This window comes from Cibotium barometz, chromosome 6, assembly GCF_041138505.1.
Source record: "Cibotium barometz isolate CiBa-2024 chromosome 6, ASM4113850v1, whole genome shotgun sequence".
Taxonomy (NCBI): domain Eukaryota; kingdom Viridiplantae; phylum Streptophyta; class Polypodiopsida; order Cyatheales; family Cibotiaceae; genus Cibotium; species Cibotium barometz.
In genome coordinates, this window is record NC_141051.1 from 18,915,597 (window position 1) to 18,987,685 (window position 72,089).

The following is a 72,089-nucleotide window of genomic DNA, read 5'->3' on the forward strand; positions in this document are numbered from 1 at the left end:
AGTCTTCTTTATGCTTATCTACCCCACACCGACAGTGAACTGGGTAGGATGTTCTGACACAAGAGTGTTAACCAGTGGATATTGTTTCCTTCTTGTCAACTCATGCATCTCATGGCATAGCAAGAAGAAGCCGATACTAGCCATGTCCAGTTGTGAAGCTGAATAAACGTTAGCATTCACAGCTATTGTGGAGTGTGTCTGGCTCCACCATCTTTTGGCTGATCTTGGTATCAAACCCTTCACACTAACAGTGAGAGCACATTAGAAGTTGTGCAGAATCTAGTTTTCCATGCACATGCAAAGCACATTGAGGTGCATTATCACTATGTCAGGGAATGGCTCCATGCTGAGAGATAGCCTTGACCTATGTCCTGACACAGGCCAATGTGGTAGATGGATTTACCAAGCCCCTTTCCAGGTAGAAGTTTTAATCTTTCCGACAAGCTCTGAACTTATTACCTTTACTAGGATAGTCTGAACTTATTACCTTTACTAGGATAGTCTGCTACACCTTGTATTCATTCACGCCATTCACTTCAAGGGGGTTTGTTAGCCTTCTACCTCTGAGAAGTTCAGGTGTGAACTAAGTTGATCACGGGTACTTTTTACCCTATGCTGGCAAGGGTTTTTTTCCATGAGAACACACCTTTAGTGTGTTAATATAGCCACATCAGCGCTAGTGCTAGGGCTACTAGAGTTGTACTCCACTCACTCATTATCTCATTCGAGTACATTCCAGCTCTATCGCTAACGTCTCTATTGTTCTATGAGCTCACGTGCATGTTTTATATGTGAGTCTATGCAAAGCATCTTCTTTCACATCCAACAACCACCATAGCTTCTTGATGTGAGGTGAAAGATCCCTGTCCCCACCGTGCAACAAACTCAAGGGTGCTAGCAACGGAAGTAGCACTTCTTGCGTGGGGCGGTAGGGTCCCTTGCTCGGGGCCTCGCCCATGGATATCCAAACAAGAGACTAATTCCTCGGTTCTTCCAAAACCGAACCCAGAAAAACTTCCCTCGCTCGGAAAGCACGGGCGATTCGTCTAGGATATTTTTACTCTAACGTAGTCAAGAGACTTAAATAATTAAACTAATCTAACCGAACCCGTAAGTATCATAGTCAGATCAAGGAAAATATTTGCACTTGGATCATAGAGACCAACACTTTTTTCCTGATTGAGAGGCATAGTTGATTCTTTTCCATAAAAATTTTTTTATCTGGGATTTACTTTATCTATCGTACCATAACAGAATTGAGTCTCAATTTTAGGGATCCATCAGTCTAGCCTAACCCCATCCAGTCCTGTGGGCAACCGCCCAACCACTGTAGTGATGGGATCCAATTAGGAATTTGGTTAGGTTTTGTCCCGGGTACTAGAGGGAAAAGAGTTCCCAGGCCCCCTAGCCGGATATTTTCACAAACTTAAAACTAGTCACACCACTTACACACCCAATATGAAATTTCCTTTTTCACAGATTCAGTTGTCTTTAAAACAATCATTTAATGAAATCATAGTGTTACTGATCTTAATCCTCGAAATCTCCGATTGAATCAATCATTCCTTCATCGGTGTACCTATGGCATCATTGGCAACCAGAATGCTCACCACCTGTCCACTTAGGGGCCTTTTTGATGGTTCCTAGGTCATAGTACTCGGCAATATATTCACATATCAAAATGGAATCCTTGTTGAAGATCAGCAAGATTAGCCAACAGATCCATATAAAAGAGCCATGGACTCACCCGTTGAGGACCAGCAAGGTCAATCAACTAGATCCATGCCCGAATTCAGAAAACAACTCTTACTCCTTGTTCCAATATCTTCCACGATGCACGTGTGGGTATCTTCGGCGACCCAGAGCCCGAGCACCGTATGGTCAGCACTCTCTAGGATCCTTCGCAAGTCACCTAGCGCTTCACTCATAGGCCACTTCCTTGGTCCCTCATCCACCGTACCGAAAGCTCGCCATTTAAATCAAATCGAGGCTGGTCAAGACCTCGGTCGACTTTTTGCTACGCGAGACGTCCTCCATTGACTCTCCATCAACTATTGCAAGTTTATCAGTCAGGTCTCCACGACTTCATTCACAAGACGGTCAAAATGCTTCCCCAGCATTCTTGACATAAAACAGTCATTTAAAAACAAGTCATAAATACAGTTTCTATAACAAACTCTCGTCTTTCCACATTGTTCCACATCAATCCACATTATTTAATTCCACATCCATTTCATTTGTATTCCTATTCTCATCCAATCACATCTTTTTCATCTCATCACATCTTTCCTCAATTTATCCTTATCAGATCTCATCCACTCGCATCTACCCATATCCACATCTCATCACATCACAATAATTCACATCTCATTCATTCAGACTACATCACATTCACTCACATCACAATAATTCACATCTCATTCATTCAGACTACATCACATTCACTCACATCACATCTCATTCATTTTGCCTCACATCTCATTCAATCACATCTATCCCGATTCACATCTCATCACATCACATTCATTCATATCCATCACATTCATTCTCATCACCATCCCATCACATACATTCTATCCACATAACATCACATCACATCTATCCACATCAAATCTCATTCATACACATCTCATCTCATTCATCCACATCCATCCAATCGTTCACGTGTACGACTACCCACATCTATCCATACATTTATATCTATCACTTCACATCCACATATATTCATGTCACATCACATCTCTTTACATCACATCACGTCCTTTCACATACACATACACATCCATTCTTCACATACACATTCTCATCCATTCTTCACATACACATTCACATCCATTTTCATCACATATCATCCACTCATATCCCATATCATTCATTTACCTCCTGATTCACATGACATCACATCTCATCCATTCATTCACATCTATCTGATTCACATCACATCTATTCACCTCACATCTCATCACATCTATTCACCTCTATTCACATCACATCCATCCATCCATTCATTCACATCTAGATTTGGTTCACATCACATCTATTCACATTTACATCTATCTGATTCACATCGCATCTATTCACATCTCATCACATCTATTCATAGAATTTAAACATAGATTTTAAGAGAATTCTAATTTTGATATAAAAATTCTTTATGAATCTATTTATGCATAAAAATCAACTTCAATGGGAATAACACTTTCATATATATATATATATATATATCCTTTTATGCATCTATTTATACAAAAAAATCAACTTTAATGAGAATAATGCTTTTAAAATAAAAATAATTCCTTTATGCATCTTTCTATGCATAAAAATCAACTTTAATGAGAATAACGCTTTTGAAATAAAAGTAATTCCTTTATGCATCTTTCTATGCATAAAAATCAAATTTAATGAGAATAACACTTTTGAAATAAAAATAATTCCTTTATGTATGTTTCTATGCATAAAAATCAAATTGAATGAGAATAACACTTTTGAAATAAAAATAATTCCTTTATGCATCTTTCTATGCATAAAAATCAAACTGAATGAGAATAACACTTTTGAAATAAAAATAATTCCTTTATGCATCTTTCTATGCATTAAAATCAAATTTAATGAGAATAACACTTTTGAAATAAAAATAATTCCTTTATGCATCTTTCTATGCATAAAAATCAAATTTAATAAAAATAACACTTTAATAGTAAAAATAATTCCTTTATACATCATTCTATGCATAAAAATCAAATTTAATAATTAATATCAGTGATATCCATGCATATTCATAGGTGAATATGTGCATGGAGTAATTAGAATATTTCTTTTAGAATACACAAACGGTGGGAATTACTCTTTTGGAATAACATAAAAACAAACTTTCTTTTCCACAAAATTCTAGAAAATTTTACCATAACCTCCTTTGTATGGCTGACCATTTCTCATTTTTATCATTCTATTTTCAATTTAAATTAACCCAATCTAGATGTATAGGACTCTAATCTACACAATTTTTAGAATTCAAGAGAATAAATAATAAGAAAAATTTAATTAGTTATTTAATTAATCTTTCTAAGATTAAGAATGGCTGGAATGTAAAGAAGAGAAGGAGGTGGCCTTTTCATCAAGGCATAGCATTAGAATTTAATTCAATCAATAAAAAAACATGAAAATCAAGAAAACCATAGATTTAAAAATTAAATAAGCTAGAAAAATTAGCTTACATGGAGTTGTAAGCTTTCCTTTGGCTTGAGGGATTGAGGGTTCTACTCTTTTCTAAAGCAAGAGTGGCCACCAATTCTCTTTGGAGAGGATTACGCCAAAAACAATTGAATTATCAAGAAATTCAATGTAAATGTCTTAGGGCGGCAGAGGTAGAGTAACAGTGCATAAACACCATTAAGATTTTACAAAGGGAGAGGCTTCTATTTATAGAAAAAAGTGAGCCTCTAACCAAGCAAACTGATTCTAGAATTTTTTAGATCAGTTTGGTCAATTTTTGACCATTTTTGGGTCAGTTTAGCTTACTTTTTGGATCTAGTTGAAATACGAGAGCGAAGAGATGAAAATATCTCATTATTTATGAGTTTAAAACTCCTCCATACATGTGAAATAGGTGCCTCCTTCATGAGTGGAGATCCCCCCACACTGAGGCGTCAAAAATACATCATCATTGTACACGGTGACATCGAAGTACTCTTCCATTGCTTCGATCCACTTCTCCACAGCCTCGCCCAAGTTTTCCCCTTTACCCTTGAAAGGTCTAGGCTATGATCCATGAAGAGTTTTACGAAAATCCAAGTCGAGCTCTTCCTCATTGAGTTGGGGGTTATCATTCCTACCACGACGACCTCGATCCATGTTCCTATCAATATGAAAATTCTTGTTAAGTCCCTTTATTTATGATTCAATTCCGATTTTAGATTCAACTGATTCTGGGGTTCTTTAGATTGGTCACAGAATCATGGAATAAAGATATTCATATAGAACTCATTATCAGATAACAATTCATTCAGAACATATCATTCATATCTTTAACACAATAATGGTCCATTAGACCGAAATTTCCATCTGAACTCCATGGGAATTTCAATTATACAGATTTTTAATTTGTCATCCCTTAAATTGATCCACTAGGTCAAGTGTTAACAGTAGCAATTTGTCAGCACAATCCACTAATCTCATAGTGATTTGCTGAAGTCATTATCGTCATTTCAGTTACAAACATCATCACGGGAACTCATCTCATTCATCCTCATTGTGGTTTTGCTCAGCTTAATGCTTTTCAACCAAAATTCAAGAATCATCATTTTTCAATCAGAATCCAAATCAACTCAGCAGTTCTCAACCAGAATTTTAAAATCATATCAATCACATTCGAATTCATCATCTGGATAGTATTTTTGCTTGTAATTTCAAGGTCTGAGCTTTCCTTTGGCTTGATGGTTTGAGGGATCTACTCTTGTTTGAAACAAGAGTGGCCACCAATCTTTAGAAGAGGGAAGGTCAAAAACTAAATGAATTATGAGTAAATTCACAATTTTTGGCTCTTGGGAGAAGTAGGGTAGCAGTGCAAAAACACTATTGAGCTTCGACAAAGCGGAAGGCTTCTAATTATAGGAAAAAGTGAGCTTCTAACCAAGCCAATTGATTCTAGAATTTTCCAGATTAGTTTGGTCAATTTTTGACCATTTTTGGGTCAGTTTAGTCCACTTTTTGGATCTAGTTTGAAATAGGAGAGAGGAGAGATAAAATTATCTCATTATTTAGGAGTTTAAAACTCTCCCACACATGTGAAATAGGCACCTCCTTCATGAGGAAAATTCCCCCATACTGAGGTGCCAAAATGCATCATTTCTTCTAAATATCTCTCTTTTTTAACTATTAACCTTGTCCTTAGTCAACTCTTCATCTTATGTGAGTATTTACTCATTTTTGGGGGATTTCCTTTTATTCTTCCATTTATCTCCTCCCTACATTTGGATGAATCTTATTGGTCCATAGGAACCTTAATTTAAAATTTCAAAAAAATCTTGATCCCTAGGATAAGGCCTCTTGAACAGATTGTACTTGATTTCTAATGCACCTTCTGAAAATCTTTTTGAACTTCTATTTCGGGGGAACTGATTTTAATAAGAAGAGATATTTTTCCATCCAAAAATATTTAAAATTTGAATTACCACTCTCTAGAAGATTTTCTCTCTCTAGGCTAAAAATGGTAGAAACAAGATCTTTTATATTTCTGAAGAGGGATTTGATTACAGGAAAAGATGCTGGACATCTTGAGAGGCTGGGGAGGAATTTTACATTCTCTCCCACTTAAAAAACGCGAGATGTCCTCATCTCGCAAACTGGAGGTAATCCCGTAAACAGATCGGCTTCATTCTCCTAAGTGGCATCTTCAAAAGGATAGAACTTCCATTTTACCAATATTTCTCTGAGAATTCTGTTCCTGAGAATCTTTTCTCGAACATCAAGAATTTCTTCAGATTGGAGTTCCATCTGCCCTTGGGTTGAAGAGGTTAGGATTTCATCATCAAGCACATGATTTGGGCTTGGCACATATTTCTTTAGAAGGCTTACATGAAATACATTATGGACTTTGAGATGAGGAGGTAGAAGAAGCTCGTAGGCTAAGTCACCTACTTTCTTTGTAATCAGATATGGCCCACAATATCTGGGGGATAACTTCTTGTACTTTCCAAGAGATAGAGAACTTCTTTTGGGCCGTACTCTAATGAAGACCATATTTGCTTCTTCAAACTTTCTATCTATCCTCTTCTTATTTGCATACTGCTTCTGTCAATCTTGGGTAGCTTTAATATCTTTATGAATTGACTGCATCTGCTGCTCCATGTCATCAAGCATCTGTTTGGACATCTCGACCCTAATTAATGGGTCGGACCAAGTTAATGGAGTTAAGAAATCTTGTCCATACAGAGCTTTAAAAGGGCTCATCCCAATACTTCTATAATAAGAAGCATTGTAGGCGAACTCGACTAGGTGCAGATAGCTTAGCCACTTCTTGGGTTCCTTGCCACCACAGCATGACCGAAGTATATCTTCGATTACTTGGTTTACCCTTTCAGTTTGACCATCGGTCTCAGGGTGATAAGCTGTGCTGAGATCCAAGAAAGTTCCCACTGCTTCGAAAAATGCAGTCTAGAACCTTGAAGTAAACTTGGAATCTCGATCACTTACTATTCTCCTGGGTAGGCCATGCAATCTGAAGATTTCTTTGAGGAACACTCTGGCCACATCCACTTCAGTGTAGGTTTCTTTTACTGGAATCAGATGGGCAACTGTGGTTAGTCTGTGATCTACTACGAAAATGGAATTGTAACCTGATTGCACTGATGAAGGTAATCCAGTAATAAAATCCATACTGATACATTCCCACTTCATCTAGGGGATGTCCAATGGATGTAACTTCCCAAGCATTTTTACTCTTTCACCTTTGACTTTCTGGCATGTCAGACATTGACGCACATGATTCAGTACATCCTTTTTCAGACCACGCCAAAAGAAGCTTTTCTTTACAGACTTGTAGGTTTTGATGAAACCTGGATGTCCTCCTATAAGGTTGTCATGGGCTTCATTCAAAATTTGACCCTTAGTTTCCTCATCATTGGAAATGCATAGCCTGCGATTATAATACATAATTCCATCATTCCAAGCTGTACCCTTGGGTAGCAATAGGGCCAAAGAATCTATCCTGCATGATCTTCTCTCTTGCTTCAATAATCAAAGTATTTGATACTACAGTAATTGCAAGCAAGGAGGCTTTTCTGCTAAGGGCATGTGCTACCATATTTTCTTTGCCTGGGCGGTACTTGATTTCAAAATCAAATTCCTGCAGGGTCTGCATCCACCTTCTTTGGTGCATGTTGAGATCCTTCTGAGTGAAGATCCACTTTAAGCTCTGATAATCTGTCATCAAAGTGAATCTTTGTCCCACTAGGTAATGTCTCCACAACTTCAGCGCATATACTACTGAAAGTAGTTCCAGGTCGTAGACAGCATAATTCCTCTCATGCGTTCTGAGTTTTCGGGATTCATAGGCCACTGCATGACCTTAGTGTATGAGTGCACCTCCTAGGGCAAAACCACTTGCATCAGTTACTACCTCAAAGGGTAGAGAGAAATCCGGTAGCTTTAGAACGGGATGGTTACCAAGGCGGTCTTCAGCTTATCAAAAGCACTATGGCACCTGGAAGACCATTGAAACAGAATATTCTTCTTGAGAAGGTTAGTCAGGGGGAAGCTATGAGAGCATACTTTGGTATAAAAATTCTATACTAACTAGTCAATCCCAAGAATCCTCTTACTTTTTTCACTATCTTTGGTTCAGGCCAATCTATGACTACTTGGACTTTTGTGGAATCTGGAGAAATTCCATCTTTGGATACTAAAAAGCCCAAGTATTCAATATGGTCTCGACAAAGAAAGTGCATTTGCTTTTTTTTGCAAAGAGTTGGTGCTTCCTTAGAATCTCAAGAACTTTTCTGACATGAGCTTCATGGTCAGCTGCATTCTTTGAGTAAATCAAAATATCATCAAAGAAAACAAGAATAAAATCATCCAAGTATTCGCGGAGAATGTCTTGCATTAAGTGATTGAATATATCTGGAGCATTTTTCAATCCAAAAGGCATGATAGTGAATTCATAATGCCCATACCAAGTATTAATGGCTGTCTTGGGGATATCTTGCTCATTAATCCTGATCAGGTAATACCTTGATTTGAGATCTATCTTAGTGAAGATCTGGGCTCCACTTAACCTGTCCAGAAGCTCATCAATTCTAGGAATATGATACTTATTCTTAATTGTCAGCTAATTTAGACCTCCGTAGTCCACACAGAGTCTAATTATTCCATCTTTCTTTTTGTGAAAGAGAACTGGTGCACCCCAAGGTGAAACACTGGGTCTTATAAACACTTATTCTAACAGAGCTGTCTAAGCTGTTCCTTGAGTTTGATGGCTTCTGGAACTGGCATTTTGTATGTGTGTAGGGCTACTAGGGCTAAGCTCTTGGGGTCAATTCTATCACATGATCTACTTCTCGAAGTGGAGGCATCTCTGTTAATTCTGTTGAGAATAAATCATCATAATCACTTAACCATAGTTCTTTAGCTTTTAACTTTGAGTCTATCAGTTTCATTTTGACCAGATAAATGTGCTGCTTCTTTCTAAGTCCTTTTAGTAACTTAGAAGCCTTTACTAATGCAAACTTGGGGATCCTGAAATTCCGGTTCCTTGAACCTTGTTTCCGTGTGAAGGTCATGGAAGGAAATGGTTCCATTATGACAGTGAATGTCAGCTTGATTTTTGTGGAGCCAATCCATTCCAAGGATCCCATCAAAAATTTCCAAAGGTATAACTATGAATTACCAGTCAGTTAAACTCCCAACTAGGTTGAACTGAATACGTTCTGTTTCAAGGTGAGGGAAAAGAATCTTCCCACTTCCCAATTCAACTTGCATAGGTTTCCTTGATTTCTGAACTAAGACTAGCTTACGCAAGCATCCAAGGGAAATGAATGAATGAGAACTGCCTGAATCAATCAAAAGCTTAAAAGGTTTACCTTGATACTCTGTCGGAGTATGGATGACTGAGAACTGACGGTTAGGCCCTTGGTTTTCAATTGCAGCATAGATCTGCCCTCTTTCCTCTTCTACTACATCTGAAATTGTGACTGCTCTAGTTGCTGCAGTCTGAGGTGGAACTCTTTCTCTTTGGTTGCCCCAGTTCTAGGAAGGAGTTCTGAGGTTACTTTGGACGAAGGCAGATGGCTGAGCTGGAGTTCTTCTGGGGTTTCCTTGGCTTGGGCGAGGGAGTTGGTCTCTGAACTCAGGGTCCTTGACTTCCCTATCCCCTTGACATGGCAGGAGTCGGCAGCTAGTGACCAAAACCTTGGCATCCAAAACATCGGTTTTCACTTCTGAGCTCATCCCCCATTCAGGTCCAACACAATTGTCAACACTGATTTCTTGGAGATAGCAGTGTCGGTACTTCTTGGTACTTCTTCTTCGGGCTGGAAACTCTCACCCATTGCTTCATTTGTTGGAGATTTAGGTACCCCAATTTCATTGTCAGCATTTGTCTTTAAACCTTCTAGATGGACATCACTGAATGTGTGGGAGAAGCTCTCATCCAAAGTTTGATTGTGGCATTCCGTAGCTACTTCACTTGGTGCTACTATCTCAATTTGGGATCTAAAAGAAAAAAAAGTAACATTGACTCAACAATCTTTCAAACTAAAAGAATTTACAATTGTAACACTCACTCTTAACACATGTTTATTAGTGCAATCTAAAAAGAAATCATGTTTGGATACCAATTATCAATTCTAGTTACTCACTCTAGAATTGGAGGGTTTAAAATGGATTTCCAAATACACCCATTATTCTAGCTCTACCATTTGGTAGAGCTAGTTTGCAAGGGAGCTCTTGTTGGAAGTAGGCCTTGAGATCCACTCTTGAGCTCCAAGAGTAGGTGGAGGTGAGAAACACAAAACCACTCAACTATATGGTAAAGCTAAAATTTTAGATGTTGTAGATTTTCCATATGGTAGAGCTGAAATTTATAAGTCTTGTTTTACCACGTGGTTGAGTTGGGGATCAAGATAGCTTCTTTATGGGTGGAGCCAGTAGACTTCCAAAGGTTCTAGGTCTAGACTTCAATGGGTTCTAGCTCCTCACACGTGACAAGAACCAAGGAGCTAGAATTGCATTTGAACTAGCTCTACCATGTGGTGGAGCTAGAAATGCATTGGCCTAGCTCTACCATATGGTAGATCTAGATTTAAATGGATGCTCTGCAAAAACTATCTTTGGGGGGGTGCATTGGCCTAGCTCCACCACTTTGAAGAGGTAGCTAGACTTTAATGGGTTCTTGGTCCACCACTTTGAAGAGGTAGCTAGCTCCACCAAATTGTAGACCTATTGAAATCTAGATCTACCACAGGGTAGGATTGAAGTAAATGAGAGGATCTCTAGCTCTATCATCTTAGATTTATAAGCAAGATTTTCAGATTCACCAACTGGCCATTGTGCGACCACTAAGTAGGCTTTCCAAATTCACCAATTGGTTATGTAAAAAGTGAATTTGTCAATGAACATGTTAGGATCCATAACTTGGTGATTCTAGATTCCAAAGCCCAATTTGGAGAGAGCTACAAAAATACTACTAAAAAATGAACCAAGGATATAACAAGTCAAAACATCACCAAATCAAAGTATTGAAGATACAAGGAAAGCCCATTAAGAAGTTACATACTGTCTTCAAAATCCAAAAAATCTCGAGCTGAACGAACTTCACCATGGCTCGATCTTTCCGTGGTATTCCTTGGATTGTTAGTAATAGGCAGTACTGGTTGCTCATTTCTTGACTTTGCAAAGTCAAGAAGCCTTCTTCCCATCTTTCTTTGATCTTCAATACTCTCCACTAGGCAAATCACTTCCTTATTTAGTGCTAGCCCTAGCTCGATGATGTAGCCATTACTGAAAAGATCAACAAGCTTGTAGCCTTCTCTGCAATACTTTCGAATACATTGCTTGATCAAAAGATTCTTCTTGATTCTTAGAAACTCAATGTCTGGGATAGTTTTAACATCTTCATTATCTATATCAAGAAGTCCAGTATCCAATATTGTTACTTGTGTACCTGGATCAGGAACATCTGCTAGTCCTTGAAAGGCATCTCCCTTGTTGAAAAACACTAAGGATGTGAAGAACTCTATTGCACCAATGCATCGATTGTCACGTCGAAAATGCAATGCCCCATTATACTGTTCCTTTGCTATGCCACTTAAATTTTTTAAAGCATTTTGCAAGTGAATAAAATCTGTAATATTTATAAAGGTAAGCAACACATATTGGGATGGCAAAGATCTACCAGCTGCTGTAATGATCATAATGCCGTTCAAAAGATTGCAAAATGATTCCACATCCCAATGCATATTTCTTCCCAAATCTTCAGTGTTATCCAGAACACATAACCCAATGGAAATTGGTTTGTTGAGGTGGCGCTTCAAGTAGTAACTCCCATCGAATGGAAGACTCTCAACATAAATACACCAAGGAAGATCCAAGGACAAGGTTGAACTTTCTTTGCTAAGGCTGATATTCCACTCCACATATTGCCTTGCTTCTACTGGAAAATCAATCTTCTTTGATCCAACCTGTAGCTTTGACTTTATATACACATCACATAACTTCAAAAGAACTGAGTATACAACCTCATTGATGCTATAGGTGATAGTCAATTCTGACCAATCTTGACATTGTTTGTCCTTGTTTAGAGTGTTGAACTCTACAAGCAATGCATCTTGAATAATTTTATCTTGCTTGAGCTGCTTGATACGCTCTGGCATGTCAATCACATCTACATCCTTAGTACCCTTTGAAAGAACAATTTTTCCAGACCTGATTTCTGATTGTATTTGTTTGACTTCTTGTTCATCTAGCCCAGCGAGACATCTGAAAACTGTGGCAGTTGGTTTCTTGTTTTGCTTCACCATGATTTCAAGCCAGCCTTTGAAAACTTCATCAGAGTAAATGACCATGTGAGACTGCTTTGAAATGAAGGATGCTCCCACCGTAATTCTAGCCATTCGTAAAAATTTCTACAAAGAAATAAAAGAAAAAAGATCAAAATCAAGTATTTTTTTCAAAACATATAATTATAAGAGAGCAAGGGATATGGACATACATCCCAATCTACACTAGATGATGAGCCCTCTGTTACTCCAGATGCTGGCCTTGACGGAGAATTATTGAAGATCCACTGACTCCTCAAGTGCTGCAAGACATCATAGTATGGTTGTTTGACATATAATGATTGGGCCTCCTCATTAGCTATAGCAGATATGGCCGTCGCAACTTGTGGCTCTGGATCTACAACAATTCGAGCCTTCCTTTTTTCATACACTTGTATCAGGTCTTGAGCACGAACATCTTTCTCCATTTCTTGATACCGTAAGAATTTTGCAGCATAGATGGAATGTTGGTCATCAATAATCCAATATGAATACTCAGTGAGTTTCTCCTCTGTTACCTCACTTAGTTTCATTGGAATTCCTTTCTTCTTGCCAGCATTCTTTACATGCATTAAGTATGCACACGCTCTTGGCTTGTTTGCACTTGCACCAAAAAATAACACGCATTCATCCACACGGTGAGGTTCTATTTGATGGGAGTTATAGTGATCAGGAGCTAGCCAGCATTGATCTACAGGGATCTCATACTCTTTGTACTTGAATGGAAAATACTTAGAGTATTTTTCCATACCCCCTGTATCACTCTTTTGTGCCTTTTGCACCTCATTTTCCAAAACTTTGGGATCCACAAATCTTATTTTTGTTGAATTTTCCAAGCCTGTTTTCTCTACTGTAGATTTAAGAACTGCTTCATCTACATCCATAATACTTGTACTGCTTTTTGCCCGTTTTTGAACTGGATTTTTAGAGGGCGTTTTCTCTCTTTTTTGTTTGCCTTTCACACAATAAGCAATGGAAGCTTGCAACTCTTCAAGAGTTATTTCTTGACTTGCACAATCTAACTTCCACCCTCGAGAGAACATAGATCTCTTATTACTATTCGTTCAATAATGAATGCCTTGGGATCTAGTTGATACTCATGGATCCCAAGGACCCCAATATTTATGCATTCAATATCAGGATGAGAATCAACTACAGAAATACAAGATAGAGTCATTGGTCCTAGATCCTCAAAAGTATCCACGCCCACATCACTAGCAACAAATAGATGAATTTTGTTAAATTGTGAACCCTGAAGACCCCAAATATCTAAGTACCACTGTCGTCGTTGATCAGCAGAGGCAAAGTTAACACTGTCTGGAACTTCCACCACTTTTCTTTTCTGAGACATCTTTCACCTACAACAAAAACCATTGTCAATTGTTAATTATAGTTATTGTATTCTTACACTTAAAAAAAACTTAAAATATCATATTCAAAAATCACAATATATATCCATGAAAACAATATGAAGGAGATGAAGAGTATTTCCATCTTGGAGATCTCAATACATTTGTTAGTCTTGCTCTACCACATGGTAGAGCTAGATAAATGCATTCTAGCTGGACTTCAAAGTATTCTAGTGCTGGCTTTTCAATGGATATTATCTCTACCGCGGGTGGCAGAGCAAGATTAATAAATGTATTGACCAGAATGCTTTGAAATGTAGCTCTACCATGTGGTGGAGCTAGAATGCATTCTTCTAGCTCTACCATGTGGTAGAGCTAGAATTCAATGAATGTAACCGGTTGAGCTTGAATGTAACTGTGGTAGAGCTGCATTCTACCTAAACCTTACTGTAGAGATAGAATGCTTTGAGGTCCAGCTCTATCATGTGGTGGTTCTAGAATTGCATTTGAGGTCTAGCTCTACCATGTGGAGGAGCTAGAATCGTAGAGGTAGAAAGCTTTGAGGGCTAGATCTACCATGTGGTAGAGCAAGAATGCATCGATCTAGCTGTGTTCCATACACATCAACAAAACCAATTACTCCAAGAAGAGACCTACTTCACACAACAAGAACCAAGGAGCTAGAATTGCATTTGATCTAGCTCTACCACGTGGTAGAGCTGTATTTTGCCTAGACCACAACGTAGAGCTAGAATGCTTGAGGTCCAACTAGAATGCATTCTTCTAGCTCTACCATGTGGTAGAGCTAGACTTCAATGAATGTACCGGCTAAGGTTGTGGTAGAGCTGTATTCTACCTAAACCACATTATAGAGATAGAATGCTTTGAGGTCTAGCTCTACCATGTGGTGGAGCTATTATTGCATTTGCGGTCTAGCTCTACCATGTGGTGGAGCTAGAATCATAGATGTAGAAAGATTTGAGGTCTAGCTCTACCATGTGGTAGAGCTAGAATTGTAGAGGTAGAAAGCTTTGAGGTCTAGCTCAACCTTGTGGTAGAGCTGTATTCTATCTAGGCTACATCGTAGAGCTAGAATGCTTTGAGGTCCAGCTCTACCATGTGGTGGAGCTAGAATGCATTCTTCTAGCTCTACCATGTGGTAGATCTAGACTTTAATGAATGTAACCGGCTGAGGTTGAATGTAACTCTGGTAGAGCTAGACCTCAAAGCTTTCTACCATGTGGTGGAGCTATTATTGCATTTGAGGTCTAGCTCTACCATGTGGTGGAGCTAGAATCATAGATGTAGAAAGCTTTGAGGTCTAGCTCTACCATGTGGTAGAGCTAGAATCGTAGAGGTAGAAAGCTTTGAGGTCTAGCTCAACCTTGTGGTAGAGCTGTATTCTATCTAGACTACATCGTAGAGCTAGAATGCTTTGAGGTCCAGCTCTACCATGTGGTGGAGCTAGAATGCATTCTTCTAGCTCTACCATGTGGTAGATCTAGACTTCAATGAATGTAACCGGCTGAGGTTGAATGTAACTGTGGTAGAGCTAGACCTCAAAGCTTTCTACCTGTACGATTCTAGCTCCACCACATGGTAGAGCTAGACCTCAAATGCAATTCTAGCTCCACCACAGGGTAGAGCTAGACCTCAAGGAATTCTATCTTAATTACTCCATCTTGGAGCTCTCAATTATACATCTATTAGTCTTGCTCTACCACATGGTAGAGCTAGATAAATGCATTCTAGCTGGACTTCACAGTATTCTAGTGCTGGTTTTTCAATGGATATTATCTCTACTAGGTGGCAGAGCATGATTAATAAATGTATTGACCAGAATGCTTTGAAATCTAGCTCTACCATGTGGTGGAGCTAGAATGCACTCTTATAGCTCTACCATGTGGTAGAGCTAGACTTCAATGAATGTAACCTGCTGAGGTTGAATGTAACTGTGGTAGAGCTGTATTCTACCTAAACCACATTGTAGAGATAGAATTCTTTGAGGTCTAGCTCTATCCAGTGGTGGAGGTAGAATTGCATTTCAGGTCTAGCTTTACCATGTGGTGGAGCTAGAGTCGTAGAGGTAGAAAGCTTTGAGGTCTAGCTCTACCATGTGGTAGAGCAAGAATGCATCGATCTAGCTGTGTTCCATACACATCTACAAAACCAATTACTCCAAGAAGAGACCTACTTCACATCACAATAACCAAGGAGCTAGAACTGCATTTCATCTAGCTCTACCACGTGGTATTGCTGTATTCTACCTAGACCACATCGTAGGGTTAGAATGCTTTGAGGTCCAGCTCTACCATGTGGTGGAGCTAGAATTGCATTCTTCTAGCTCTACCATGTGGTAGAGCTAAGCTTCAACGAATGTAACTGTGGTAGAGCTGTATTCTACCTAAACCACATTGTAGAGATAGAATGCTTTGAGGTCTAGCTCTACAATGTGGTGGAGCTAGAATTGCATTTGAGGTCTAGCTCTACCAGGTGGTGGAGCTAAAGTCGTAGAGGTAGAAAGCTTTGAGGTCTAGCTCTACCATGTGGTAGAGCAGAATGCATCAATCTACCTGTGTTCCATACACATACACAAAACCAATTACTCCAAGAAGAGACCTACTTCACATGACAAGATCCAAGGAGCTAGAATTGCATTTGATCTAGTTCTACCATGAGGTAGAGCTGTATTCTACCTAGGCCACATCGTAGAGCTAGAATGCTTTAAGGTCTAGCTCTACCATGCGGTGGAGCTAGAATTGCATTTGAGGTCTAGCTCTACCATGTGGTAGAGCTAGACTTCAATGAATGTAACCGGCTAAGGTTGAATGTAACTGTGGTAGAGCTGTATTCTACCTAAACCACATTGTAGAGATAGAATGCTTTGAGGTCTAGCTCTACAATGTGGTGGAGTTAGAAGTGCATTTGAGGTCTAGCTCTACCATGTGGTGGAGCTAGAATCGTAGAGGTAGAAAGCTTTGAGGTCTAGCTCTACCATGTGGTAGAGCAAGAATGCATCGATCTAGCTGTGTTCCATACACATCAACAAAAAATTACTCCAAGAAGAGACCTACTTCACACAACAAGAACCAAGGAGCTAGAATTGCATTTGATCTAGCTCTAGCACGTGGTAGAAATGTATTCTACCTAGACCACATCAAAGAGCTAGAATGCTTTGAGGTCAAGCTGCACCACCATGTGGTGGAGCTAGAATGCATTCTTCTAGCTCTACCATGTGGTAGAGCTAGACTTCAATGAATGTAACTGGCTGAGGTTGAATGTAACTGTGATAGAGCTATATTCTATCTAAACCACATTGTAGAGATAGAATGCTTTGAGGTCTAGCTCTACCATGTGGTGAAGCTAGAATTGCATTTGAGGTCTAGCTCTACCATGTGGTGGAGCTAGAAATGCATTTGAGTTATAAAGCTTTAAGGACTAGCTCTACCATGTGGTAGAGCAAGAATGCATCGATCTAGCTGTGTTCTACACACATCAACAAAACCAATTACTCCAAAAAGAGACGTACTTCACATGACAAGAACCAAGGAGCTAGATTTGCATTTGATCTAGCTCTACCACGTGGTAGAGCTGTATTCTACCTAGACCACATCATAGAGCTAGAATGCTTTGAGGTCCAGCTCCACTATGTGGTGGAGCTAGAATGCATTCTTCTACCTCTACCATGTGGTAGAGCTAGACTTTAATGAATGTAACCGGCTGAGGTTGAATGTGACATTGGTAGAGCTGTATTCTACCTAAACCACATTGTAGAGATAGAGTATTTTGAGATCTAGCTCTACCATGTGGTAGAGCTAGAATTACAATTGAGGTCTAGCTCTACCATGTGGTGGAGCTAGAATCGGTGAGGTAGAAAGCTTCGAGGTCTAGCTCTAACATGTGGTAGAGCAAGAATGCATCGATCTAGCTGTGTTTCATACACATCAACAAAACCAATTACTCCAAGAAGAGACCTAATTCACACAACAAGGACCAAGGAGCTAGAATTGCATTTGATCTAGCTCTACCACGTGGTATTGCTGTATTCTACCTAGACCACATCGTAGGGTTAGAATGCTTTGAGGTCTAGCTCTACCATGTGGTGGAGCTAGAATTGCATTCTTCTAGCTCTACCATGTGGTAGAGCTAAGCTTCAACGAATGTAACCGGCTGAGGTTGAATGTAACTGTGGTAGAGCTGTATTCTACCTAAACCACATTGTAGAGATAGAATGCTTTGAGGTCTAGCTGTACCATGTGGTGGAGCTAGAATTGCATTTGAGGTCTAGCTCTACTAGGTGGTGGAGCTAGAGTTGTAGAGGTAGAAAGCTTTGAGGTCTAGCTCTACCATGTGGTAGAGTAGAATGCATCAATCTACCTGTGTTCCATACACATACACAAAACCAATTACTCCAAGAAGAGACCTACTTCACATGACAAGATCCAAGGAGCTAGAATTGCATTTGATCTAGCTCTACCATGAGGTAGAGCTGTATTCTACGTAGGCCACATCGTAGAGCTAGAATGCTTTAAGGTCCAGCTCTACCATGTGGTGGAGCTAGAATTGCATTTGAGGTCTAGCTCTATCATGTGGTAGAGCTAGACTTCAACGAATGTAACCGGCTAAGGTTGAATGTAACTGTGGTAGAGCTGTATTCTACCTAAACCACATTGTAGAGATAGAATGCTTTGAGGTCTAGCTCTACAATGTGGTGGAGTTAGAATTGCATTTTGAGGTCTAGCTCTACCATGTGTTGGAGCTAGAATCGTAGAGGTAGAAAGCTTTGAGGTCTAGCTCTACCATGTGGTCGAGCAAGAATGCATCGATCTAGCTGTGTTCCATACACATCAACAAAACCAATTACTCCAAGAAGAGACCTACTTGACACAACAAGAACCAAGGAGCTAGAATTGCATTTGATCTAGCTCTACCACGTGGTAGAAATGTATTCTAACTAGACCACATCGTAGAGCTAGAATGCTTTGAGGTCAAGCTCCACCAAGTGGTGGAGCTAGAATGCATTCTTCTAGCTCTACCATGTGGTAGAGCTAGACTTCAAGGAATGTAACCGGCTGAGGTTGAATGTAACTGTGATAGAGCTGTATTCTATCTAAACCATATTGTAGAGATAGAATGCTTTGAGGTCTAGCTCTACCATGTGGTGAAGCTAGAATTGCATTTGAGGTCTAGCTCTACCATGTGGTGGAGCTAGAATTGCATTTGAGGCCTAAAGCTTTAAGGTTGAGCTCTACCATGTGGTAGAGCAAGAATGCATCGATCTAGTTGTGTTCCATACACATCAACAAAACTAATTACTCCAAAAAGAGACCTACTTCACATGACAAGAACCAAGGAGCTAGAATTGCATTTGATCTAGCTCTACCACGTGGTAGAGTTGTATTCTACCAAGACCACATCGTAGAGCTAGAATGCTTTGAGGTCCAGCTCCACCATGTGGTGGAGCTAGAATGCATTCTTCTACCTCTACCATGTGGTAGAGCTAGACTTTAAAGAATGTAACCGGCTGAGGTTGAATGTGACATTGGTAGAGCTATATTCTACCTAAACCACATTGTAGAGATAGAGTAATTTGAGATCTAGCTCTACCATGTGGTGGAGCTAGAATTGCAATTGAGGTCTAGCTCTACCTTGTGGTGGAGCTAGAATCGTTGAGGTAGAAAGCTTCGAGGTCTAGCTCTACCATGTGGTAGAGCAAGAATGCATCGATCTAGCTGTGTTCCATACACATCAACAAAACCAATTACTCCAAGAAGAGACCTAATTCACACAACAAGGACCAAGGAGCTAGAATTGCATTTGATCTAGCTCTACCACATGGTAGAGCTGTATTCTACCTAGACCACTTCATAGAACTGAATGCTTTGAGGTCTAGCTCTATCATGTGGTGGTTCTAGAATTGCATTTAAGGTCAGATAGCTCAAGCATGTGGTAGAACTCTAGTCTATCTAGACTACATCGTAGAGCTAGAATGCTTTGAGGTCCAGCTCCACCATGTGGTGGAACTAGAATGCATTCTTCTAGCTCTACCATGTGGTAGAGCTAGACTTCAATGAATGTTACCGGCTGAGGTTGAATGTAACTGTGGTAGAGCTACACCATAAAGCTTTCTACCTCTACGATTCTAGCTCCACCACATGGTAGAGCTAGACCTCAAGTGCAATTCTAGCTCCAGCACATGGTAAAGCTAGAACTCAAAGCATTCTATCTCAATTACTCCATCTTGGAGCTCTCAATACATTTATTAGTCTTGATCTACCACATGGTAGAGCTAGATAAATGCATTCTAGCTGGACTACTTCAAAGTATTCTAGTGCTGGTTTTTCAATGGATATTATCTCTACCAGGTGGCAAAGCAAGATTAATGAATGTATTGACGAGAATGCTATGAAATCTAGCTCTACCATGTGGTGGAGCTAGAATGCATTCTTCTAGCTCTACCATGTGGTAGAGCTAGATTTCAAGAAATATAACCGACTAAGGTTGAATGTAACTGTGATAGAGCTGTATTCTATCTGAACCACATTGTAGAGATAGAATGCTTTGAGGTCAAGCTCTACCATGTGGTGAAGCTAGAATTGCATTTGAGGTCTAGCTCTACCATGTGGTGGAGCTAGAATTGCATTTGAGGTCTAAATGCTTTAAGGTCGAGCTCTACCATGTGGTAGAGCAAGAATGCATCAATCTAGCTGTGTTCCATACACATCAACAAAACCAATTACTCCAAAAAGAGACCTACTTCACATGACAAGAGCCAAGGAGCTAGAATTGCATTTGATCTAGCTCTACCATGTGGTAGAGCTGTATTCTACCTAGACCACATCGTAGAGCTACAATGCTTTGAGGTCTAGCTCCACCATATGGTGGAGCTAGAATGCATTCTTCTACCTCTACCATGTGGTAGAGCTAGACTTTAATGAATGTAACCGGCTGAGGTTGAATGTGACATTGGTAGAGCTGTATTCTACCTAAACCACATTGTAGAGATAGAGTAATTTGAGATCTAGCTTTACCATGTGGTGGAGCTAGAATTGCAATTGAGGTCTAGCTCTACCATGTGGTGGAGCTAGAATCGTTGAGGTAGAAAGCTTCGAGGTCTAGCTCTACCATGTGGTAGAGCAAGAATGCATCGATCTAGCTGTGTTCCATACACATCAACATGGTAGAGCTAGATAAATGCATTCTAGCTGGACTACTTCAAAGTATTCTAGTGCTGGTTTTTCAATGGATATTATCTCTACCAGGTGGCAGAGCAAGATTAATGTGTATTGACCAGAATACTATGAAATCTAGCTCTACCATGTGGTGGAGCTAGAATGCATTCTTCTAGCTCTACCATGTGGTAGAGCTAGACTTCAATGAATGTAACCGGCTGAGGTTGAATGTAACCGGTTGAGGTTGAATGTAACCGGTTGAGGTTGAATGTAACTGTGGTAGAGCTGTATTCTACCTAAACCACATTGTAGAGATAGAATGCTTTGAGGTCTAGCTCTACCATGTGGTGGAGCAAGAGTCGTAGAGGTAGAAAGTTTTAAGGTCTAGCTCTACCATGTGGTAGAGCAAGAATGCATCGATCTAGCTGTGTTCCATAAACATCAACAAAACCAATTACTCCAAGAAGAGACCTACTTCACACAACAAGAACCAAGGAGCTAGAGTTGCATTTGATCTAGCTCTTCCACGTGGTAGAAATGTATTCTAACTAGACCACATCGTAGAGCTAGAATGCTTTGAGGTCAAGCTCCACCATGTCGTGGAGCTAGAATGCATTCTTCTAGATCTACCATGTGGTAGAGCTAGACTTCAAGGAATGTAACCGACTGAGGCTGATGAATGTAACTGTGATAGAGCTGTATTCTATCTAAACCACATTGTAGAGATAGAATGCTTTGAGGTCTAGCTCTACCATGTGGTGAAGCTAGAATTGCATTTGAGGTCTAGCTCTACCATGTGGTGGAGCTAGAATTGCACTTGAGGTCTAAAGCTTTAAGGGTCTAGCTCTACCATGTGGTAAAGCAAGAATGCATCGATCTAGCTGTGTTCCATACACATCAACAAAACCAATTACTCCAAAAAGAGACTTACTTCACATGACAAGAACCAAGGAGCTAGAATTGCATTTGATCTAGCTCTACCACGTGGTAGAGCTGTATTCTACCTCGACCACATCGTAGAGCTAGAATGCTTTGAGGTCCAGCTCCACCATGTGGTGGAGCTAGAATGCATTCTTCTACCTCTACCATGTGGTAGAGCTAGACTTTAATAAATGTGACCGGCTGAGGTTGAATGTGACATTGGTAGAGCTGTATTCTACCTAAACCACATTGTAGAGATAGAGTAATTTGAGATCTAGCTGTACCATGTGGTGGAGCTAGAATTGCAATTGAGGTCTAGCTCTACCATGTGGTGGAGCTAGAATCGTTGAGGTAGAAAACTTCGAGGTCTAGCTCTACAATGTGGTAGAGCAAGAATGCATCGATCTAGCTATGTTCCATACACATCAACAAAGCCAATTAATCCAAGAAGAGACATACTTCACATGACAAGAACCAAGGAGCTAGAATTGCATTTGATCTAGCTCTACCATGTGGTAGAGGTGTATTCTACCTAGACTACTTCATAGAACTGAATGCTTTGAGGTCCAGGTCTATCATGTGGTGGTTCTAGAATTGCATTTGAGGTCAGATAGCTCTACCATGTGGTAGAACTGTATTGTATCTAGACTACATCGTAGAGCTAGAATGCTTTGAGGTCCAGCTCCACCATGTGGTGGAGCTAGAATGCATTCTTCTAGCTCTACAATGTGGTAGAGCTAGACTTCAATGAATGTAACCGGCTGAGGTTGAATGTAACTGTGGTAGAGCTAGACCTCAAAGCTTTCTACCTCTACGATTCTAGCTCCACCACATGGTAGAGCTAGACCTCAAATGCAATTCTAGCTCCACCACATGGTAAAGCTAGACCTCAAAGCATTCTATCCCAATTACTCCATCTTGGAGCTCTCAATACAGTTATTAGTCTTGCTCTACCACATGGTAGAGCTAGATAAATGCATTCTAGCTGGACTTCAAAGTATTCTAGTGCTAGTTTTTCAATGGATATTATCTCTACCAGCTGGCGAAGCAAGATTAATAAATGTATTGACCAGAATGCTTTGAAATCTAGCTCTACCATGTGGTGGAGCTAGAATGCATTCTTCTAGCTCTACCATGTGGTAGAGCTAGGCTGAGGTTGAATGTGACATTGGTAGAGCTGTATTCTACTTAATCCTCATTGTAGAGATAGAATGCTTTGAGGTCTAGCTCTACCATGTGGTGGAGCTAGAATTGCAATTGAGGTCTAGCTCTACCATGTGGAGGAGCTAGAATTGTAGAGGTAGAAAGCTTTGAGGTCTAGCTCTACCATGTGGTAGACCAAGAGTGCATCGATCTAGCTGTGTTCCATACACATCAACAAAACCAATTACTCCAAGAAGAGACATACTTCACATGACAATAACCAAGGAGCTAGAATTGCATTTGATCTAGCTCTACCACGTGGTAGAGCTATATTCTACCGAGACCACTTCGTAGAACTGAATGCTTTGATGTCCAGCTCTACCATGTGGTGGTTCTAGAATTGCATTTGAGGTCTAGCTCTACCATGTGGTATAACTGTATTTTATCTAGACTACATCGTAGAGCTAGAATGCTTTGAGGTCCAGCTCTACCATGTGGTGGAGCTAGAATGCATTCTTCTAGCTCTACCATGTGGTAGAGCTAGACTTCAAAGAATGTAACCGGCTGAATGTAACTGTGGTAGAGCTAGACCATAAAGCTTTCTACCTCTACGATTCCAGCTCCACCACATGGTAGAGCTAGACCTCAAGTGCAATTCTAGCTCCACGACATGGTAAAGCTAGAACTCAAAGCATTCTATCTCAATTACTCCATCTTGAAGCACTCAATACATTTATTAGTCTTGCTCTACCACATGGTAGAGCTAGATAAATGCATTCTAGCTGGACTACCTCAAAGTATTCTAGTGCTGGTTTTTCAATGGATATTATCTCTACCAGGTGGCAGAGCAAGATTAATGAATGTATTGACCAGAATGCTATGAAATCTAGCTCTACCATGCGGTGGAGCTAGAATGCATTCTTCTAGCTCTACCATGTGGTAGAGATAGACTTCAATGAATGTAACCGGCTGAGGTTGAATGTAACTATGGTAGAGCTAGACCTCAAAGCTTTCTACCTCTACGATTCTAGCTCCACCACATGGTAGAGCTAGACCTCAAATGCAATTCTAGCTCCACCACATGGTAAAGCTAGACCTCAAAGCATTCTATCTCAATTACTCCATCTTGGAGCTCTCAATACATTTATTAGTCTTGCTCTACCACATGGTAGAGCTAGATAAATGCATTCTAGCTGGACTTCAAAGTATTCTAGTGCTGGTTTTTCAATGGATATTATCTCTACCAGGTGGCAGAGCAAGATTAATAAATGTATTGACTAGAATGCATTCTTCTAGCTCTACCATGTGGTAGAGCTAGACTTCAATGAATGTAACCGGCTGAGGTTGAATGTGACATTGGTAGAGCTGTATTCTACCTAAACCACAATGTGGAGATAGAATGCTTCGAGGTGTAGCTCTACCATGTGGTGCATATAGAGTTATCATACATGAGATCTTATGCATCGAGCTCTCTTGTATTCTAAGAGGTCTCATGCATGAGATCCCTCTTGCATTGTAAGAGCTCTCATGCATTAATAGCTCTCATATGCATAGATCTCTCATATCATGCATGAGAGCTATAGAGATTTTGGTCTTGCACTAGAGCTCTCATGCAAAGAGCTAGGTCTTACATTAAGAGCTCTCATACATAAAGCTCTCATGCAAAGAGCTAGGTCTTACATTAAAAGCTCTCATATGCATAGAGCTCTCATATGCATAGATCTCTCATATCATGCATGAGAGCTATAGAGATTTTGGTCTTGCACTAGAGCTCTCATGCAAAGAGCTAGGTCTTACATTAAGAGCTCTCATACATAAAGCTCCCATGCATAGAGCTTGGTCTTGCATTAGAGCGCTCATTCATAGAGATAGGTATTACATTAAGATCTCTCATACATAGAGCTCGCATGCATAGAGCTATATCTTGCATTATTATAAGAGTTCCCATGGATAGATCTCATGTATAGAGTGAAAGAGCTCTCATGCATAGAGCTAGGTCTTGCATTCAAAGCTCTCATACATTGATCTCACATGCATAGAGTTAGATCTTGCATTATTATGAGAGCTCTCTTACATACATCTCATGCATAGAGCTATAATATCTTGCATTATTATAAGAGCTCCCATGGATAGATCTCATGTATAGAGTGAAAGAGCTCTCATACATAGAGATCGCATGCATAGACTTAGATCTTGCATTAATTATTCAAGAATTCAAAAACTCAGGAATGGTTGAAGAGAAAAACCTGAAAAGAAAATCAGGAATGAACCTGCGTAGACAAGTTTATGCTGGCTGCTCTGTCTGCGGTGCTATAGAAGATGTGGCCTGCAACTATGCAATGTCTTGTATATGCTACGTAGGAGAGTGGGCCTGCTCATAGCAATAAGAGACGCCTAAAGAAAACCAAGCATGAGAGATTTATGGCCTGTTTATTGCCCTTTATCTTTTTTATTGTCTGATTCAGAAGAGAACATCAGAAAATTAGAGTTTGAGACACCCAAATACCTGCTAGAATCTAGATTGCATGGCTTGCATGGCTGTGGAGGGTTGGATAAGCTTAGTTAAATAACCCCAGTTGTACATATAATCATCCAGCGGATAGAGCTGCTGAAGGGGCTAGAAGATGCGCATAAGGGGGGCTGCAGAGAGAGAGCCGCCCAGAGAGAACGCAAACGTGCTTAGAAGATCCGAAACTTACAAATATTAAGGTTTCATTGTCTATTCTAATCCAACCTTGAATGATGGAGATATCTTAGGTCACATGGTGGCGGTCTCGAAACGGCTGCCGGCGTCAATCCAGACCCCGATCTGGAGGGCGAGGTGCGATTCGGTGGCCACCGTTGGAGGCGCACACAGAACCCGGATCGACGATGATAGTGTCCTCCACAGCCCGGATCCGCTTCCAAGCGGTTGGGTAGTAGTCGTCCACAGCAGCGCCCACGAACGTGAGCCCCGCAGAGAGAGAGCGTCTGTTGCTTTGTTTTCTCCTCAGCAGTTCTGTGTGCTAGAGCCGCCCAGAACGTGCGCCCCGCAGAGAGAGAGAGCGTCTGTTGCTTTGTTTTCTCCTCAGCAGTTCTGTGTGCTAGAGCCGCCCAGAATGTGCGAGCGTCTGTTGCTTTGTTTTCTCCTCTCAGCAGTTCTGTGTGCAGAGAGAGACGGATACGCAGAGAGAGACGGATACGTTCGCCACGCAGAGAGAGAGAGAGAAAGCCACCCAAAACGTGCGCCGGATAAGGTTAAGGATAAGGATTTGAGATTTTCATAAAATTCGCCACGCAGAGAGAGAGAGAGAAAGCCACCCAAAACGTGCGCAGGATAAGGTTAAGGATAAGGATTTGAGATTTTCATAAAATTAGCAATGGTAACCTAAAATTAGCATTGGTAACATATACCAAATTTTAAGTTACAATTTGGTAATTTTCTAGATCTTAAAGTTTCCAAAGATCTCTTCATTTCTCCATACATTTGGGATTAGGCCATCCCATCATGTACACAATTTTGAAATATAAAATCAAGAGCAAAGATAATTTCATATAATTCTTTTTTTGCTCTTGGATTTACTTAAATTATGAAGATTAATTATTACGAATTTATCTTGACAAAACACCTTGTTTTATCTTCTGAACATGCAATGGCTGTGTGCACTTGTGCAAAATCAATATTGAGGTCCCCGACTCTTGACGCCTAATCCATAGTTCCCTACTAGACTCATCTATGCTCCTTATGCATCCATACACACGTGTGCGCGCATAGCAGACCGACATAGCTCGGGACTAGATGTTGTATGAGTTACAAAAAATTAAAGCTATTTCTATCAGTTATTGAGAGAACTGAGAGAACTTGGAAAAAAGAGCAAGATATTATAGTGATTTCTACTTGGTGAACCTCAAGTTATCAATTTGAGCCTTGTTAAGCATGCATCATATAGGCTTATAGAAAAACCGTAATGGTAATTTTTCTTAAAAGGTGAGTTATCATTTGTAATTTTTTACTAGTGCAAAGTTACCAAATGGTAATCATCAATCTAAATTAGATTACAATTTGTAACTTTTTAGTCGTTTGGTTTCAAGGTGGTTACCAAATTTCTACTGTGATAAGGTTGCAGCGATTAGGTTTAAAATTGAAACTTTAATTTTGTTAATTAGAGTTTCTAAAAGGTGATCCAAACCATTGGATCACCTTGCCTTAAGTGTCAATGTAAAGGGGGTTTCTAAAAGTTATCAAACAACTCTAAATGTTGAAATTTGTTTCTTGTTCCATCAAATTTGTTCATGCATGTGGCAATATGTGTTAGTTTTGCATGTGGGTTTCTAATTATGTGGACTACCTGCATGCCCAACCCCTTCCTACGGGTTTAATATTTGAAGCATACCTTCAGTGTAATCCCCGAGAGGTGTTATATATGGGTGGAAAATTACCATGTCTCATCATGTGGTTGCATTAAGGGTGCTCGATTATTTGGCATGAGTGACCTAGCAAACACAATTATGCTTGCACTACAAGTGTATCTGGGGGCATATAAGATTTCTATAATTGATTTAGTGAACCTGGAGCTCCGATTGAAACTAGATAAGTTTAAGAAGGCGAGGGTTAAGTTTTTTTTTGGGATTTATGCTCGTAGGCACTTATTCCAACTCACCGTGCCTATAGGCACTTATTCCAACTCACGGGTTGCAAAAAAGGGTTGTGATAACCCTTATAAAGCATAGGAATAATTATAACAATAAGGTGAGGCTTGTGTCGAATATGATGTTTTTGAGGTCATGTGTTGGGCATGGGTCAAGTTGATATGTGGCCCCATCTCACCTTCTAAATCTAGAACCACCAACAAATTTATTCTTATGTGTGTATTAATTGATGATCAAGAGCCTCAGGTTAACAGGTATTGAGACTGAACATTGTCCTAGTTTTGATCATTATTTGGTATAGATATTATAACTTCTTCAACTTACCTTTTTCAAGCCTCAGGTATTGAGACTGAACATTGCCCTAGTTTTGATCATTATTTGGTATAGATATTTATAACTTCTTCAACTTACCTTTTTCAAGCCTCGACTGTATTTTTCTAATTGTAATGTGAAAAGACCCTAGTATTTGTGGAAGTGGCACGTGGGAATAGCCCCTTTTTTCTAGATCCTTGGTTCTCATCATGTGAAGTAGGTCTCTTCTTGGAGTAATTAGTTTTATTGATCTGCATTAGCTCCACCACATGGTAGAGCTAGACCTCAAATAATTCCAGCTCTATGATGTGGTCTAGGTAGAATACAGCTCTACCACGTGGTAGAGCAAGATCAAATGCAGTTCTAGCTCCTTGGTTCTTGTCATGTGAAGTAGGTCTCTTCTTGGAGTTATTGGTTTTGTTAATCTGCATGGTACACAGTTAGATCGATGCATTCTAGCTCCACCACATGGTAGAGCTAGACCTTAAATGCAATTCTAGCTCCACCACATGGTAGAGCTAGATCTCAAAGTATTTGATCTAGCTCTACCACGTGGTAGAGCTGTATTCTACCTAGACCACATCGTAGAACTTTAAGGTCTAGCTCTACCATGTGGTAGGGCTAGACTGCATCAATCTAGCTATACCATAAACCACATTGTAGACCTAGAATGCCTAGAGGTCTAGCTCTACCATGTGGTGGAGCTAGAATACATTGAACTAGCTATACTATCTGGTAACTATATCATGTGGTGGAGGTAGAATGCATCAATGTAACTATATCATATAACGGAGCTAGAGTTCATTGATCTAGCTCTACCATGTGGTAGAGCTATATCAAAATAATCTATCTAGACACCATGGTATCGCTAGAATGCTTTGAAGTCTAACTCCACCACATAGTAGAGATAGTCTTTAATGGGTTCTATCTCTACCATATGATAGAGCTAGTTCTAGCTCTAGTTCTAGCTCGGCCACATGGTAGAGCTATACTTCATGGTAGAGTCTGATGTAGGTTTCAATCTAAAAAAAATTGCTTGCTAGATTTGATTACTAGTTTAACCAGTCCAACATGATTATGTGCAGGATGGATTTCCAATCTGGAGGGAGGGTCTACATGATGTTGAACAATGATTCTGTTGGTATTGGCTGCGTGTGTAGAATTGATCCAAATTCCACTTGTAGTGGAACAAAGATTGGTCAAGGAAATGTGTCATTACTTGTGGGAGGAATGCTTGAAGGATGTGGAACTACCATTCCCTACAATGGATACCATTTATCTAAAAAATGCATTATGGAGTAATGTTCGTTGGCCAAAAATGCTTTTAAGGCCTTTTACAAGGGAGCTAGAATTTGGAGAGTGGAGTGAAAGATGTAGTGATGCAGATCAAGAAGAGTCTATGGAACCTCCAATTATAGATGCAATACCGATAACATCTCCAGAACTTGACATGCAAATCCGACAATCTTGGAAGAATGAGATGGTTCTTTTAAAGGATGAGAGCATGATGCAAACTATCAATCAAGGGACTATCTTATATGTGTTTCCATTTGAATGTGTCAACTTTCAACAACTTGGTGATGATTGTGTGGGTGTGGCTATTGAAAGTGCAAATGTATTTCAAACTATGCTGCAAGTGGATAGTATCACCCTAGTTAAATGGCCTATTAAACAGCTGACAATGCTGGATGGGAGCCCATTGCAATGCTATGTTCCGCTTAATGGCATGCATGTTGAACATGCTGATGTATGTAATGAGGATAATGATGGAGATGTAACTAATGAGGTTATTGTTGCCCAAACCTCTGCAAAAAGATGCTACACTTTCATAAACAGGATTCCAAAGCAGAGACCACAACCAGCTTCTGCATTATATATGTCACGTGAATCAGTTCAAAGGATTTCATCCATTGATTGTTGTGCAAAAAAATGTTGTCAGCTAATCAATCGTGATGTACTAATGAGGATACGACAAGACTTTTGGGGACAATCTCAGGAGTCTCGTACAAATTATATATATGATGTGCTTTCTACAGCTTGGCATTGTGATTCAGCTCAAAAAATTAAATATGAATTTAGGTTAAATGGGGTGATTGTTTGTTGCAGAGCATGGTATGAGATGCATGGTATACCAAAGACATCCTTTTACTGTTATAGGGAAAAGTTTGAGTCCGGTGTGTGTCAATATCTGCATGGAAACACAAGGGTGTTGAGGACAGGCCTACAACATGCTAGTGAGGCAAGAGCACTACTTGATGAATTTGTGAACATGAACTCCGAGCTTGCGCCACACAAAAGTAGAACAATGCTAGATGGCTCAAGGGAAACCAGGTTGTCGATTCCATCAATATTCAAGCAAGTTGACATTTTAAATGACACGCAACACTTGAGCAGTTGGGACATGAGAAGAGGCTATCAAAGTCATCGTTTAGTAGAATTTGGAATAAAGAGTACCCACAAGTGTCCCTAACAAAGGCAAGTGAGTTCTCCAAGTGCACCTTATGTAGTGGTCTCAAGGCAAAACTAGAAGCCAAACCTAGTCTAGAAGAAAGAGCAAGGCTCCTCAAAGTGAAAGAGATATGTGACAACAACAAAGTTGCAGGAGCTTATACTATGCACGGCACATCTTTTCGGAAACCCAACCACAAAAGTATGTATGCATCATCCATGACAAGATGGATCAAAAGAAAACAGCCATTCCCAGACTACGGGTCCTTCCCAAGGGTGTGGATTCGGGATATAATTTACCAATTGCATTGATTGGTATGATCACTCATGGCCATGCAGAAGGTCATTATGGACACTTTATTTTGAATGGTTTATGGCCATCTGATCCCAATCTAACAATTGGCTCAATTGCAAGTTGTTTACATAACTTAGAGAGGATGGATAAGCATCCTCTTGGTGATCTAGTAACAAATGGGCTTCCAAGGAGCAATGTTTCACTTCTACATGCTTTAAATTCAAGGACAGCTTTAGACAACCACAATATGAGTGATGGTAAAGATCCCATTGTTGAACCATGTATAAATCAGGGAGACACAATGAATTGGGTTTCCTCGTTTTGCAAGTTGCCAGAAAACTTGTTGCTACAACTAGATAATTGTGCTGGAGAAAATAAAAATCGGTACTTATTTGCCTATTTGTCATTGCTTGTTGCCGTGAGACGGGGTGCTTTCAAAACTGTACAGTTGGGATTTCTAATGGTCGGACATACACATGAGGATATAGATGCCATGTTTAGCAGGTTTTCAGAGAAATTAAGAGTGGGGCAAACCTTTACTTTACCACATTTGATGGATACTTTAAGAACCATCTCAACTTCTTCTCCAGCTCCCTTCTTGCTTATAGAGAAGGCATATTGTGATGGCTACATTTGTGATGGGCAAGAAGCACTTATAGGTCACTCCAAACCACTTCTATTCAGGTTCTTCATGGAAGGAGACACACCGGTAATGCAATTTAAGGCACATGTAGCTATTCGTAATTGGAGTGGAAGTATCCGTCTTTGGAAGACAGACAGTGAAGGTAAACCAAGGTTACCAAAAGGAGATCCACCTCTACTACCAATGGCCGAGCATATAAAGATGCATGCAGAAGTAATATCAGGATTGAAGGGTTACATAAAATTTTGGCAGAATCTAAGTAATGGTTCATTTGTGCCAAGATATTATAGGCCTGTCATAGATTATTGGAGTAATGTAATCGAAGAGCTTGGAAAACCAGTACAATCAGAGGCAAGAAAGTACACAGATTTTGGGCCAAAATCTGAAGGGTCCCATCAATTAGATGATATGAATGTTGAACAATTGCAGGCACAAAGATTCTTAGGTATTGAAGAACATAATGATCATTATTGTGGGCTTGCACGGGATAAACCAAGGGAGGCATTTAACCCTATGCTACATGTTCAGCAAGGACACTTTGTTATGCTGCACCCAGATGACACAAACATCTATCCAGTTTGGCTTGCTATGGCTGAATCGGATATTGATGATGATGAGCCTACATCACCAAATTACAAGAAACTCTTGATTCAATATTGGGGACCTTGTGCAAGGAAGAAAGGTTTGACAGATACTCAAGCTTATGCTGATTGTTGGAAGGGATATTGGCAAATTAATGAGGCAAAACAACAAGTATGGGAAAATGCTGATGCAATTCTTTGGTCGTGGAGACCAAGGAATCCACCACCATACAAAAGAATCAAGATACCAGAAAAGGAAGCCCGTAAAGCAAAAGCATGCTTAGGCTTGGCCTGTGAGGATGAAGCTCATATTGATGGTTCCTTCAATGAGGAGTAGCATTTGTAGATGCAATATTGACAATGTGGATTTTTAGGTTGTAACTCTAATATCCAAAAGAGATGTACTTTTGTACTATCTTCTTTTAAATTATTTTTTATTTTCACTTATTGAATGAAATTTTTCTTTGTGCCTCCTACATTTTTTTGATATAATAATGTTTCTATCTTATTTGTTCAATTGTTTCATAAATTTTGTGCAGTGTACAACTCAATTGGTGCAGGTCCTTGTTGCAAAGAAACAAATACCACTTTCTTATTAATGGTGTTTATCAACACCACCTTCCTACATGATTATCAAACTCCTTTCAAAATATAATTATGCACAAATACTAATTATAGTACCACTTTTTTGGTTCGAACCGTGATGATCTCAACACTACCTTCCTCCGTTCTATATTAAGAAATTCCACAATAACTATTCCCACATTAAGTGGGAAATTCCCATAATACATGAAATCTCTCAATTTCAAAATTCCCATAATGCGGGATTTTTCCCATAATACCTAATACGGTCTTTATGGTTAAGTGATTATGATGATTTATTCTTAGAAGAATTAAAAGCCCTGCGCACGTACAAAATGCCAGTTCCTGAAGCCATCAAACTCAAGGAACAGCATAGATAGCTTTGTTAGAACAAGGGTTTATAAGACCCTGTGTTTCACCTTGGGTGCACCAGTTCTCTTTCAGAAAAAGAAAGATGGAACGCTTAGACTCTGTGTGGACTACGGAGGTCTAAATCTGACAGTTAAGAATAAGTATCATATTCCTAGAATTAATGAGCTTCTGGACAGGTTAAGTAGTGGAGCCTAGATCTTCACTAAGATAGATCTCAAATTAGGGTATTACTTGATCAGGATTAATAAGCAAGATATCCCGAAGACAGCCATTAATACTCGGTATGGGCATTATGAATTCACTGTCATGCTGTTTGGATTGACAAATGCCCCAGATACATTCAATTGCTTAATGCAAGACATTCTCCGAGAATACTTGGATGATTTTGTTCTTGTTTTCTTTGATGATATTTTGTACTCAAAGAATGCAGCTGACCATGAAGCTCATGTCAGAAAAGTTCTTGAGATTCTAAGGAAGCACCAACTCTTTGCAAAAAAAAGCAAATGCACTTTCTTTGTTGAGACCATGTTGAATACTTGGGCTTTTTGGTATCCAAAGATGGAATTTCTCCAGATTCTGCAAAAGTCCAAGCAGTCATAGATTGGCCTGAACCAAAGACAGTGAAAAAAGTCAGAGGATTCTTGGGATTGATTGGTTGGTATAGAATTTTTATACCAAAGTATGCTCTCATAGCTTCCCCTTGACTAATCTTCTCAAGAAGAATATTCTGTTTCAATGGTCTTCTAGGTGCCAGAGTGCTTTTGATAAGCTGAAGACCACCTTGGTAACCATCTCGTTCTAAAGCTACTAGATTTCTCTCTACCCTGTGAGGTAACTGATGCAAGTGGTTTTGCCCTAGGAGGTGCACTCATACACGAAGGTCATGTAGTGGCCTATGAATCCCGAAAACTCAGAATGCATGAGAGGAATTATGTTGTCCATGACCTGGAACTACTTTTAGTAGTATATGCCCTGAAGTTGTGGAGACATTACCTACTGGGACAAAGATTCACTTTGATGACAGATCATCAGAGCTTAAAGTGGATCTTCACTCAGAAGGATCTCAACATGCGCCAAAGAAGGTGGATGCAGACCCTGCACGAATTTGATTTTGAAATCAAGTACCGCCCAGGCAAAGAAAATGTGGTATTAGATGCCCTCAGCAGAAAAGTCTCCCTGCTTGCAATTACTGTAGTATCAAATTCTTTGATTATTCAAACAAGAGAGAAGATCATGCAAGATAGATTCTTTTGCCCTATTGCTACCCTACTTATGCAGGAAAGCAAAACTCACAGGAGTTGAACAGAGTTCAAGGGTACAGCCTGGAATGATAGAATTATGTATTATAATCGCAGGCTATGCATTCCCAATGATGAGGGAACCAATGGGTCAAATTCTGAATGAAGCCCATGACAGCCTTATAGGAGGACATCCGAGTTTCATCGAAACCTACATGTCTGTAAAGAAAAGCTTTTTTTGGCCTAGTTTGAAAAAGGATGTACTGAATCATGTGTGTCAATGTTTGACATGCCAGAAAGTCAAAGCTGAAAGAGTAAAAATGCCTGGGAAGTTACATCCATTGGACATCCCCTAGATGAAGTGGGAACGTATCAGTATGGATTTTATTACTGGATTACCTTCAGTGCAATCAGGTTACAATTCCATTTTCGTAGTAGTTGACAGACTAACCAAAGTTGCCCATCTAATTCCAGTAAAAGAAACCTACAGTACAGTGGATGTGGCTAGAGTGTTCCTCAAAGAAATCTTCAGATTGCATGGCCTACCCACTAGGAGAATAGTAAGTGATCGAGATCCCAAGTTTACTTCAATGTTCTAGACTGTAATTTTCGAAGCAGTGGGAACTTTCTTAGATCTTAGCACAGTATATCACCCTGAGACCAATGCTCAAACTGAAAGGGTAAACCAAGTAATCGAAGATATACATTAGGAATTTTTTGAGATCATTTTTGGGCCTTGTAAGGAAGTTTGACCGGACCTCACATATTTAGATTCTACTCTTCAAAAGCTATCCATTGATATATAACACGATAAGGTTCGGAGAAGGGACAAGATAGATACCTAGAAGATTCCTTTTTGCGTAGGAAAGATTCATGTATTCCGGTCAAACTTCCTTACAAGGCCCAAAAATGACCTCAAAAAATTCCTAACACTTCGGTCATGCTGTGGGGCAGGGAACCCAAGAAGTGGCTAAGCTATCTGCACCTAGTCGAGTTCACCTACAATGCTTCTTATTACATAAGTATTAGGATGAGCCCTTTTAAAGCTCTGTATATGGACAAGATTGCTTAACTCCATTAACTTGGTCCGACCCATTGATTAGGGTCGCGATGTCCAGACAGATGCTTGACGACATGGAGCAATAGATGCAGTCAATTCGTAAAGATATTAAAGCTTCCCAAGATTGACAGAAGTAGTATGCAAATAAGAAGAGGACAGACAGAAAGTTTGAAGAAGCAGATATGGTCTTCATTAGAGTACGGCCCAAAAGAAGTTCTCTATCTCTTGGGAAGTACAAGAAGTTATCCCCCAGATACTCTGGGCCATATCTGATTACAAAAAAAGTAGGTGACAGCCTACGAGCTTCTTCTGCCTCCTCATCTCAAAGTCCATAATGTATTTCATGTAAGACTTCTAAAGAAATATGTGCCAAGCCCAAATCATGTGCTTGATGATGAAATCCTAACCTCTTCAACCCAAGGGTAGATGGAACTCCAACCTGAAGAAATTCTTGATGTTCGAGAAAAGATTCTCAGGAACAAAATTCTCAAAGAATTATTGGTAAAATGAAAATTCTATCCTTTTGAAGATGCCACCTGGGAGAATGAAGCCGATCCGAGATTACCCCCAGTTTGCAAGATGAGGGCATCTCGCGTTTTTTAAGTGGGAGAGAATGTAAGATTCCTCGCAAGTCTCTCAAGATATCCAGCATCTTTCCCTATAATCAAATCTCTCTTCAGAAATATAAAAGATCTTGTTTCCACTAGTTTTGGCCTAGAGAGAGAAAATCTTCTAGAGAGTGGTAATTCAGTTTATTAAATATTTTTGGATGGAAAAATATCTCTTCTTATGAAAATAAGTTCCCCCAAAACAGAAGTTCAAAAAGATTTTCAGAAGGTGCATTAGAAATCAAGTACAATCTGTTCAAGAGGCCTTATCCTAGGGGTCAAGATTTTCAGAAGGTGCATTAGAAATCAAGTACAATCTGTTCAAGAGGCCTTATCCTAGGGGTCAAGATTTTTTTGAAATTTTAAATTAAGGTTCCTATGGACCAATAAGATTCATCCAAATTTAGGGAGGAGATAAATGCAAGAATAAAAGAAAAATCCCCCAAAAATGAGTAAATACTCACATAAGATGAAGAGTTGACTAAGGACAAGGTTAACAGTTAAAAAAGAGAGATATTTAGAAGAAATGATGCATTTTTGACACCTCAGTATGGGGGAATTCCCCTCATGAAGGAGGCGCCTATTTCACATGTGTGGGAGAGTTTTAAACTCCCAAATAATGAGATATTTTTATCTCTCCTTTCTCTTGTTTCACTAGATCCAAAAAGTGGACTAAACTGACCCAAAAATGGTCAAAAATTGACCAAACTGATTTGGAAAATTCTAGAATCAATTGGCTTTGTTAGAAGCTCACTTTTTCCTATAATAGAAGACTTCCCCTTTGTTGAAGCTCAATAGTGTTTTTGCACTGTTACCCTACTTCTCCCAAGAGCCAAAAACTGTGAATTTACTCATAATTCATTAGTTTTTGACCTTCCCTCTTCTAAAGATTGGTGGCCACTCTTGTTTCAAACAAGAGTCGATCCCTCAAACCATCAAGCCAAAGGAAAGCTCTCAAATTCTCCTTGTAAGTTGGAGATTCTTCTCTTTCTATTTCATTTTATGGTTTTTATGATTTTTGTGTTCTCTAATATGAATACGATGTTATGCCTCATTGAAAAAAGGTATTCCCCTCTCTTCTTTAGTAAATCCAACCATTCTTTAGCCTAGATGAATGATTAATGGATAAAATCAAGTTTTTCATAATGTTTCTCTTTGATAAGTAGAAAATGTTTACATTAGAATGATTTAAATACTCTTGGTAAACTTCTAATTAATTTTAGAGAGTTAAAAATTAAAAAATGGTTAGCCATACAAAGGAGGTTATGGAAAGATTTTCTAAAATTGTGAAAAATAAGTTTTACTTTTTTTAATTCAAAAAGAGTAATTCCCATTGCATATGTATTCTTAAAGTGTTATTTTTCTTCCTAGGTATAGAAAAATGCTTACTAAAATATTTTATTAAAAAAATGTTACTTTCTTTAGAATTGAATTCTATGTATAGAAGGAAGCTTATTGAAATTTTATTTTGATCATAAAAGAGTGATTTTCATCATAAATGATTGGTATGCATAAACATATGCATAAAAGATCTTTTTTATTTTAAAAGTGTGATTTTAAACATAAATGATTTTATGCATAAAAGAAATTCTTTTATATTTAAAGAGTGATTTTTGTCATAAATGATTTTTATGCATAAAAGAAATTCTTTTATATTAAAAGAGTGATTTTCGTGCATAAACATATGCATAAAAGATATTTTTATATTAAAAGTGTGATTTTCAACATAAATGATTTTTATGCATGAATAGATGCATAAAAGAAATTCTTTTATATTAAAGAGTGATTTCTTCATAAATGATTTGTATGCATAAACATATGCATAAAAGATATTTTTTTATATTAAAAGTGTGATTTTCATCATAAATGATTTTTATGCATAAATGGATGCATAAAAGAAATTCTTTCATATTAAAAGAGTGATTTTTATCATAAAAGAAATTCTTTCATATTAAAGAGTGATTTTCATCATAAATGATTTTTATGATGATAAAAGTGTGACTTTCATCAAAATTGGATTTTATGCATAAATAGATGCATATAGAATTTTTATATTTAAATAAGGGTTCTCTTTAATCCTCTGTTTGATTTTTGCAAAAATTGAAAAAAATGAATAAGTAGATAATCTGTGAGAGAAAATTCTACCGTTTCATATTCACTAAGATGGTAATGAGAAAATTCAAATAAACTATGGAAGTCGGAGATTGAGATAAATGATTATTTTATTCCTCATAGGAATTCATATTTAGTTTAGAAATCTGTAAGCAAATATTCAATGAACAAAATTTAGAAAAAGAGAAATTGAAATATTACCTTTCGAGAAAGATAGTTTAGGAAGAACCTTTCCAGACTCAAACTCTGATTTAGACTTTTGACCAAGACCTAATTCCTTCATCAGTTTCCATCAATGACGATGTGCCCAATTCAGGAAAAATGCACTCAAATCACCCACCGAATTTGAAACTAAGTTGAGACCTTTGGTTTTGATCTGAGGATCAAGATTACAGAATTCAATGAATTCTGCTTGGGAATCCAGACCTGTGATTTAGAAGTATTGGGATACGGAATTAAGATATAACCACTGTATTCAAAAACAAAATCAAAACTGAAAACTTGCATAGAACTGTTTTCTTAAAGGACTGTCTTACGCCAGAATGCTGGAGGGAGCATTTGGCATATGTGTTTATCTAAAGGAAGTTCGGTTGCAACAGCTGGCGGGGAGTGTTCAAGGGATAGCTCACGCGGCAAAAACCTGCCCAAGTCAAGGGATTGAATGGAAATTTTGAGTTATGAAATCTGTGACCATATCTGTTTTATCAATGGATTATTTTTATATTAAAGTTTTAAAGAGGAGTGTGTGTGTACATGTTTTCCAAAGCTAAAGTTAAGAAAGGCATTCAATTATGGGTGGGTGAGTACTTATTTGGTTCTACCAATTCCAGTGGTAGGGTGGTGGCTAACCCATGGGCCGGATGGGGTTAGGCTAGAATCAGTGGAATTTTAATAAAATCAAACTGAAAAATCTTAGGATTACACTAGGATTCGAGTAGTTAATTAATTCCCTGATTAATTTCTCAATTGAGTGGATCAACGGCTGTGCCTGATCTTGATTAGGAAAAAAGCGTTGAATTACTCAGATGATCAAATTATATCGGCGATAGTTTCCTTCTATCTGGTTTGTTCAGGTGAAGGATAGTTTAGATTTTGATCTCATTAGAAAAAAATCCGCTATGAAAATTCAAAAAGGTGGAATCGTCCTTGCTTTCCGGGCATGGGGAATTTTCCCGGTTTCAGTTTTTGGAGTGACCACTAGCCTAGTCTCGTGCCCGGACATTCGAGGGCAAGGTCGGGAGTGAGAAACCTTGCCCTGTGCATGAGGGGGCTGCTTCCACTCTGTCAGCTATACCGGAAGCCCGGTGTGCGGAGGGGACAGAGGGACCTCACAGTTGGTATCAGAGCTTTGTTGAAAACTAATAAGGATAAACAAATTCTTATTAGAAATTGATAATAAAAACTCAAAAAAAGCATTTTTCATAATGTACTTTCATTCCGTAAGCTTCTTAATGCAGAATTTTTAATCAAAGAAATTGTTTTTATAGATGGAAGTTCCCTATATATCTGGTATTCCCGACCTCACCCAGTCTCAAGATATGACTGCGTTCGCCTTCGAGCATCTCATTTCTTCCACTTCAACTCGAACAATCCAAGCAAGACTCGCACGCCATTTCGAGGATTTATATTTTCCTAACCCAACGGGGCAGAGACAACAGCATAAGTGGTTTTGCAGGGCAGTATGTCCACGCCTCTTGCGACCGCCGTGCAATGCTGTGGGAGAACCTCTCATTAGCAATGATTATGTTAAAGCTAAAAATGATACGTGGCGTCATTCTATATCATTTGATGCCTCGAAATTTCAGACTTTCATGCCAAGTCTATAGACTCCTTAGTTGTTTTATTCCTAAGGAGAAAATAATAGCTCCCTTGTCAGTAAGTGAACGTTTGTATCAGGGCATGGCTATGGCCCAATACCGTTGTCTTATACAACTCCCGAGGAGATTTTGAATTTTGCAGTCGAGCTGCTCTATGTACATATTGCAACTTTTTTATAAATAAAGAAATTTTTTTCGAAGAAAAATTTCCTATTGTATAAATGATTGTTTATGAAGGATCTGATAAAGAAAAATCTGTTATCGGACATATGTCATAGATCTCCAATAAGATCATTGTCTTGTTTAAGAAATTGTTTCCCAAACCTCATAAGTCTTAGGATCTCGTGGATGATATCAAAATAAAAATTCAATAAATATAAATTTTTGGCAGAATCATGAGACGAGGAAACCGTGCCAGACCCTCTCTCTGAAGATGACGAGCTTGACCGTGATGTTCGTAAGTCTCTTCATAGGACTCAGCCACCAGGACCCTTCAAAAGAGAAGGAGAAGGAGAAGGAGAGAACCTAGGCGAGGCTGTGGAGAAATGGGTGGAAGCCATGGAAGAATATTTTGACGTCACAGGCTACAATGAGTGGAGCAAAATGGCTCTTGCCAGGCTGAAAATAGTGGAAACAGCCAGGGTAGTATGGAGGAACCACTGTGACACCAACCATCTGGACAGAAATACTCAGTCCTGGAACGACCTTAAAACCTATTTGAGAAAGAGATTTTGTCCCCTGGATTTTTGAAAATCCAAATGAACGAATTCTTAGAGCTAAAGCAGGGGAGCAAAACCATCGAGGAATATTACCAAGCCTTTGCTCTTCTACTCAAATATTCACCACCTCTAGATGAAGAACAACTCATGGCCAGGTTCATTCGGGGAATGAACAAACCCTTGGACACACTAGTCAAAACTGCCAAGCCAGTGTCCATGGCTGAAGTTGTAAGAATGGCAAAGGATTTTTCCAAATCCTTTGTAGTAAAGGTCCCGCTGAAGCCTGCACCCTCTAACTTTAAAAGATTCCAAACCCAGGGAATACTTCAAACTCTCCACCCTTGAAGAAGGCAGCAAGGCCTCAATCAGAATCAGGATACAACCATCTTCAATACATGAAACTATTCAAATGGATTCAAAACGATATATTGTACTAAGGCCAGGATGTATCCAATTCTTGAAGATTTTATTAAAAAATATTAATGTTGGGATCTGGTTAACAGCGACAGAGAGTAATGTTTTTCAAATATTGAGTATATTACAAGACAGAGCAGGTGAGATATTACCTTTTTTTGTAGTTTGGGCTCAAGAGGCTTGCGAGAAGGATAAAAGTGGTAAAATAGCTAGACCTGATAATCCAACAGTTCAGGCGATGTTCAAGCCATTGTCAAAAATTGCTTCATGTTTTGATTGTGATGCTCGTATATTTTTAAAGTAGTGGCAAATGTATTACTCTTCAAATAATTTTATAAATGTTTGCACTCTACTATAAGGGGCCTCCTAATTTAAAAATGTATGGAAGCTTGATCTTTGTCTTATAATTTTAATTCCTACATATATGGACTATGGTAGAGCTAGATCAATGCCTTCTAACTCCACCTCATGGTAGAGCTAGACTTCAAAGCATTCTACCTCCACAACATGGTAGAGCTAGACTTGAAAGCGTTCTAGCTCTACCATATGGTAGAGCTAGATCAATGCATTCTAGCTCTTCCAAATCACCACACATGGTTGAGTTGGACTTCAAACCATTCTAGTTCTACCATGGGGTCTATCTAAAATATTTTGATATAGCTCTACCACGTGCTAGAGCTGGACTTCAAATATTATTTCTAATTTTGCCATGGGATCGAGCTAGAATACTTTGATATAGCTCTATCACATGGTAGAACAAAATATTCTAGCCTTACCACATGGTTGAGCTAGAACAGTGCATTCTAGCTCTACCACGTGGTTGATCTAGATCAATGCATTCTACTTTCACCACATTCTGATATCTGCTAGCACATTTTGTCGCGTCTTTTTAGAATCAAATGGAAAGAGTCTTTGCATCTTGGGTCATTTTGTAATGCAACAAAAGTTAACATTTTAGAACAGTATATAGTTTAATGTTAGCGTGCATAGTCACATTTGTTTTGTAATTGTTTAAAATCTATCTTTGCATAAAAGTAGTTGTAACATGCCTTCCCCCACATGCCCACCTTTATCATTAAGCATGCTCATTTTTTTCCAGGTCATGTGATTGATTCTAATTGGCAGAGGCGACTTCTTCGTCAGAGATCATTAGTACGTCACATTTCCAAGAAAATCCAGAGTGTACGAAGACAGTTGGTTCAGCGCTGTCTTGACCGTCTATGGGAAATTGATGCAAGGTTGCGCTTTGTGCATCCCTCTGAGGGGGTTATCATACTGACATGGTATTCGTCAGACCCAATATGCGTACCCCTACGCAAAGAGGATGATAGGAGGGCTATTATTCTAAACCTTAATGGTTTGTTGTGCCATGTTGTCGAAACCCAATATGAGGAGAAGGATCCTCCTTACAGCAACGAGTTGGTAAAATACCCAATTAACCAATATCGTTATGTCCTATGTCACAAGGATGCACATGAGTTCTTAGATTGGTGTATTCAATTCTTTTATGTTTTTATTTGGAGCGCATGTAGGAGAACTAAGCTCTCTGGAATAATTGACACAGTATTTCCACAAAAAAGGTCCAAGTTTGCAGGTGTTCTCTCACAAGAGCATTGTTCAAAATCCACATGGGTTGTGCAGAATAGACAAGTTTTCTTTAAAAAGCTTGAGACCTTTTGGGGTCTCCATCCTTTGTACAACAAGAAAAATACATTGATAATTGATGATAGCTACTATAAGGTGTTTAAGAATGAACGAGGAACCTGGTTAATAGTCCAAGAATTATACCAACAACCTTCCAAGGAAAGGTATAGTTTTTTGAAAGAAGATTTAAGAAATTGGTTGTTTTTATGGCTACAGAATGAAGATCGGCAAGAGTATACATGGGATAATGCCTTTGAAGAAAAACCTAACCAATTCTCAGATGATGTGATGAAGAAATGGCTTGAAGAAGAGAAATTGGAAGTAGAGAATAGGAAAAAGGCAGAGGTGTGGAAGCAACAGCAGGAGGCTGATGTTGAGGCAGAAAGGCAGGAACAACTTGAAATTCAAAGAAAGCAAAGAGAGGAGGCTGAAGTTGAGGCAGAGAGGCAAGCAGAGAGTGAAAATCAAGCAAAGCGACAAGAGGAGGCATCATGAAAGTAATACACCACCATGAAGCTCATTTTGTTTGTCCATAATATAATCAAATGTAGAGGATGCAAGTATTTTGGCCTTTTTTTAATGTAATAAAAAGCCATATATTGAAATATGATATTGTAATCAGGCCTCTTATGGAGCATACTGTTCAAATGTTTGCCTTTGCAAAGCATTGAACAAATTCTAGCACAAGCAATAAATTCATGTTCATTTACAATGTCTTATTATAATTGAGTCATAAATGGAGCGCATCCTTCTCTAAGGGGACTCCTTTTATCCTTTTATCTTTTGGTCAAACTTTGCAAATTATTATTTTTTTTAGTAAGAGTAGGTGAAGACTTTTAACTAACATTTTGACAAAGGTCATCCTACTGCAAGGATACTCTTTCTATCTTTAGTAAAGTTAATTTGTAGTAGTTGTGTATATAAGGAAACTTTCACCATGTCAAATTATAAATTCTTGTTTCAAATTATTTAGTCTTTGTTCATTACAATGCAGTCTTAAAATTGGAGTGCATCCTAGTCTAAGGGGACTCTCAATATACAATCTCTTGTATCAATGTTTTTACCTGGGGGTCTAGATTGAACAAATGGTAGATCTTGGTTCTCTCAATGCGTTCTTGCTCCACGTGGTAGAGCTAGCATTCTATATCTATATCTACCATGTGGTGGATCCACCATCCATTGAAGTCTAGCTGTATAATTTCATGGAGCTAGCTAGCTCCACCATGTGGTATCTTATTGAGCTCTAGCTCCACCATGTCGTGGAGGTAGCAGCCATGGTCTCTTCATGGAATTTTGGCCTTACCACATGGTGGAGCTAGTATCCATGTGTGGTAGACCTAAACCTTTGGAAGTCATAAAATACGACTAGAATTTTGAGTCTAGATCTACCATTTGGTGGAGCTTGCATCCACTGAAGTCTAGCTCTTTAATGTCCAAGTGGTGGAACAAGATCTAGAATGGATAAGTCATGGATCAAGAAATCCTTTTCAGCTCTATAATAGACAAGTGCTAGATCTAAAGTGAAGAGATAAAGTGTTTAACGTTGGACTGCTATAGCCATGCTAGCTAGACACCTCAATATGAGCAACAAGGCAAATATCTTGCTACATTGTCCATTTCAGATAAATAACTACACGAGTTTTCTTCAAAAAAGTTCATTTCTTTTGGGGTCTCCATGTTTTGTACAACAACAAGAATACATTGAAACTCGATGATAGCTACTACAATGTGTTCAACAATGAAGATGATAATCAAGATAATAATTGAGAGAATAATCTAAGTGTGTAATCTTGTGAGTACACAAAATGAACATGCTTAAAAAGAAGCTCAATACCTCATTCAACCAATACACCCCCATGACACTAGTACATTTTGTTACTCCCTTTTGTAATTGAATGTAAATGGTCTTTGTAATGGAATGTAAATGGTCTTTGTAAATGGTCTCTATTATAATAAAATATAAAGGGTCTTTGTAATCTGGCCATCTTCGCGAGCGTGCTGTTCAATTGTGTGCCTTTTGCAAGGCATTGAACATATTTTAACACAAAAAAATAAATTCATTTTCATTTACAATGTTTTATTATAATGGAGTCATAGATGGAGTGCATCCTACTCTAAGGAGACTCCTTTTATCTATTGACAAAGTGCATCATACTTTAAGGGGACTCTTTAGTAGAATAAGCTTCATCAAAATGAAATCTTTTAACCGTAATTTTGACAAAGTGCATCCTACTCAAGGAGACTCTTTCTATCTTTAATAATGTTAATGTGTAGCGATTGTATATATAAGTATAATACCTTCACCACCTCAATTTATAAAATCTTGTTCATTTTGTCTTGTTTATTACAATGAAGCTTTAAAATTGGAGAGTGCATCCTACTCTAAGGGGACTCTCAATATACAATCTCTTATATCAATGTTTGTAATTGGGGGTCTAGATCAATCAAATGTTATATCTTGGTTTCTTATGGACTGTAGAATGGCCAAGTGGTGGATCTAAAAATCTTTAAATCCTCCTCAATGTGTTGTAGCTCCACATGGTAGAGCTAGCTCAAAATTCTAGCTCTACCATGTGGTGGAGCTAGAACCCCTTAAAATCAAAATTACACCCCCATGATACTAGCACATTTTGTTACTTCATTTTATAATTGAATGTAAATGGTCTTTGAATATGGTCTCTATTATAACAAAATATAGAGGATCTTTGTAATTTGGCCAACTTTGGAAGCAAACTGTTCAATTGTGTATCTTTGCAATGCATTGAACAATTTTTAACACAATAAATAAATTCATAGATGGAGTGCATCCTAGTCTAAGGAGACTCCTCTTATGCATCCACAATGTGCATCCTACTTTAAGGGGACTCCTTTTATCCAGCTATCTTTTGGTTGTTAATGCAAAAGTTTTATTATTTCTTTAGTAGAATTAGCTTCATCAAAATGAAAATTTATAATCATAATGTTCACAAAGTGCATCCTACTCCAAGGAGACTCTTTCTATCCTTAATAATGTTAATTTGTAGTAGTTGTGTATATAAGGATACCTTCAAGTGGTGGATCTGAAAACTCTTGAAACCTTTCTATTTCTAAGATCAAGCTACTAGGTTCGATCTAGCATCACTTGATAAAGTAAACCATTTTTAAATTTTTTATACTAGGTTGAAGAAGGTAGATTCTAGATTAAATGCATACAATTTTTCAATGTGGGAATGGGATTTTTCCCACTTTACCTAATACAGTCTTCATAGTTCTTTAGCTTTTAACTTTGAGTCTATCAGATTCATTTTGACCAGATAAATGTGCTGCTTCTTTCTAAGTCCTTTTAGTAACTTAGAAGCCTTTACTAAGGGGATCCTGAAATTCCGGTTCCTTGAACCTTGTTTCCGTGAAGATCATGAACACCATATTAGTGAATTTGGGAATTTTCCAATTCCCATTTTTGAATACTTAAAAAAGGGGGACATGGATAACATGTTTGTAAGTTTCTCAAAACCCTATCATATGACCTATCATTGGAAAGCGCTTGAAAAATGGAATCTAAAGAGCTATAAAGCGCTCATTTTGGATTAGTGGTGTTCAAGTTTGGTTAATCCAAACTTTTGACTACGTGTCCCAAACTTGTGGGAAATTCCCATATTCCCCAATATGGTGTTCATGGAAGAAAATGGTTCCATTATGACAGTGAATGTCAGCCTGATTTTTGTGGAGCCAATCCATTCCAAGGATCCCGTCAAAAATTCCCAAAGGTATAACTCTGAATTAATAGTTAGTTAAACTCCCATCTAGGTTGAACTGAATACGTTTTGTTTCAAGGTGAGTGAAAAGAATCTTCCCACTTTCCAATTCAACTTGCATAGGTCTCCCTAATTTTTGATCTAAGCCTAGCTTACACAAGCATCCAGGGGAAATGAATGAATGAGAACTACGAGAATCAATCAAATGCTTAAAAGGTTTACCTTGATACTCTGTCGGAGTATGGATGACTGAGAACGGTTAGGCCCTTGGTTTTCAATTGCAGCATAGATCTGCCCTCTTTCCTCTTCTACTACATCTGAAATTGTGACTGCTCTGGTTGCTGCAGTCTGAGACAGAACTCTTTCTCTTTGGTTGCCCTAGTTCTAGGAAGGAGTTCTCAGGTTACTCTGGATGAAGGCAGATGACTTAGCAGGAGTTCTTCTGGGGTTTCCCTGGCTTGGGCAAGACGGACCCTGATTAGATTGGTATGAAGGAATTGGTCTCTGAACTCGGGGTCCTTGACTTCCCTATCCCCTTGACATGGCAGGAGTTGGGCAGTCTTTCAGCTGGTGACCAAAACCTTGGCATCCAAAACATCGGTTTTCACTTCTGAGCTCATCCCTCTGATTTCTTGAAAGAGGTGGGGCTCTTGAGATAGTATTCTGGAGGAGGAAGGATCTTCCTTCACTTCGAAATCTTCCTGCATCCTGATTCTCATTCGGGCCTTGTTGCCTCTTTGGGGGTGAAAAGTTTGAAGTACTTCCCTGGGTTTGGAATCTTTTAAAGTTAGAGGGTGTAGGCTTCATCGAGACCTTTACTACAAAGGATTTGGAAAAATCCTTTGCCATTCTTACAGCTTCAGCCATGGACACTGGCTTGGCAGTTTTGACCAGTATGTCCAAGGGTTCGTTCATTCCCCGAATGAACCTGGCCATGAGTTGTTCTTCATCTAGAGGTGGTGAATATTTGAGTAGAAGAGCAAAGGCTTGGTGATATTCCTCGATGGTTTTGCTCCCCTGCTTTAGTTCTAAGAATTCGTTCATTTGGATTTCCAAAAATCCAGGGGGTAAAATCTCTTTCTCAAATAGGTTTTTACGTCCTTCCAAGACTGAGTATTTTTGTCCAAGACGGTTGGTGTCATAGTGGTTCCTCGATACTACCCTGGTTGTTTCCACTATTTTCAGCCTGGCAAGAGCCATTTTGCTCCTCTCATTATAGCCTGTGACATCGAAATATTCTTCCATGGCTTCCACCCATTTCTCCACAGCCTCGCCTAGGTTCTCTCCTTCTCCTTCTTCTCCTTTGAAGGGTGCTGGTGGCTGAGTCCTATGAAGAGCCTTGCGAACATCAGGGTCAAGCTCGTCATCTTCAGAGAGAGGGTATGGCTGATGGCCACGGTTTCCTCGTCTCATGATTCTGCCAAAAATTTATATATTATTGAATTTTTATTTTGATATCATCCACTAGATCCTAAGACTTATGAGGTTTGGGAAACAATTTCTTAAACAAGACAATGATCTTATTAGAGATCTATGACATATGTCCGATAACAGATTTTTCTTTATCAGATCATCCATAAATAATCATTTATACAACAGGGAATTTTTCTCCAAAAAACATTTCTTTATTTATAAAAAAGTTACAATATGTACATAGAGTAGCTCGGCTCCAGAATTCAAAATCTCCTCGGGAGTTGCATAAGACTACGGTACTGGGCCATAGCCATGCCCTGATACAAACGTTCACTTACTGACAAGGGAGCTATTATTTTCTTCTTAGGAATAAAACAACTAAGGAGTCTATAGACTTGGCATGAAAGTCTGAAATTCCGAGGCGTTGAATGATATAGAATGATGCCACGCACCATTTTCAGCTTTAACAGAATCATTGCCAATGAGAGGTTCTACCACAGCATTGCACGGCGGTCGCAAGAGGCGTGGACATACTGCCCTACAAACCACTTATGCTGTTGTCTCTCTGCCGGGTTAGAAAAATATAAATCCTCGAAATGGCGTGCGAGTCTTGCTCGGCTTGTTCGAGTTGAAGCGGAAGAAATGAGATGCTTGAAGGCGAACGCAGTCATATCTTGAGGATTGGGTGAGGTCGAGAATACCAGATAAATAGGAAACTTCCATCTATAAAAACAATTTCTTTAATTAAAAATTCTTCATTAAAAAAGCTTACAGAATGAAAATACATTATAAAAAACTGATTTTTTTGAGTTTTTATTATCATTTTTTGATAAGAATTTGTTTATCCTTATTAGCTTTCAACAAAGCTCTGATACCAACTGTGAGGTCCCTCTGCCCCCTCCACACACCGGACTCCCGGTATAGCTGGCAGCAGAAGCAACCCCCTCATGCGCGGGTAGGGTTTCTCACTCGGGGCCTCACCCTCGAATGTCTGGGCACAAGACTAGGCTGGTGGTCACTCAAAAACCGAAACCGGGAAAATTTTCCATGCCCGAAAAGTGGGGACGATTCCACCTTTTTGAATTCTCAAAATCTAAACTATCCTTCACGAGATCAAAATCTAAACTATCCTTCACCTGAATAAACTAGATAGAAGGAAACTATCACTAATATAATTTGATCATCTGAGCAATTCAACGCTTTTTTCCTAATCAAGATCAGGCACAGCCGTTGATCCACTCAATTAAGAAATTTATCAGGGAATTAACTAACTACTCGAATCCTAGCGTAATCCTAAGATTTTTCAGTTTGATTATTAAAACTCCACTGATTCTAGCCTAACCCCATCCGGCCCATGGGTTAGCCACCACCTACCACTGAATCGGTAGAACCAAACAAGTACTCACCCACCCATAATTGAATGCCTTTCTTAACTTTAGCTTTAGAAAATAGGTACGCACACACTCCTCTTTAAAACTTTAATATACAAATAATCCATTGATAAAACAGATATGGTCACAGATTTCATAACTCAAAATTTCTATTCAATCCCTTGTTTCACAAAAAGAGTACCACTCTGGACTCTCCGTTGGGACCAACTGTTCAGCAACAAAATCCAGTTAACAGATTACAATAATCATTTCGTCAACATTCATATATATATCTTCCATGACATACGCATGGGTGTCCTAAGCACCGCGAGCCCGTGCATCGCCTGGTCAGAACCCTCCAGGAACCTCCTTAGGTGTCCTGGTACGTCACTCAGGGACCGCTTTGTCGGCCCTCGCCCATCGTACCGGAAGCACACCATTTTTCACCATACCCTGGTCAAGACCTGGGCAGGTTTTTGCTGCGTGAGCTATCCCTTGAACACTCCCCGCCAGCTGTTGCAACCGAACTTCCTTTAGATAAACACATATGCCAAATGCTCCCTCCAGTATTCTGGCGTAAGACAATCCTTTAAGAAAATAGGGTTTTTATGCAAGTTTTCAGTTTTGATTTTGTTTTTGAATACAATGGTTATATCTTAATTCCGTATCCCAATACTTCTAGATCACAGGTCTGGATTCCCAAGCCGAATTCATCGAATTCTGTAATCTTGATCCTCAGATCAAAATCAAAGGTCTCAACTTAGTTTCAGATTCGGTGGATGATTTGAGTGCATTTTTCCTAAACTAGGCACATCGTCATTGATCGAAACTGACGAAGGAATTAGGTCTTGGTCAAAAGTCTGAATCAGAGTTTGAGTTTGGAAAGGTTCTTCCTAAACTATCTTTCTCGAAAGGTAATATTTCAATTTCTCTTTTTCTAAATTTCGTTCATTGAATATTTGCTTACAGATTTCTAAACTAAACATGAATTCCTATGAGGAAAATAAAATAATCATTTATCTCGATCTCCGACTTCCATAGTTTATTTGAATTTTCTCATTACCATCTTAGTGAATATGAAACGGTAGAATTTCCTCTCACAGATTATCTACTTATTCATTTTTCCAATTTTTTGCGAAAATCAAACAGAGGATTAAAGAGAACCCTTATTTAAATATTAAAATTCTATATGCATCTATTTATGCATAAAATCCAATTCTGATGAAAGTCACACTTTTATCATCATAAAAATCATTTATGATGAAAATCACTCTTTTAATATGAAAGAATTTCTTTTATGCATCCATTTATGCATAAAAATCATTTATGATGAAAATCACACTTTTAATATAAAAAAAATATCTTTTATGCATATGTTTATGCATACAAATCATTTATGACAAAATCACTCTTTAATATAAAAGAATTTCTTTTATGCATCCATTTATGCATAAAAAAATTTATGATGAAAATCACACTTTTAATATAAAAATATATTTTATGCATATGTTTATACATACAAATCATTTATGACAAAAATCACTCTTTTAATATAAAAGAATTTCTTTTATGCATCCATTTATGCATAAAAATCATTTATGATGAAAATCTTACTTTTAATATAAAAAATATATTTTATGCATATAAATAATTTGTGACAAAAATCACTCTTTTAATATAAAAGAATTTCTTTTATGCATCCATTTATGAATAAAAATCATTTATGATGAAAATCACACTTTTAATATAAAAAATATCTTTTATGCATACAAATCATTTATGATGAAAATCACTCTTTTATGATCAAAATAAAATTTCAATAAGCTTCCTTCCATACATAGAATTCAATTCTAAAGAAAGTAACACTTTTTTTATAAAATATTTTAGTAAGCATTTTTCTATACCTAGGAAGAAAAATAACACTTTAAGAATACATATATGATGGGAATTATGCTTTTTAATTAAAAAAAGTAACACTTATTTTTCACAATTTTAGAAAATTTCACCATAACCTCCTTTGTATGGCTGACCATTTTTCAAATTTTAACTCTCTAAAATTAATTAGAAGTTCACCAAGAGTATTTAAATCATTCTAATGTAAACATTTTCTACTTATCAAAGAGAAACATTATGAAAAACTTGATTTTATCCATTAATCATTCATCTAGGATAAAGAATGGTTGGATTTACTAAAGAAGAGAGGGGAATGCCTTTTTTCAATGAGGCATAACATCGTATTCATATTAGAGAAGACAAAAATCATAAAAACCATAAAATGAAATAGAAAGATAAGAATCTCCAACTTACAAGAAGAATTTGAGAGCTTTCCTTTGGCTTGATGGTTTGAGGGATCTACTCTTGTTTGAAACAAGAGTGGCCACCAATCTTTAGAAGAGGGAAGGTCAAAAACTAATGAATTATGAGTAAATTCACAGTTTCTGGCTCTTGGGAGAGATAGGGTAACAGTGCAAAAACACTATTGAGCTTCAACAAAGGATAAGGCTTCTATTTATAGGAAAAAGTGAGCTTCTGACCAAGCCAACTGATTCTAGAATTTTCCAGATCAGTTTGGTCAATTTTTGACCATTTTTGGGTCAGTTTAGTCCACTTTTTGGATCTAGTTGAAACAAGAAAGGAGAGATAAAAATATCTCATTATTTGGGAGTTTAAAACTCTCCCACACATGTGAAATAGGCGCATCCTTCATGAGGCGAATTCCCCCATATACTGAGGTGTCAAAAATGTATCATTTCTTTTAAATATCTCTCTTTTTTAACTATTAACCTTGTCCTTAGTCAACTCTTCATCTTATGTGAGTATTTACTCATTTTTGGGGGATTTTTTTTTAATTCTTCCATTTATCTCCTCCCTACATTTGGATGAATCTTATTGGTCCATAGGAACCTTAATTTAAAATTTTTAAAAAAATCTTGACTCCTAGGATAAGGCCTCTTGAACAAATTGTACTTGATTTCTAATGCACCTTCTGAAAATATTTTTGAACTTCTATTTTGGGGGAACTTATTTTAATAAGAAGATATATTTTTTCATCCAAAATATTTAAAAACTGAATTACCACTCTCTAGAAGATTTTCTCTCTCTAGGCCAAAACTGGTAGAAACAAGATCTTTTATATTTCTGAAGAGGGATTTGATTACAGGGAAAGATGCTGGACATCTTGAGAGGCTGGGGAGGAATCTTACACAGAGTGTCCACATTTGAGACCCTTTCGCACCCTCTACTGCACATACTGCCAAACATGGGGTAGTCATAAAGAAATTACAAATTGCTATCAACAAAGAGCTGCTCAAGCCTGAACCCTGCCAGTAGAGCAAGCCCTAGAAAACCGCCTTGCTAGCACCTGCACTTCATACTGCACCTCAACCAAGATAGGAAGTGGCCCAAAGAGGAATCCTTAGGGTACAAGAGATGCCCTTACCACCCCCCCTATACTTCCACCTCAACCCCCATTACCTCAAGTCACCCCTATTCACTAGCAACTATCCTTGACAAATACATTTGAAGAAGGGGATGAGGGGGAAGTTACTGAGGGACCCACCTTTGAGCCTCTTGAACCAAATAGTACACCCTCCTAGATTTTAAGCCATTATGTGATGGAGGGCGATACCCAATATACTTCATTGCACAAGACCTCACCGAGTAGTAACTAAGTGTTCAATCAAAAAAGGGATGGCAAGTACTCCCGTAGATGCTTCCACGTTAACCCCTCTATGTATTGGGTATGGAATTGACCACATGCATAAGGACTGTCCACCCGCTATGAGAGTAGCCGGGCAACAGGAAAATCTTGTGAATCTAATCCCAACACCAGCATTAACCTACTGAGTGTAAGAGATGGTTTCATCCACACAATCCCTTTTAATGTAGTGACTAGATTATAGAACAAACAAAGGGCCATAGCTCACACTGCACAAAGGCATTGACCCGCAAAATTAGGGACACGCAAAAGTTTTATATCAAAAGAATGTCCAAGAACAAGTGTGCGTAACTAGATGCTCGTGAAAGAAGGCCATGAAATTTGGAAAAGGGGATAGTCAGGTAGTCATAAAAGTGGTTTAGAAGATGGCACAACCACTCATGCATCAACCTCTTCATCTGAAGAGGCCTCTTCATCTGAAGAGGATCAACTGTTACATTCAACCACCCGTGCCAAAGAGAAAATTGACCCTAACCAGCTTGGGAATCGGGCAAGTGGATTCCAAAAAGATATCCCCCACCTTCATAAAGAGAGAGAGAGGGGCAAAGCAAGTTGTAGAGAGCAACATGACATAATTATTTGAGAGGGAGAGGGCGATAGTGAGCCAGAGAGAGTGAACATAGAAAAACATGTCAACATCACATCCTCTACATATTGAGGTTATTGGTTCAAATTGAAATAAAACCAAGATCATTTCATGACAACTTCCAAATATAGAAATAAGAAAACCATCATCTTTACTACTATGGGCCTCACTTGTTCCGATGGTGTAGGCACAAAGTAAGCGAACGATGTTCGTACCCTTCCATACTTTCTCTAGAAAGACATGCTCAGACAATTCATCAATAAAACCATGGGCTGCCATATTGCAATTAAGCCCACCACTTTGTCCTTAACTTGTTGATAAATAGCATCATCATTTCTAGAAAGTGGAAAGGATGTGTGAGACCTTTCCATGCTTGTGAACCATCTATGGTCTTTTGATTGACCTCCACATTGGTGACCTCCCTCTGGATACGCGCAACAATAATTTCAATGCTAACATTTAATGAGGGCATCACAAACAAAATGAAGGAGGGTTTAGGGTGGTGTACTCTACTAAAACAAGGCTTGGTGGGGCAATGGTGTATAACAAAGTGATTTGGAGCTTGCCTCTATATTTATAGCAGTGGGAGGTGCACTCTTCTTTTTGAACAAACAAAATAGAAAACAATATTTGTATTTTTTAATGTTAATAATAAAGGCATCTTTCCTTGCTTTACTACACTGCAATAATAAAGGCATCTTTTGAACTTGTTTGTGAAAGAGTGAGTATGTATTGGATCACCTTCACCCTTTCTCTTCTCTCCTCTTGTAGGATTTCAAACCCATGAATTCTCCAATGTGAATACCATTCATCCATACATGACAACATTCTACAATACCAAACCTGCTTGAAAATGCACAACCCATAAGGAGGGAGGGTGGGGGGGATAGACATTGCACAATTGAATCCTCTATAATGAGGTTACTTCCACAAAGGTACATAAGTCCCAAAATACTAGAGGTCAACTAATTATCCATGCATTCAATTGTCTAAATTAGGGTACATTATCCTACGAGACAAGGCATTGTAAAGCTCAAGGTTGGATAGGATAGGTTGGTGGATGAATATATTCTTGCTCTGGCTTAAGCCTAGCACACGTAAATAAATGAATATATTCTTGCTCTAGCTTAAGCCTAGCACACGTAAATAAATGAATTACAAGTGCTTGCATGCAAGATACGACTTCTTCTTGGATTCTCTATCTCCAAAATTTAGACATGTACAACACGTTTCGTCTTTCACATGCACATCATATTTTCCCACGTGTACGTCATCCCTGATTTGATCTTGAAAACTTCATACTCGTGCTCCACTCTCTGCACTTCTTCTACCACCATTGCTTTCATTTTCAAAGCAGCCTTTATTTTTTTGGCTGCCTCCTCTGGTATCAACGTGTGGTACTTGACTCATGTCATTTCGCATGCCTGAGCCACCAGCCTCTATGTTAGTAGTGGACCCATATGGCGGATCTTTTGAAGTTGCGGTTGTAAAGAACCTTGAAGCCCCAGTACTACGTGATGGGGTGGGCATAACACCTTCTGCATTCTTGATCTACACCTGGTATCCACCTTCCCATAATGAATATACCTCCTTGTTTGTGAGGTTGGTTCCTATAGTAGCTGACCATATCTTGGGTGGTGGATTGGGCTTTGGGTCTATGTTGGTGTCCAAAATATAGCAATGAAGCACGTAGTCAAGGCAGAACCACATCCATTATCTAATGAGACCATTAGGGTGCTTACGATAGCCTTCAAAGGAAGGTGCAAGCACACCCTTAGCAGATCTGACTATGTGTTGACCACACCTCTTACCCCCATGAGGCGTTTGGCTACATGTGACCTTGTTGCGAATGCATGTCCTTCGGATTGCCCACATTACTTCATTCACCTTACTCTCAATGACATTTTCCTCTGACGTCTGTTGTTCTTTTTGGAGTAATACTTGTATCATGTTCCTTGAAATTGATCTTTCGTGGCCTCCTAGCATACCTATGGTCTCTTACATGTGTGTTGTACTCTGTTCAATGTGTGGGCTCATCACCAATATCAACGACCATAGCAAACGGTCTCTTGTAAAGTGAACTTTCTTTGTCATCGATGAGAGGGGTAGGCGTGCCTTCTACAGGGGTGTTCCTTCAGTTCCCTGATTAACTATTCGGACCTCTTGGGCTGGGCTTGTAGAGAACCATTATTTTAGTTTCTCCAAGCTTGGACCTCTCCCTATGTGCTTGCCTTAAGAGTAAGATCCTACCTTTGACTTTTCCAAATTTGCATTTTTCCCATCAGTAGTACATGCATCATAAAGAGAAATCTTGCATCTATATCCTTCCCCTGCCAGCCAGCTTCCATGATTGCTTTTTGCTAGGTTTGTTCTTAGCGTATTTGGACCATCATTACTTCTCTCTATTGTTATCATGAAAATTGAACGACCCAATGTGCTATATGCACACCTTGTTGAGATGTCAAGATCAACATGAGCTGACACTCACGAGGCGCCTGCATAACCGATCGACATTTATATCACTAGCGGGTTTGGTAGCTGGCACCGACATATCTTCGCCACCAAAGATTCGACAGCTAGATTACACCGACTAGTCCACATCTACCCACTCCTCTTAGCGTGTTCACATTATGGACTACTTTTATATACTCTATTATGTGTGTCACTTTATCTTTGTTGTAGACCTCTTTTTTTGTGTGAAGAAGAAGAAGAATTTTCAGCCTCTCACCTTGTATGTTCTCTTCTAGGGTTTGTGTGAGTGTGCGTGTGCTTGAAAGAGCTCAAGCTCTCTTCTCCCTTGCATCTTTTCATGGTATCAAAGCATGGTTCATGATGTTAAGGGTTGAGCAACAAGCAAGAGAAGCATAGGAAGCGGTACGAGGGTAGTAAGAGCTTCATCTACTCTTCCCCCTTTTGTGTTGGCTACTACACCCTTGTCGAGAGCTCTTTGGGAGGCGAAAAATGAAGTTCGATTGAGGATCTTTGTTCATGGTGGGAGGAAAGCTATAGGGAAACTATACTATCTGTTGGATGACATTTTTTGAGCCGAAAATGAGTTTCAAGCACATCTGGACCTCCGTTTTTCAGCTTGCAGAGGCGTTCACAAAGCACTGTGGGTAAGTTTTGATTCTCTGCAGAACTCTGTTTTTGGAATTGCAGGAAGGAAAATTGGTTGTGTAGACACTGTGTGTGCTGTAAAAAGGTCTCAAAGTTGCCATTGGGTGTATGTATGCAAAGTAAGGTCACTGGTTGTGATAATTTGGGTGCAGTATAGTACTGCGCAGAGAATACAGTAGTTTGTGCAGGTCAAGCAAGAGTGTTGTTGTTGCTGGTAAATTTGTGTTACAAAGAAGATGTCAAATGATGGAATAAACCAGATTGTTATAGAGAAGATTGACAAGAACAACTTCCATGCTTGGAGGTTTAGATTGAGCAATTTCCTGATGGAAAAAGGTTACTCTGGGACTACATTGAAGGTGAACATGAGGAGGTACCTGAGATACTTGCAGACCTCTTTTGTTGTATGAAGAAGAAGAAGAATTTTCAACCTCTCACCTTGTGTGTTCTCTTCTAGGGTTTGTGTGAGTGTGTGTGTGCTTTTGCAAGAGCTTAAGATCTCTTCTCCCATGCATCTTTTCACACCTCCCACCTGCTCAACCAAGAGTCCATTACTGACAAATTCCTATCCATCACATGACCATTACGCCATCATTGTTGTATCAATCGAGTCTCTACTGATGCAGATTCACTGGTAGGATCCATGTGCCACTTCTCGCACATTGCTTTGTGCTCTCCTTGAGATATAACACACACATACTTTGTTGTGTGGGCAACCATGCTCTGCTCCCAATGAAATAGGCAAGATATCTCTCTATCTGTTAGGATGCTATTTTTTCCACCATTGAACACCGAACTTCATTCGAATTAGCGTGAGCCTCATCTGTAATGAAAACAAAGAAATATGGCCTCTCAAAACCATGGTTGGCCATCACTTCATTAATGCATTCCCAAAATAGACATTGGGCCTCCATATCCTCCTCTTTTATTTCACATGTCACAATTGTGACAAGATCCTACATGCTGCGTGAAAACTCTAGTCATTTAAGAGGTCACAAAATTAGCTATCTCTAACTACCTAAATACTCTACATTGGTAATATGCTACCTTGGATCATACACATGACAAGCCATGATCACCCAATCTAATGTTCTTCACGTGTAGTCGAACTATATCCACGCATGTCGCAGGTCTAGGGCTAGTAGTCCGTTTCATTTGATTCACCGAATCCAACCCTAAAATAGGTCCAATGGTGGTTGGACATCTTGAAAACATAGAACTTCTCACCTGAGGACCCTTGACTCGAGAACCTGCTTCTGTGGAAGAAGTCGTAAGTGCACTCTCACTTCAGCTTTAGAAGTGCATCTGAGCCAAAGCTCCTTGTTTGAAGGCCCTTGAGCGCTGCAGTGAGACTGACCTCCAAAACCTAAAAATCAAATTGTTCAAATATCATAATTTACTTATCTAGATTTTAATATCTCTTTTACACAAACCTAGTTACCCAACCAGATTAGCCTACCATCTTTCTTCCACTAGTGGTCCCATATCCTCTGCAATGTCGATGAACTCTTGTTCCCCAATGAAATGTGAGGAACCACCTTCTTGCACTAGTGCTGCCATTACGATTTTTTTGGCCACACACTTTTGTACCTTCCTTGCCCCAACATTGCGATCTACCCCTAGCACCCTAGACTCCATTTGCCTTGTCCTATCAGTTAGTGTCTTTGATGTGCCTGCATGTACATTATATTAATGGAAGTCGATATGTATCATTACTCTGCTCATCGTCTCATAGGGCATCACATAATAGATGTAGTAATTGCATGTTGTAAGATTCCTCCTCAGCTTGAATAATGAACAAGCCTTTACCTCAATCCCCTATAATCATTTCCTGTTTCTGAATTCAAGAAAATATTATTTTTCCTTGTTTTTGCCTAGAGAGATGAAAAATTCTAGAGAATGGTAATTCAATATTGAGATATTTTTTGATATTAAAATTTTACAAAAATAAAAAATATATTTTTCTGAAATATAAATTAAAAATAAATTTTCCAAGGTGCAATTGGAATCAATTAAAAATGATTTAAAAGACCTTAGCCTAAGGGTCAAGATTTTTAGAAATGTCTAGATTATGGTCCAATTAAGGTTCCTATGGGTCAATAAGACTAATCCAAGTGTTGGGATGAGATAAATCCAATGAATAAAAGAAAATATCCAAAAATGAGTAAATTATCACATAAAATGAAGAGTTGACTAAGTACAGGGTTTATTAGTGAAAAATTATGAGATATTACTAAAAAATGAGATATTTTGATAGAATGATGAATTTTTGACACCTTGGTAAGGAGAGGGGGACTCTTGAGGTACGCGCCTCCTTCACATGTGTGGGAGGGTTTTTAATTCAAAAATATTAGGATATTTTTATCTCTCCTCTCACCTGAATCAAACTAGATCAAAATGGGAGCTAAACTGGTCTTAATCTTGTCCAAATTCAGCCAAACTGAACCTGGAAAATTTTAGAACTTAGTTGGACTCAGTTGGTAGCTTCCCTCACCTATAAATATACCCTCATTCTTTTGTATTCTCATCTGTGAACTAGACCATGCCAGTATTACATTAAAATAAGCATATTTTTTGTTATCCCCTAAAAATCCTCTACAATTCGGAGAGATTGGAGCTTCTCTCTCTCTTCAACCTTCCTTGGAGCTCTCCTTCAACATATTAACCAATTGATTGGTTGGCGGCTTCTTCTTTGATTAGAGAAGCAAGCAAAACAAGAGGTAAAGTGTAATTTTATGGTTCTTTTCTCTCTAATCTTAATGTTTCCACTTCTCAACCCCTCTCAAGCTTGAGAAGTATTCAAATGAATGGCTTTTCATTGCAAATTAAGCTCTCCAAAGAATTCCAAGGAATAATCACAAAAAGTTTATATTTATACTTAATTTAGAATGTTTTTATGTATAATTCTCTCTCCCCCAAAGAATGGTCATTCCTATGACCAATTCTCTACTCAAACGATGCTTCTCATGGAGCAATTCATAATTCTAAAGTCAAACTCTATGCTAATAAGCTAGAGGTTAAAGAAATGGCTTTTTAATGCTTTTATGTTACATAAACTATGATAAATTTAGGAATTGATTCCATAAATTAAAATTAGATCCAAATGATAGTTACTCTATGATATTGTATTACTAAACTTTATTCTTTTCAAATTTATTAAAAATTATTAGTAAATAGCAGCAGTAGAGCTATGGTAAAATTTTTAAAAATTAATACATAAATCACTTTTATGAATAATGGGAAAAGAGGACTTCCTAACATATTCTAGGAATGGTAATCCTATTCTAAAAGAATGATTTTCATCACATCCATGGAAAATCAAATTTTAATAATTATGCATAATTAATTAACTAGAGAAAAAGAGAAATTTTTAGTAAATTTCATTTTTATGATAAAAGAGGAATTCCCATGAGAATGGAGATCCATGCATTTCAATGGAGAAAGAGAATAATTGGTATATTAAAATAATGATTATTTTTATTTAAAATTCAAGAGGAATTTTAAATAAAATATTTTATACATGAATAAATTTAAATGATAAAAGAGGAATTCTCATCATAATTGGAATTCAATCATTTAAATGAGAAAAGTGGAATTCTTGTCATATTGAATTAATGGTTATTTTTTTAGAATTAAAGAGGAAATTTAGATAAATTATTTTTATGCATGAATAAGTCCCATCATAATTGGAATAGAATCATTTAAATGAGAAAAGTGGAATTCTTAGTATAATGGAATTAATGGATATTTTTATTTAAAATTAAAGAGAAATTTTAGTTAAATTTATTTTGATGCATAAGAAAATTTAAATGATAAAAGAGGAATTCCCTTCATAATTGGAATTCAATCATTTAAATAGTAGAAGAGGAATTCTTGGTATATTGGAATATTGAATATTTTTAAGATGAATTTTAGATATATATTTTTAATGATAAAAGTGAAATTTTCATGACATTTAGATTTCAGTCATTAAATGAGAAAATGAAGAATTTTAACTTTATTCAAAAAAATGGATATTAGTATTCAGCTAAAAGAAGAATTTTTATGATATTTAAGAAAAGAAAAAATTGAATTGATTTTTGGTGAAAAAAGAGGAAATTTTTATCATAAATCCACCTAGAGAATTAGAGTGGATAAATTAAATTGGTAGAAGAAAATCTTGGATATTTTATGTGGCTAAATCACCAAAGTGGTATTTACCTGAATTTAGACTAAATGGAAGAAGAGTAATTTCATTAAAATCAGATATTCTCATATAAAACCATTTCTTAATCTGTTAGGGTTACGAAGGGATGAAATTGGGATTTCCTTACGATTAGAATTTGAGTAGATGATTATCTAAAGAAAATCCTTGGAATCAAAGCTAGGACTGAATCAAATGAATTTTGGTTAGACCACGACCATGAGAAGGACGGTCAGTAGATCTCTCCATCTGAATCAAGCAAAAACTTTGTGACCAAATCCAATTTCTTAATACAAAGAATAGACTACCATTGAATTAACCTAGTTTCTCCTTGACCGAAATCACCAAGAATCTAGTTGGACAATCAGTCAAATGATGGGTAGATTAGCTTGTTGTTGAGAGATCGAGAATTCTCATGGTGAAATTGTGGATAAAGGAAAAAGGGTTTTGTGGAACCAATCTCAAACTGATAATTTTACTTTCATAGAACCTCTGTTTTCATTTAAAGGACTATTTTACACCAGAATGCTGGAGGAAGCATTTGGCATGTGTTTTACTAAGAGGAGGTTCATTGAATCAGCTAACGGGGAGTCATCGAGGGATGTCACTTGTGGCAAAGCCTGCCGAGGTCTTGACTAGCCTCGGTACGATTAAAATGGTGCGCTTCTGGTACGATGGGTGAGGACCGATGAAGCGGTCCCTGAGTAAAGTACTAGGACACCTAAGGAGGATCCTAGAGGGTTTTGATGACCAAGCGATGCACGGACTCGTGGTTTCTAGGACACCCATGCATGCGTCGAGGAAGATTCAGATGGATTGAAAAGGATAACTTTTATGGATCAAAATTTTGGATATTGGATCTCGTTGGTTGGCCAGGTGGTCTTCAACAGAGAGTCCAGATGACACATTTTGTAATACAATGGACTCAAAATTTTGGAGGATGATGATTAATAATATTATGATTTTTCATTAAAGGATTGTCTTAAAGCCAGTCGAATCTGTTATAAATGGCAATTTCATATTGGGTGCGTACGTGGTATGCCTACTTTAATTTTCGCATGAAACGCCAGCTAGGGAGCCTAGGAACTCTTTTCCTTGGTACCTAGGCAAAAACCTAACCAAATCTTTTTAAGGAATCCCACCAATACAATGGTCAGTAACCCATGGGCCGGTTGGGGTTAGGCTTGATTGGAGGATTCTTGTGAAACAATTAGAATACGATGAGCTATTACGATAGTAAGATTAAGTCCTTAGAAGACCTTGTTCTGTGGAAAGGAATCAGCGGGCTGTGCCTCATTAAAGGAGGAAAAAAGCGATGATTCTATGGACCAAGTGCAAGTCTCTTTTTTGATCTGACCATGTGACTTCAGGTTCGGTCGGATCAGTTTGAATAGTTAAGACTTGACTCATTAGATTAATTCCCCCATTAGAAGATTTTTCCTTGCAGGAATCGCCTGTGCCTTCTGGGCAAGGGAAGTTTTTTTGAGCTCAGTTTTTCGGAGGAACGGTCGGGCTAGTCTCTCATCCAGACATCTGTGGGGGCGAGGCCCCGTGTGGACCCCCGCTCCACGTGTGAGGCTGACACCACTTCTGCTAAAGCCAGCGCCCCCCTCAGAGGGGACACCGCGGAGGTGGGCAGGGGATCCCACAACTGGTATCAGAGCTTTGTTGAAAGCTAATAAGGTCAAACAAATTCTTATCAAAAATTAATAAAATAAAAACTCAAAAAAACATTTACATATTGTATTTTCATTCCGAAAGCTTCATTAAGGTAGATTTTTAATCAAGGAATTTGATTTTTATAGATGGATGTTCGACACTTATCTGGTATTCCCAAACTCACCCAGTCACAAGACATGACTGCATTTGCCTTCGAGCATCTCATCTCATCTCTTGCGCTACAACTCAAACGAGCTGAGCCAGACTCGCAGGCCATTTCAAGGATCTATATTTCCTTGATCCACTGGAGAGACAGCAGCACAAGTGGTTTGCAAGGTAGTATGTTCACGCCTCTTGTGACCAGTGTGTGATGCTAAGGTAGAATCTTTCATTGACCATGATTTTGATAAAGCTGAAAGTGATACACGGTGTTATTTTTTATCACCCGATGCCTTACAATTTCAGACTATCATGCCTCATCTACAGACTCCTTAGATGCTTTATCATGCCTCATCTACAGACTCCTTAGATGCTTTATCCGTAATAATAAGGAGAAGGTAGTAGCTCCCTTTGGCAATAAGGGAACATCTGTATCACGGTATGTCTATAGCCCAATACTGTCTTCTTATGCGTCTCCTAAGGAGATTTTGACTTCTGGAGCCGAGTTGCTCTATGTACATATTGCAACTTTTTTATAAATAAAGAGATGTTTTGTGGAAAAATTTCCTATTGTATAAGTGACAGGTTATGTTACAAATTGATAAAGAAAAATTTGTTACCGGACATATGTCATAGATCTCCAAATAAGATCATATTCTTGTTTAAGAAATTATTTTCCAACCTCTTAAGTCTTAAGATCTTGTGGATGATAATTTAATAATATATCATTTCTTTTGACAGAATCATGAGGCGAGGGAACCGTGGCCGTCAGCTAGACCCTCTCAGTGATGTGATGAAGAGCTTGACCCGAACATTCGCAAGGCTCTCCATAGAACTTAGCCAGGACCCTTCAAATGTGAAGGGGAGAACTTGGGCGAGGCTGTGGAGAAATGGGTTAAAGCAATGGAAGAGTATTTTAATGTCACAGGCTACAATGAAAGGAGCAAAATGGCTCTTGCTAGGCTGAAAATTGTGGAAACAGCCAGGGTGGCATGGAGGAACCATTGTGACACCAACCATCTGGACAGGAATACTCAGCCCTGGAACGATCTTAAAACCTATTTAAGGAAGAGGTTTTGTCACCACGGGTTTCTAGAAACCAAAATGAATGAATTTTTAGAGCTAAACCAGGGGAGCAAAACCATCGAGGAATATCACCAGGCATTTGCTCTTCTACTCAAGTATTCTCCACTCCTAGATGAAGAGCAACTTATGGCCAAGTTCATTCGGGGAATGAACGAACCCTTAGACACACTGGTCAAAAATGCCAAGCCTGTGTCCATGGCAAAAGCTGTCAGAATGGCGAAGGACTTCACCAAAGCTTTCATCGTAAAAGTCCCGCCAAAGCCAGCTCCGTCATCCTTCAAAAGATTTCAGACTCCGAGAAGTTCTTCCAACTTTCCGCCTCCAAAGAGACACCAAGGTCCCAGCCAAAATCAGGAGTAGGGAAGATTTAGAAATGAAGGAAGACCTTTCCCTTGAAGTACTTTCTCAGGAACTCCAGCTTTCTCAAGAATGCAGAGGGAAGAGCTTCGAAGCGAGAACAGATGCTTCAGATGTTAAGGGTTTGGGCATTAGTTCAAGGATTGCCCATCTCCTTCTGTGGGCCAAGGAAGCCAGGGTCCCAGAATTCAGAGGTAGACTCCTTCTTCGTACCAATCCAATCAAGGTCCCCCGCACCAAAATCAAGGTAACCCATGAAGAGTGCCAGCTCAGCTTGCAGCCTCTATGCATAGCAGTCTCTGAACTCCCTTTCAGAATTGAAACAACCAAAGAGAGAGAGTTCCACCTCAGACTGGAGCAGCTAGAGCCGTCACTATAGCTATGGAAGTGGAGGAAGAGAAAGGACAAATCTATGCAGCAATAGAGCATCAGGGGAATAATCATCAATTCTCAGTCCTGCAGACTCCAGCAAAGTACTGGGGTAAGCAATTCAAGCTTTTGATTGATTCAGGTAGTACTCATTCTTTTATTTCCCCAGGATGTCTGCATAAATTAGTCCTAAATCAAAAATCAAGAAAACCTATTCAAGTGGAATTGGCCAGTGGAAAGATTCTTTTCACACACCTTCAGACTGACCTTATTCAGTTTATCCTAGATGGGAGCGTAACAAAGTGGGAGTTCAGAGTCCTACTCTTGGGAGTCTATGATGAATCCTTGGAATGGATTGGCTCTGTAAGAATCAAGCTAACATTAATTGTCACAAAGGAACCATCTCTTTTCTTGACCTCCACGGGAATAAAGTTCAAGGAACTGGAACTTCTGGATCCCCAGTGCTACAATTAGTCAAGGCTTCCAATTGTTAAAAGGGCTCAGAAAGAGGCAAGCAGTTTATGTCCTTAAGATAAATCTGGTAGACATAAAATGTAAGGCTAAAGAGCATCATCATACATATATATATCTTTCACGACATACGCATGGGTGTCCTAAGTATCGCAAGCCCGTGCATCACCTAGTGAGAACCCTCCAAGATCCTCCTTAGTGTCCTGGCACTTCACTCAAGGATCGCTTTGTCGGCCCTCGTCCATCGTACCGGAAGCACACCATTTTACACCATACCCAGAGGCTGGTCAAGACCTGGGTAGGTTTTTGCCGCATGAGCCATCCTTTGAACACTCCTCGGCAGCTGTTGTAACTGAACTTCCCTTAGAAAAACACATATACCAAATGCTCCCTCCAGCATTCTGGAGTAAGACAGTCCTTTAAGAAAACAAAGTTTCTATGCAAGTTTTTAGTTTTGATTTTCATTTAAATAAAATGAGTATATCTTAATTCCGTATCCCAAGACTTCTAGATCACAGGTCTGGATTTCCAAGCAGAATTCCTCGAATTCTGAATTCTTGATCCTCAGATCAAAATCAAAGGTCTCAACTTAGTTTCAGATTCGGTGGGTGATTTGAGTGTAGATTACTGAACTGGTCACATCATTTTTTCTTGAAACTGACGAAGGAGATTAAGTCTCGGTCATAGTCTAATTCAGGGTTCGAGTCTAGAAAGATTCTCCCTGAACTATCTTTCTCAAAGGGTAATATTTCAATTACTAATTTACTCAATTTCATTCATTGAGTATTTTGCTTAACTCAATTCAAAACTAGACAAATTTGTTGAGATTCAAGCTCTATGTCAATGTGTGCCAGTTGTGTTATGTGCTAGCATGTTAGGTAGCAGTATGTGTGAGACATAAATGACCACGTCCAGCTGGTCATAGTGTGTGGACATTAGCTAGGGTTAGATGTGTGTGGACACAACTCATAGTGTGTCTTGTGTATTATGGATTATGGCTTTATGCATTGTGTGTGAAGGGAGATTGCTTCCCTCTATGGTTAGGGTTTGTAATATACATTAGGGTTTGCTCCTATGTGTGTGTCTCCTCTCCCTCTACCTGTTTTTCAACATGGTATCAGAGCCTGGTGCTCTCTATTAGGGTTTTTGAGTGAGTGAGAGAAGAGGGAGAAGAAGCTGTGAAGAAAAGCTATGAAGCTTGCCATTGAAGCTGTGAAGCTTGGAGCACACCGATTTCTATCAAATCTGAGAGCTTGGCCTACCGGGTAAGGTATTCTAAACATCCTTGAGTGGATTGCAGGTGATTCTACCAGAAACAAAGCAAATTAGGGTTGCCCAAAGCAAAGGAAAATTCTAGTTTTTTGGAAGCCTTCCATTGAAGCTTGGAAGCAGTGATGTATGGTGAAATAGATGCAAATCTGGCAAAGAAACATGTATGTGACAAGGATGAGTGTATTGGCAACTCATGTACAAGCCCTACAACTGATTTTGGAGCAATTTGATGCATTTGAATGAGTGGAAAATTACTGGTTTTTGAGCTCTCACAAAATAGAGAAAAAGAGGTCAAATTTTGATAAAATTAAACCAAGTTTTTGGCAAAAATCAGACCATTGATGGATTGTACACTTGCCTTGGAGTGTTAGACATCTACACATGTGATCAATTGACATTATAATTAGCTCAAATCCTCCCTACACTAGGCGGCGCAGATCTACAGCAGAAACAGAGTACTTTTCATAGTTTTTTGATAGGTGGAGGCCACAAATCAACTCTTGTACTTGATCAATTCCACAATTGACTTAGCAATTGGCTAATACACAAACCCAAGGAGGAGGCTACATGTTTGGTTGGATCAATTATGCCTTATGGAGTTGGAAATGAGCTGATTAAATAGGCTATCTACTGTGTTCAGTGAAATAGAGTGTGATTAATCGATCAATTACTCTCTCGTCTTAAACAATTGGTCTAATTTCTTTTACATGGAGTTAGTGGACATCATTGCTAAGCTAATGAATGCCTGGTTGCTCAATTTGGACAAGGATTGAAGAAATTAGAGCAAATCTACTATTGATTTTTCTGGTTTTTCCCAAAACAAAGAAGGGGGTTTGACAAAATTGGTATGTACACATCTTGGATGGTGTAAGGTTCCCCCCCTTCCACAAATGGGGGAAACGCTTAAGATAGTCCGCTAAGTCTTATCTTGGGAAAAACTTCCTATTCATCGACACCTTGACCCTGTAGAGATTCAAGGATATGATTCCTAGGTATGACCTAGCTCTATCCCGCAGGGGGAGCGTGATTTTCTAAACATCAAATCACCCATAGGGCAATTGATCAAAAATTGGGCAACTACTAGACTTGATTTCTAGAGACAACGCTTTTTTCCTCATCTTATGCAAGGCACAGCCGCTGACCTAGTCTTCTAGAATAGAGTTACCCAAGAACCTAACTATCTAACGTAGGGCTTTCACTTAATCTGTTGGAAAGCTACCCGACTAATCGGGTCCACCTGTCCGTAGGATGGTGCTGTCAGGGCATTCCATCCTCCCACTTTCCACCCTACTCACGCGTCAATTTGTTTTCTAATTAATCCTACCACACTGTTTGACATAAACAAACATGTTCCTTAATTAAGGCCCTTTCACAAGGTTTATTAAAACAGCCTTTGCCTTTTTCCACAATACAATAATGCCAAAGATAAGATTTATAAAAACAAAGTTTAAACATGAATCAATTTCATACAAGCCAAACTGGCTCTCATATTCTTTTTCTTTATACCGCCGATGATCTAGAATTCGGCCTTCCAGCCTCCACATGCTGGGCAAAACCCTACGGGACCATACACCTCATCGTCGGCCGCCGCTGGCGAGGACTCAAGCCGGCCTGTCGCCCTCTCAGGCTCCATCGCTCGATCCTCCCGCCCCTCAGAGGGATGTCTGCGCACTAGGGTGGGCTAATTCACCGCGCTAGCCTGGGCCCTCAGAACTAGGCAGCATCATCACAATCACTTGCCTCAATCGGCAAACCTCATTCTCCCAATGGTATGAGGGATACCATGGGCCAACTCCGGGCCTTACTAACGTCTCCGCCGTCCGGCTACACAAGCACAAGAACGGGGCAGCGTCAAGGCAGGGAGAAGTTGTACCTGTACCTTAATTTAACCAAGATAACAATCCATTTACTCACTAAACCATATGACTAGGATCCATATCACCTTCTTTAAGAAAACAATCCTTTTCACAAAGATTTTAGCATTTCAACTTGAGATTGCGATGAGACATTCTTTATTAAGGCATATGCTATTGCTTAAAAGAATACAAACTTTAAATGGTAAATCAATCAAATAGATCACTGTAACAAACAATAGAGAAGCCGGGGTCATACCTCAACCCCTAAGAATGATATATAATTGAAAAACAAAATACGTATATACCTTATAGAAATTTGTCGTTTATCGTTGTCTTTGCTCGTATTAACAAGAGCTTTAGAACATAGAGTCTTCTAATACCTTCTCTTACAATTGAAATCATCCAATCATCTCCAAGCTTTATCTCCTCTTACTCATACTGTGACTCTTCTCTCTTTCTAAGATCTATGGCAAAATAGCCTTCTCTTACAGGACTACAGCATACTATTCTTTCTCTTAAAGAAAAGCTATGGAGTTTTGGTCTCTTCCTCCAAAAGACCATAGAAAATCTAAGCTTATTTTCTAAGATATTAGATAAGAATGAAGGGATATATGCATCTCAAACTCTAGGATTACCTTGAGGCTACTTGCTGTCTTCTCACAGTTTTCTCTATGTAGAGACCCTGACAGAAATAGCAAACTGTTTTGGCCATAACTCTCTGATAAAAACTCAGAATATGGTCATGTAACCAGTCAAAAGAACGGGAAGGCATCTGGTCTATAAGCCAGCGCGGGCAGAATAGGCAAAAACGTCTGTATATAGCCACAAACGCACCATCTTTAGAAACGCGTTGTTTTTTCACATTTTTAGTATGCATGGACTCTAAAGGTGTAAAAGTACTCTAAATATGACCTCTTATCACCTAAAATCGAAATTCTATTTTTGGGGATACTTATCTCTTAATAAAACTTTCTTATCTTCTTATTTCTTTTAGGATTTTTGTTCTAATATTTTTATTCTAACACTTTCTTAATGTTTCTAGCCTTATTGTCTCACTCTTCTCTAAGTACACTCTCTTTCCTTATTGAAATTATATTAAAAGAGACACATACATACATGGCTTGGGAGGGACCTTACAATCTCCCCCACTTAAAAGATTCGAGATGTCCTCATCTCGCGAGCTAGGGTAGTATCTAAGTAAATCCTCCTGTCTCTTTCAAAGCGGTGTCCCCACTAGGTAGAAATCTTCTTTTATCTAAACATTGTTCTTAAAGAGTTCTTTATTTCATGTGCTTGACTCGTTTTGTTGTGCCTCCAAAAAAGGTCTTTATTATTCTAAAGTTAATTGGCCTTATTATCCTAATTTCATGCATCCATATACCTCTCATATGATATGAACCTTCGAATTCCTTATTCTATATGCCCATGTAATATGGTACTTAACAAATTGTCATAGAAAAATGTAAGGAAATCAATCTATTACGCAATCTAACCTATGATAGCAATTTCATAATCTTAGTATCGTCTTGTAGAATACCTCTATTCATCATGCACATTACTTCACATGAATCTTGCACCAATCCTCTTCTATTAACTCATAGAAATACTTGTTCAATTTGGTTATCTTTAATCTTGCTATCTCTATTTCTTGACCTAATTTTTTACTCTAGCTCATGATTCCTTGTAGCTCATGATTCCTTGTAGCCAAGGGTGGGCTTGACGTTTCTCTTGAATTAGGAGACCTCTTCTTGATTAACATGGAAGGACTTATGTCCTTCTCGACACTTTCTATACAAAAAAACTTTATCACAGTCTCTGGCTATACTTTTGGCTTCTGAAATAGAGGATGGTTTTACATTCTTGATGAGGTTATTCAAAGGTAGATTAAGCTTCCAAATGAATCGATGGAGAAGAGTTACCTCATCCATCTCTAGAGCAAATCGGAGAAGTTTTTAACAAAAGTTTGGTGGTATTCTTTTAGGGTCTTTCCTTCTTGGGTTAGCTCCAAAAATTCGTTCATTTTATCCTCTCAAAATCCTAGAGGACAAAACCTTTCACGAAGGTGTACTTTCATGGCATCTCATAACTGATTCTAGCTCCAGTGGTTAGATTGACAACAATGCTTCTAACTTTTTAGCTCCAATGGTTAGATTGACAACAATGCTTCCAACTAATTTGGCATTTCATACGATTTTTAGACGCGAGCAAGGGTGAGCTTGCTTCTTTCATTGTATCCATTAAAAGTTCAAAACTATCAAATACTTATCATAGCACCACATCTAAGGGCACTCTGGATTAATATATGTGAGATCTTCATTTTTTTGAGAATTACACATCTGGTGCCTTGGGATTGACACATCCAAAGATTATTAGGATTGACACATCTAAGATGATTGGTTTTCTGAAAATTACACATCTAGTATCGTGGGATTAACACGTTTAAGAGCATGATCCTCTGGGAATTACACATCTGAGACCCATGTTTGTCTGAGATGGGTTCAAGATCTTGGATGATTGTCCCAGTGTAAAGCATCCAATGGATGGCATTCACACGTCAACTATTCAAATCTTAATGGAGTTATGATCTTAATAATTTATAATACACAAATTAATGAGATATCCTGAAAATTTTTCTAAACAAAGTTTCGGTCTATCCTTCTATTCAGTCTCTCACTAGTTTCTTCATTTAATCACCCTATGTTTTCCTCACAAAAGGTTTTCTCCCCAATCTCATTTCTCAAATTTATTGTACAAATATCTTGCGTGTGCACCCCCAAGATACAAGCACAATTTCATAAGATGATTGTCTCAACATGTGAGGATATTCAAATCACTTCTATGGCCAGTAGAGATGATTGATTCATCCTCATATGATAAACAATCACTTGTTTTAATCCCTTGACAGTTAACCTTTGAAAAACAAATCCTAGGAACTAAGATCGGCTCTGATACCACTTGTAAGGTTCCCCCCCTTCCACAAATGGGGGAAACGCTTGAGATAGTCCGCTAAGTCTTATCTTGGGAAAAACTTCCTATTCATCGACACCTTGACCCTGTAGAGATTCAAGGATACGATTCCTAGGTATGACCTAGCTCTATCCCGCAGGGGGAGCGTGATTTTCTAAACATCAAATCACCCATAGGGCAATTGATCAAAAATTGGGCAACTACTAGACTTGATTTCTAGAGACAACGCTTTTTTCCTCATCTTATGCAAGGCACAGCCGCTGACCTAGTCTTCTAGAATAGAGTTATCCAAGAACCTAACTATCTAACGTAGGGCTTTCACTTAATCTGTTGGAAAGCTACCCGACTAATCGGGTCCACCCGTCCGTAGGATGGTGCTGTCAGGGCATTCCATCCTCCCACTTTCCACCCTACTCACGCGTCAATTTGTTTTCTAATTAATCCTACCACACTGTTTGACATAAACAAACATGTTCCTTAATTAAGGCCCTTTCACAAGGTTTATTAAAACAGCCTTTGCCTTTTTTCACAATACAATAATGCCAAAGATAAGATTTATAAAAACAAAGTTTAAACATGAATCAATTTCATACAAGCCAAACTGGCTCTCATATTCTTTTCCTTTATACCGCCGATGATCTAGAATTCGGCCTTCCAGCCTCCACATGCTGGGCAAAACCCTACGGGACCATACACCTCATCGTCGGCCGCTGGCGAGGACTCAAGCCGGCCTGTCGCCCTCTCAAGCTCCATCGCTCGATCCTCCCGCCCCTCAGAGGGATGTCTGCGCACTAGGGTGGGCTAATTCACCGCGCTAGCCTGGGCCCTCAGAACTAGGCAGCATCATCACAATCACTTGCCTCAATCGGCAAACCTCATTCTCCCAATGGTATGAGGGATACCATGGGCCAACTCCGGGCCTTACTAACGTCTCCGCCGTCCGGCTACACAAGCACAAGAACGGGGCAGCGTCAAGGCAGGGAGAAGTTGTACCTGTACCTTAATTTAACCAAGATAACAATCCATTTACTCACTAAACCATATGACTAGGATCCATATCACCTTCTTTAAGAAAACAATCCTTTTCACAAAGATTTTAGCATTTCAACTTGAGATTGCGATGAGACATTCTTTATTAAGGCATATGCTATTGCTTAAAAGAATACAAACTTTAAATGGTAAA